Source organism: Carassius auratus, chromosome 3, assembly GCF_003368295.1.
Source record: "Carassius auratus strain Wakin chromosome 3, ASM336829v1, whole genome shotgun sequence".
Taxonomy (NCBI): domain Eukaryota; kingdom Metazoa; phylum Chordata; class Actinopteri; order Cypriniformes; family Cyprinidae; genus Carassius; species Carassius auratus.
This window is the reverse complement of record NC_039245.1, coordinates 14,883,388-14,955,476: the sequence shown is the minus strand read 5'-3', so window position 1 is coordinate 14,955,476 and position 72,089 is coordinate 14,883,388. Positions and strand designations below refer to the sequence as shown.

The 72,089-nt window shown below is 37.8% G+C and overlaps 2 protein-coding genes, 1 long non-coding RNA gene and 1 pseudogene across 4 annotated transcripts in view; 1 reads left to right on the top strand and 3 right to left on the bottom strand.

Moving 5' to 3' along the window:
* The window catches only part of LOC113054208 (uncharacterized), a 24,297-nt gene extending 17,912 nt beyond the window's left edge, over positions 1-6,385 (bottom strand). The window contains exons 1-4 of the mRNA XM_026219582.1: positions 6,336-6,385; positions 903-1,243; positions 501-800; positions 274-360 (exon numbers count right to left, since the gene is read on the bottom strand). Of these exons, the coding sequence (XP_026075367.1) occupies positions 274-360; positions 501-800; positions 903-1,243; positions 6,336-6,385 (778 nt within the window). The remainder of the gene's footprint in view (positions 1-273; positions 361-500; positions 801-902; positions 1,244-6,335) is intronic.
* Positions 6,386-14,978: 8,593 nt separating this feature from the next.
* LOC113055929 (uncharacterized) lies at positions 14,979-16,060 on the bottom strand. Its single transcript, XR_003277620.1, has 3 exons — positions 15,959-16,060; positions 15,656-15,684; positions 14,979-15,035 (listed from the first exon to the last, which is right to left on the bottom strand). It is a non-coding gene; the product is annotated as an uncharacterized LOC113055929 (long non-coding RNA).
* A 7,491-nt stretch (positions 16,061-23,551) lies between these two features.
* Positions 23,552-27,490, top strand: LOC113054203 (uncharacterized; annotated as a pseudogene).
* An 11,659-nt stretch (positions 27,491-39,149) lies between these two features.
* On the bottom strand, positions 39,150-48,999 carry LOC113055271 (DLA class I histocompatibility antigen, A9/A9 alpha chain-like). Of its 2 annotated transcripts, none has more exons than XM_026221455.1 (8): positions 48,797-48,999; positions 45,714-45,950; positions 41,740-42,018; positions 41,052-41,345; positions 40,851-40,958; positions 40,523-40,540; positions 40,083-40,135; positions 39,150-39,999 (listed from the first exon to the last, which is right to left on the bottom strand). In XM_026221455.1, exons 1-7 carry the CDS (start codon positions 48,843-48,845, stop codon positions 40,086-40,088), a joined length of 1,035 nt encoding a protein of 344 aa, XP_026077240.1. In that variant the 5' UTR covers positions 48,846-48,999; the 3' UTR covers positions 39,150-39,999; positions 40,083-40,085. The 2 variants fall into 2 exon arrangements, with proteins under 2 accessions (XP_026077240.1, XP_026077232.1); XM_026221447.1 differs by having other exon boundaries at positions 39,150-40,002; positions 48,797-48,998.
* Between the last annotated feature and the right edge of the window lie 23,090 nt (positions 49,000-72,089).

Here is a 72,089-nt window from a genome sequence, read left to right as displayed (position 1 = left end):
ATTAATTTTTCTGAAAAATCCTGTCATACGCGCACAAACTGACAGTCAACACTTATAAGCTACTACTAAATATTGTAGAAACATACTTTTCTGTAAAGTTGCTTTGTAACGATTTGTATTGTAAAAAGCGCTATACAAATAAACTTGAATTGAATTGAACTGAATTAGTGTCTTCAGAGAGGACTTCATGATATCTAGAGAGTGATTTAAGAAGAAAACAGTATCTGAGAGCCGCTGTAAAGCACAGGTGTGATGAAGACAGTGATGATGTACCTTTAGTTGTGTGTGTGTTTGTAGTTGAGGGATCCTGAGAGTGTGTGCTGTGGACTGGAATCACTGATGTTGTTGAACCAGCTTCAGCTGTAAAAGATGAATATTAGATCATCTTAGATTATGACAAGTGTAGATTATGACAATCATATTTTAATCACACAAAATAACTTTAGCATTAGTGTTATGTTAACACATCCAACAGACTGATTGATGAGATGTTTTCTCACCTGAACTCTTGACAGTGTATGTGACTGAGGTCTTGACTTGATCTCTCTGAGTAACTTCACATCTCCACTCTCTGTTGTGATCTTCATTCAGGAGTGTTGTATTCAGAGAGATGATACAGTGATCTGATGAGGATGATATCTGATATCTGGAGTCTGATTTAACACCAGCCTGATTCACCCAGAACAGATGAATTCTCTCAGAACGGATCCAATCATCACAAGAGACTCGAGGATATGAATACAGCTGACAGAAGAGAGTCACAGAGAGACCTGCACTGATTTCAGTGTGTGAGGATGAGACTGAAACACAGAATAACACACACATCACACACTCTTCAATCATCATCAGAGATTAAATCAAGAATTTACCCTTTTTAAATTGACCACATAATCATAAATTACCATGAAGAACATGCAGATAAACACCAGCATCAGGTTCTTGTTTTTGGTCTTTCTTCTCACCAGTCCATTGTTGGCAGATGTAAGATCCATAATCTTCTGTGGAGATGTTCCTGATGTTCAGAGAGCACTTAGACCCCAGACTCAGTCTCTCATGTCTCTCTGTGTCTTTCTTCTTTATCCCTAAAGTAATCAGTTCAACTGCTGCTGAATGTCTGAATCTGTTATAGATCCATGTAGTTGATGTACAGTCCTGAAGAGCATTATTACAGGGCAGACGGACATCTTCACCAGAACTGATGAAGACATGAACCTCTCCACTGACACCTGAAACACAAGAACATCTGTGTGATCATTATGATATATATTAATAAATGAAATGTTATTGTATGCAGATGTAGACTGAACTCTTTCACATGAGTTTAAAGAGTGTGTAGAAGTGTGTTCACCTGTGAGAAGTGAAGAGAGAAAGATCAGTCCCAGCAGACACAGATGATTATTATCAGACATTCTCTCTTTCTCTCAGTCTTTCTCGTTATTATGTGATTACAAGTTTATCTTTAAAACACTCCCAGCTCTTCCTGTGTTTTTTCACTTCCTCTGATCTACAGACTGAGTCAGATTCTGATAGAGCTGTATTTAGTGACAGAATGCAGTGCATAATGAAGAAGTGCTGCTTCATACTGCTCCTATAAATATTGATGAAATGTTTTATTTATCCTATAAAAGACATTTGTATATATATATATATATATATATATATATATATATATATATATATATATATATATATGAAAGTGAAAGTGAAGTGACATTCAGCCAAGTATGGTGACCCATACTCAGAATTTGTGCTCTGCATTTAATGGAGAGAGAGCTGTTCATGCACTACCCCCACCCACAATTCCGTCTGCCACAACTTCCCCAATATATTATATACATTATATATTTATATGTGGTATATAAGTGGTGGGCGTAGATTGTTTTTTAATACTAGATTAATCTGACTGTAATCTTGGAATTATTCTAGATTAAAATGGCTCATCTGAATTCTGCCGAAGGCATTCATAATATGTGTGTTACCCAAATAAAATAATGACTAAAAGTACGTCTTTGAGAACGGGTTTCTCAAGACAGGTGCTGCATTAGACCAGGGGCTCATCTCCTGTTTCCAAAATGCATCACAAACTGCTTGAGAAAGCTGAAACTAATTCCACATTGCACAAGGTGCAAACAACGTTACGCCTGTTTCACAGATACTCTGTCTGCAGTGCGTATGCGTTACGTATTTTTTTTACGCACCCATGTTAACAGATTCCAGCGTTCACGCGGTTGCGGTCCGTCAGTGTGTTCCTGGATCGTTTACGTACCGAGTAGCGGACAGCAAACTCGTCCTGTGTGAAAGCACAATGAGTATGAGTCCGTGCTGCTTCAGCACAACATACGAAACGCACACGGACTGCATACGCACTGCAGATGGAGTATGTGTGAAACATGCATGCGTCTTGTCGAGGTTTCCATTGGGAAGCTTCTTAAAAAAAATTAAAATCCCTGAAGCAAACCCGGCGGCTTCAGCTGCATGCATGTTAGCACGTCACGTTTGATGTGCTAATTTCACAGTAGGCATACACACAGGTTTAAAGACTCGTTCTCGCTCCCTACAGATTCAGTTAGGTATACATCCGCGCTAAAATATCAAGGTGAAAGTCATCATAGCTCGCGTAGTATAGACCCAGCTCTCAACCCAACTTAGAGAATAGATTAACGACGATATTTTTTTATCGCCCGATAAGAGTTTCACTTTATCTATATATATATATATATATATATATATATATATATATATATATATATATATATATATATATATATATATATATATATATATATATATATATATACAGTGGGTACGGAAAGTATTCAGACCCCCTTACATTTTTCACTCTTTGTTATATTGCAGCCATTTGCTAAAATCACTTAAGTTAATTTTTTTCCCTCAATTTACACAGCATCCCATATTGACAGAAAAATGAAGAATTGTTGAAATGTTTGCAGATTTATTAAAACAGATAAACTTAAATATCACATGGTCATACGTATTCAGACCTTTTGCTGTGACACTCATATATTTAACTCAGGTGCTGTCCATTTCTTCTGATCATCCTTGAGATGGTTCTACACCTTCATTTGAGTCCAGCTGTGTTTGATTATACTGACTGGACTTCACCTGTCTGTATAAGATCTTCCAGCTCACAGTGAATGTCTGAGCAAATGAGGATCATGAGGTCAAAGGAACGGCCTGAAGAGCTCAGAGACAGACTTGTGGCAAGGCACAGATCTGGCCAAGGTTACAAAAACATTTCTGCTGCACTTAAGGTTCCTAAGAGCACAGTGTCCTCCATAATCCTTAAATGAATATGTTTGGGACGACCAGAACCCTTCCTAGAGCTGGCTGTCCGGCCAATCTGAGCCATCGGGGGATAAGAGCCTTGGTGAGAGAGGTAAAGAAGAACCCAAAGATCACTGTGGCTGAGCTCCAGAGATGCAGTCGGGAGGTGGGAGAAAGTTGTAGAAAGTCCACCATCGCTGCAGCCCTCCACCAGTCGGGGCTTTATGGCAGAGTGGCCCGACGGAAGCCTCTCCCCAGTGAAAGACACATGAAAGCCCCCATGGAGTTTGATAAAAAACATCTGAAGGACTCTGGTCTGATGAGACCAAGATAGAACTTTTTAGCCTTAATTCTAAGCGGTATGTGGAGAAAACCAGGCACTGCTCATCACCCGTCCAATACAGTCCCAAAGGTGAAGCATGGTGGAGGCAGCATCATGTGAGTGTGTGGGGGGGGGGGGTTTCAGCTGCAGGGACAGGACGACTGGTTGCAATCGAGGGAAAGATATCCTGGATGAAAACCTTCTCCAAAGCGCTCAGGACCTCAGACTGGGCCGAAGGTTCATCACACAGCTAAAATAACGAAGGAGAGGCTTCACATCAACTCTGTGACTGTTCTTGAATGGCCCAGCCAGAGCCCTGACTTGAACCCAATTGAGCATCTCTGGAGAGACCTGAAAATGACTGTCCACCAACATTTACCATCCAACCTGACAGAACTGAAGAGGATCTGAAGGAGGAATGGCAGAGGATCCCCAAATCCAGGAGTGAAAAACATGTTGCATCTTTCCCAAAAAAACACATGGCTGTATTTGATCAAAAGGGTGCTTCAACTAAATACTGAGCAAAGGGTCTGAATACTTATGACCATGTGATATTTCAGTTTTTCTTTTTTTTTAATAAATGTGCTATAATGTCAACAATTCTGTGTTTCTGTCAATATGGGATGCTGTGTACATTGAGAGGAAAAAAAATTAGCAAACTTCTGTAATATAACAAAGAGTGAAAAATTTAAGGGGTCTGAATACTTTCCGTACCCACTGTATATATAATGTGTTTATGTATTAACTATAACAACTGACCTGGGGAAAACACAAGACTGACACATAACAGTGGTGGTGAAACATGTTCTTAAGTGTGAGATCTGTATATTGTTAACCACACTGACTCATTTAATCTGAACACAATCTGCATTACTGTTTTTTTTTTTTTTTGGCAGTTCCTCTCATTGAGTTACATTTTAGAAACAAAGTCATTCAGTTATAAGTGATAAAACTGCTTTGTTACTGAAAAGGTATTCACTATCAAAAGTTTCTTCCTTCAGTAATAACGAGAACAATAATACCACATTATGCCATAGTCTGTCAAACCTGCTGTCCATCATCCTAAATAGTATGTGAGATTAAATTAAGTGTGTCCCAAAGCACAGTGTGTTGAAAAGAGTGAGTCAGAAGTCCCCGGGTTGGTCTACTATTTCAGGTCCATTTCTGAAGAGTGGATCTGTTCACACTCTAATGGCTAATATTACCCACAATCCAATGCGCTTTGGTTAAGGATTAGGTCCAGAACTACAAACTACAAAGCCTTAAACTACAAACATGGCGGATGCACACAGCCAACGGTTAAGTAGAGAGGTTTAGATAAAGGGGTTTAAATGACTAATAATTCACATTTAATAATAATTGCAGTAAGAGCTTAAATCATATTCAGTTGGTCTTCAATTTTTTTTTTTTTTTTTTTTTTTTTTTCAGTATTCAAGTTTGTTACTTACTTATATCCATCTGGACTATTTAAACTAATATCCCTTAATATTATCTCTTACTTTATCTGTTATTGATTTATCATCCTCCGTAGAATACCAGGGATGAACTGAGTGTAAAAAATGGCACTGAATTTTCTCCCAAATAGACCCCCCCACAACTACAAACAGTACTACTATCTCACAGTATTACAGAAATTTGAGTATATATATATATATATATATATAGATACGTGTGTGTGTGTGTGTGTGTGTGTCATATTATATCATAACATAGGCCTATAATGTTTAAGGTAAACACATAAAAATAATAAATAAGGTGACTAATATAATATAAATCCTTTCATTAGATGACCTGCTTCTATTATTTCTACCTCTAATAATAAAAAACCCAGTTTTCACATTTTTTTATTTTACTATTGCTGTTTTTTATCAAGTAGCTTCATTTTAATTTGCACAATGCTAATGTTACTGCTGATATCATCATGATGTAATTTGCACACGTAGTTATACTATTGTATAAAGTCAGTATTGCACATTCAGACATATAGATGTACGTAGTTTATATTTACATAGTCTATATTCCTACTTCTGCAGCACAGTGTTATGTTATTATGTGTGTGTGTGTGTGTGTGTGTGTGTGTGTGTGTGTGTGGGTTTGCACTTGTCTTGGCATTCACTGTGAACAGCAAAGAAAGAATTTCATTGCTCAGGGAAACTTGTTTTCTTCACTGTGCATATGACAATAAACACGTTAAATTTAATATGAATATGGCTCTCAGTTGTGTGCCGTCATCTGGGACATATACATTAATACAAACAGACATCTAAATGAAAATTCTCTCAAATTCTACAGAAAAACATGTAGAGTATGGTGAAAGTCTGGCCCTTATGTGCTCAAACATGCCACTTCTAGACCAAACGAGACAAACGAGTGTTCAGACACGTGTACCAAAAGATCTTGCAACTTTTTTATTTCCAAAGCATCAATACACAGTATACAATCATAGACAGAGGAAGACTGTGCCAGTAAGTGTAATGACACTGGTTTTACTGAAGCACATGTGTGATAATAATAACTGCAGCATCTGATCTGTTTCTGACACTGTAATGTGTTTAATGATGTTAATATTCACTGAGTGTGGGGTAGGTGGCGCCAGATATCATGTTTTAATTATTATTATAAGTGAACATGAATAGTCTGGTGATGTTTCTCTGTTTGTGTCTGGTGTTTTTGCTTTATATCTTGTGTTTCTCTCGGTGTTCAGTGAGCTGTGACTGTAAACACTGACATGAGTTTATTCACAGTCCTGTATGAAGGGCCGTACAAGCCATAATTCATTCTGGCACTCTCACACACATACATTCTCCATTCACATACATGTATATTCTTGCTTTCACACCCTTACTTTCTCCTTACACATACATACATTTCTACTCTTACACACACATACATTCTCCTTTCACATCTTTTTTGGTATCCATTATTTCCTGTTTAAGCAGGAAGTCATTCTCAGACCAGGAAATACATGTGCAAGACCTGATCAGCTCTTCCTCACAATTTTACAGTTATGCTATTCAAAGACATTCTTTTTTCTTTTCAAATACATATTTTAAGTTTTTAACTTGAGCATATCATTATGCAACCCATGTGTTTTACAGATCTGTGTACAAGTGTTAAGACACTGATTTTGATTGTATTAACAGGGCTTAATGCTAAATAATCTTTTCTACTGGTCCGGTTCGGCCAGTGGATTAATTTTTTTTTTACTTGCCCTGGCAACATTTTCACAGGACTTTTACATTTATTAAATGTTTATTTTGCTCTGTTACTGGCCAAACTAACCTTGAGCAAACAAACAAACACTATTTGAAACATGAAGCAAGTGCACAAAACAAAAACATCAGATGGGCTGAATTAATATTTTATTATTACTATTTATTATTATTAGTTTTATTTCCTTAATTATATGTGTGAGTGTCTGCACTAGGTTTGTACTGTCTGTACTTGAAGCTCCTGACGAAATTTCTTCTGTGTGTAAACACTTGGAAATAAAGCGCTTTCTGATTCCGATTCAATCTCTGACAGCAGGTGGCGCTTATAGAACACTAGTCTAGCACTGAGTTATTGCTGCACGCAGAGCTGTGCAATTGAATAAATAAGTAAATAAAAATCTAAAAATAAATAAACCGCAATGAGTCTTGGGTTATTTAAATAATATAAAGATATCGCTGTCCCTAACTTGCTGCCTCCCACTTAATTCACTTCCTAAATTAAATGAAAAAAAAAAAATTCTTGGACGCTTATAATACGTCTATCTGGCAACATGACTGAGGCTAAGCTCGCGTCCTCAACCACAACTCGCTCAAATGACGAGGCCATGCAACCTTTTCATGATTTTTTAAAACCCAGATAGCTTGCTGAAACACTTCTGCGGCTGCATCATCTACCTCAGCCATCCTGATCAAGACCTGTCACTGTGAGTCTGATCGCACCTTTTTTTTTTTTTTTTTTTTTATAATAAACCTTTATTAAACAACAAGGCATTACAAAATGTAAAATAACAGAGCACAAACAAAATGCAATGTAGAACAGTACAGAGTAGCACAAATCTTTTCAACATTTATAAAAATATGAAAACAATGTTCAAAGCATAAAATAAAATAAATAAAATATATAAAAATACGAGCACATAAATAAATTAAACATAGTTATTAAAGTATTACTAAAATAAAATCTCTTAACAGCCGGGCTTTAGAAAATTTGCATTTTTCCAATGCACTATTAATCAAAATTAACTCGTTTTTGAAAGCTTCAAAGATGGGAGACATTTTCAAAAACCGACATTTATGAATAAAAAATTTAGCCAATAAAAGAAGATTATTATTTCCAAATTCTGTAGATTTATCATCCAACTGAAAACCATATTTGATAATATCAAAAGATAGAACTGGACAAAAAGTTTTACCGGCTAACCAATTCTGGAGAGTTGACCAAAACAATTTGGTGTGAACACATGAAAAGAAGAGATGTTCCACCGTTTCAATTTGAGAATGACAGAAAGTACATGTATTAATACCGATATTGAATCTATTGTGTAGGAAATCATTTGAAGGATAAATGTCATTCAGTAATTTAAAGTGAATTTCCTTAACTTTCGGTGAGACTGGATAAGAAAGATAACTAATTCTTGAGAAGAAAATGCCTCTTTAGTTGAGCTGGAAAGTAAGTAGCTGTAAGGAGAGACCTTAACAATTTGTTATTACATTTTTTGTCAACAAATTGGACACCATCAAAAGAAAGACTAGGTACTTGTACTACAGGTGATATATACAGTAATGTCCCTTTAATTAACTGAATTAGTGCTGAAGGGATAGCCTTAATTATTTTGTTATATTTGGTTCTAGAACATAACATGTTGTATTTAACAATAAAGTCATTATGTCCTAGTAGGTTACCACTGCAGTCAAATAAATGTAACAGTGACCACACTCCCTGATCCATCCAGTCCTTATAATAAATTGACTTTCTATTAATCAAAATGTATCTGTTGTTCCATATTGAAGTTGTATGTGGCGAAAAGTTATGTTTGTATAACATCTTCCAGTATTGGAGAGCCTGTTTATGAAAATCAGCCAATTTGAGGGGTAATTTAGAAATATCAAAATCACATTTAAGTAAAAAATCTATTCCGCCAACACTCTCAAAGATCATCTTAGGGAAAGAAAACCAAAAACCATTACTATTTTTCAAAAAAGACTGCAGCCATTTGAGTTTAATGGTACCATTCATTGATTCAAAATCAATCACATTTAAGCCTCCATCTTGAAGAGATTTCACTATATCGTTTTTCCTAATGTAATGATATTTATTTTTCCAAATAAAATTGTAATGATTTTGATTGATTTTTTTCATCATATTGTCCGACACCGGTAAACAATATGAAGGGTAAATAAGTCTGGAAAGACTTTCCATTTTAGTTAAAAGAATGCGTCCAAAAATAGAAAGATCCCTCTGAAGCCAGCTATTCAATATAGTTTTACATTTGGTCACATTATTTTCAATGTTCAGAAGTTCTCTTGAATTTTTTTCTTTGGAAATTCTAATTCCTAAATACTTAACTTCAGTTTTGATCGGAATATTAGCTACAACCACTTGTGACTGGTCATGAATAGTTAAAACTTCACATTTATTTTTATTCAGATTCAAACCCGAGGCTTTTGAGAATAGTGAAATCTCAAACAAGGCAGGAGGAATTTGTGAAATGTCTTTTAGGAAAAGAGTGGTGTCGTCTGCTAGCTGACTAATGATCAAAGAAGTTCCCATCACAGTCAAAGGTTTTATATTTTGATTATGTTTTAAGAAAATTGCCAAAAGCTCAGCAACTATAATGAAGAGTAGCGGAGATGTGGGGCATCCTTGACGAATACCTCTTTTAATCAAAAAATGTTGTGTAGTCCCAAATGGCAAGGAAATTGAGCTATTGATGTCATAATAGAGGGTAGAAATTAATTTCAAAAATTTATCGCCAAATCCAAAATATTTCAGAGCTTGTAAAATAAAAGGATGTTCAACAGTATCAAACGCTTTGTAGAAATCTAAAAGGAGAATAGCTCCGTCATCTTTAATGAGGTGATTATAATCTAGTAGATCCAATACAAGCCTAATATTGTTAAAAATAGATCTATTTTTTAGAAAACCTGATTGTGTCTCACTGATTACTTGCGGTAAAACCTCCTTTAATCTGTCTGCTATAACATGAGAGAGTATTTTATAATCAGTGTTTAGCAAAGTAATTGGACGTAAATTATCTACAATCCTCTTATCTTTCCCTGCTTTTGGAATAAGAATAATAAGACCCTGTTTCATTGTGGATGTCAACATCTCATTATTAATAACATCGTTTATGGCTTTAAATAGAAAGTCTCTTAAGTCCTCCCAGAAGAATTTGTAAAAAGCAGCAGTTAAACCATCCTGACCGGGAGCTTTACCAGTTTTTAATTTCTTAATCACCCTATCTAGATTATCGATAGTTGTGTCAGAATCACAAATATCTTTACTGATGGAATCAATCTTTGGGATGTGTCCTTCCAATAATTTAAAAAAATTAGAAGAGTCAGTAGCAGAGTACTCCGAGGTATACAATGTAGAATAATATTTGTAAATTTCTTCTGATATGATCCCTTCTTTTGTACATTCATGACCGTCAATAATTAGAGCATTTATAGATTTTTTTTCCTGCCTTCTTTTTTCTAAATTGCTAAAATAGGAGGTACTTTTCTCTCCTTCCTCCAACCACTTAGCTCTGGATCTAATGAAAGCTCCATGTGCTTTTTTCTTGTACAATAAGTCTAATTGAGAGTGTAAATTTAAAAAAAGTTTTTTTTTCCATCTCTGTGGTACTAGTCTTAATAGAGTAGCTATTTATATCTTGGATCAGTTTATACTCGTATTCCTTTTGTTGTTTAATTCTCTGTTTACCAAATGCAATGGCAAATTCTCTGATCTTATATTTTAAATATTCCCATCTTTTCATGTATGTACCAATACTGACATCATTATAAATCTTTTTAATCAAACCCTTAACAGTGCTTACAAATTCGTCACAGTTCAAAAGATCTGCATTCAATTTCCAATAATCCTTTTTGAAAGTTGGTTTGTTTTCAGGACTCAACTGCAGGACTAAAACACTGTGATCAGTTAAAGGAGCTGTAGAAATAGAAATATCAGAGCTGCAGTTAAATATATCTGAAGTACCTAACCACAAATCAATTCTGGACTTATAATTCCCATTTGGTTTTATCCAAGAGAATTGAGTGGACTGTAAATTCCTTTCCCTCCACAGGTCGATTAAGCTATTAGAATTTAAAAAATCAAAGATTATTGGATTCCACTGATCAACATTGTGTCTGGGAGGACTTCTATCCAGCCATTCATTGGGCACTAGATTAAAATCCCCACCTAATAAGATGTTACTGGTATGGTATTGCTGCTTTAATTCAAATAAAACATCAGATATTTTCTCTAGCATGTTCTTATTTTGAGAGGGTAAAGCATAGCCATAAACATTAACCAAAATCAAGTAAGAACCTTCAATATTTAGCACTACTGCCAACCAGTGACCGAACTCATCACTCTGAGAAGTCACCACATTTCCTGGACATCCATTAAAACAAATAGCCACCCCGGCGGAATAATTAGTACCATGGCTGAATAACATTTTTCCACCCCACTGGTTTGACCAAAACGTGGCATCAGCAGCAACAGAGTGTGTTTCTTGAAACAAAGTGCAATGAGCCTTTAGCCCTTTACAAAACAAAAATAATGCTTTTCTTTTTAAATTGTCTCTAATACCTCTTACATTTAAAGATATGAAGGATAGACTTGTGCTCAACATTCATAGAAAACCAAATCAAGTAGAACAAGTCAAACAAATATGTAAAAATGAATACAAATGAGAAATAGAAAGATACTGCTTTCTCTTTAAAACATAAATAACTGGTGAAGACACCTCTAACTTATATTCTTAAAACCAATCCAACCCTCTTATCTATTTTAGACCAAAGGAGAAAAAAAAAAAAAAAATTCTTACGAAGAATAATCAGTTTTGTGAAACTATCACATTTAAATCTCTTCAGTTATCCGCAAGAATGCGACGGCCGTCGATATAACCGTAGGCACCTCTGTAGTATGCTTTTTGTCCCGCGTTTCTGGCCTGAGAAATCTTTGGCCAAAGTTTCTCTCTTTCAAGGTGATCTTCCTTGGACAGGTCTTCAGCAAAACGGATGCCTTCCGTTTTACAGATGGATGATTCCTTGGACTTTCTCCATATTCCGTCACGATGTAGGCGTCTGGTGAATTGGACAATCACCTGACGATTCCTCCCGTCTTCCTGTCTTCCAAGCCGATGAACTGTGTCCACCGAGTGCTCCATAACATCTGCCCATTCGGGAGCGATCCTACCGAGGAGTTTGACGACAGCATTTCTAATATCTTCTCCCATGACCTCCTTCAATCCTTTAATCCTTAAATTCCATCTCCTGGAGTAACGATCCTTCTCTCTCGCTTTCAGCATATCAACTTCTTTACGCAGGAGAAGAGCCTCATTCTCCAAACCGACTATCTTTCCTTTGCATTCTTGTACTTCCTCAGCTTGAAATTCAAGAGACTTTGCCAGACTTGCTATCATCACAGAGTTTTCGGTAAGCTTTTTGTTTAAATCCGCCATCTTGTCATCTTGTTGATCGAATCTTATGTGAAGAGCTTGAACGGCATTCAATATATCAGTTGCAGTTGGACTCTGTTTGGGTAATTTCCTCTGGTGCTCTCCTTTCGAAGGAGTTTGAGGTGGAGAATCAGACGTATCCTCAAAACTCCTCTTTCCTCCGCTGCCATTCTCCGTCTCCATCTCTGACCCGCAGTAATCATGTTCAGCAAGGGATGGGGAATTCCCCTCCGTTTCTTCTTCATTTGGCCTCTTGTCGTTTTTGTCTTTCTTTTTTTGTTCCTTTGGCATTTTGTAAAACCACCGTCACCTTTGGAGGGTATCACAGTTCAATTACCACTTAGAGGTATCTTTAGCACCAGACCTTCGGCGAGTGTGACTACTCAGTACGCCATCTTGCCGAGAATCATCAGTCTGATCGCACCTAACCTGCCTTCCGTTTCCACTACACGCCTTCCGTTTCAACTGAACGCCTTCCGTTTCCACTATACTCTCTCTCGCACATACATACATTCTTCTCTTACATACATACATTCTATATATGTATGTGTGTATATGTATGTGAAAGGAGAATGTATGTGTGTGAGAGTAGAAATACATGTATTTGTAAGGAGAATGTATGTGTGTGTGAAAGCAAAAATATAAGCATACGAAAGGAGAATGTATGTGTGTGTGAGAGTAGAAATGTATGCATGTGTAAGAAGGATGTAAGTGTGTGAAAGCAAGAATATATGTATGTGAAAGGAGAATGTAAGTGTGTGAGAGTGCCAGAATGAATTAAGTCGTGTACGGCCCCTCATAGTCCTGCTCTATTCGTTCACTTCAGATCAATGTTTCATGTGCTACATTTAAGGAAGTCATCTAAAAACTTATATTACCAATTACATTTTCAGGATAAACCATTTTCAATTTGAATATTGTCATTCCTTACCTACTTATTTGTATGTTATATTCTTTTATTATGTGTGTTTTGTTCTGTCGCCGTCATTCTGTTGCACTACAGAAGCTTCTGTCACGAAAACACATTCCTCGTATGTGTAAAAACACCTTACCTTAAGCAATAAAGCTCATTCTGATTCAGATTCTGAAAGGAGGGACTCTACGGGATCACGTGATGCGGCTGAGATGACGTCAAACCGAAAGTGAAAGTAAAGCTGAAAGATTTCTGGTGAGATTATATTTCCCGTGACAATGTGCTTTATGCACATATGGTACTTTTATATATTTTAAACCATTATAAATATAGATTATATTTAGTTTTCATGTTTTTATTTGCTTTCATCTTCATGGGCTCGCTGTGATCATATTCAGTGAAAATAGCGACTAAACCTGAAACACTTTCATGCCAAAAAACCTTTAGTTAATCTTATTGACCAAAATTATATCTCAGCATTTTGGAAGGATTTTTGTCGATTTTGATAATTAAACGATATTTTGCCGAGTGTGTGTTCGTGCTGGCACAGACTGGTTTAGCTCACAGATAAATAAATAGACTACAACACTCAAACCGCCACCAGGTGGAGACAAGTCCCTGAATCATTTGTATGGTACTCACCGATACTGTGTGTGTGTGTGTGTGCGCGCGTGCGTGCATATATATATATATATATATATATATATATATATATATATATATATATATATATATATATATATATATATATATATGCAAATACTAATAAATGTAGGACAGCCTCTTTATTATTACTCCAATGAAAAAAAGTAATAATTTTTATATGATTGTCACAAACTTAAAGCACACATTGCACAGTGTCCAATAACCTTGAAAGGGCATAGTTACCAAAGTCATAATACGGAAATAAAACAAACAAACATCAAGTCTCGTTAGTGTTTCCAGCAGTGCAGCACATCATGGGTTGTTCAGGTCCATTATTATGACGACTCTTCTGGAGCTGCTCTGGGATTGCTGACTGCAGTTTCAAATGGGAAAGTGTGTCTGTGGATTACATCGACTCCTGGCTAAGTTCAAGGAAGTTCAAGGAAACAGTTTGCTGTTTCAAATCATGTCTTATTATTATCTGTATGACCAAAAAACAAATAAACAAAAAAAGTATATTAAGTTATTTCTGCTGTTATAAGTGATCACATCGGATCCTCGCGCGGGAAACATTTGTCTTCAGACTGAATGAGAGACGCAGGTATGTTTCAGTTTCTCTTTATATAAGTTTGTCTTGGCTAGACGTTTATAATGCAATTATAATTTGTGATTTATTTTATAATTGTGTATATAAATCTGTTCTATCATTTTATAACTACTTTTTTTTTTATATGTTATTCCCATTTGTAAAAGACTAATTCATTGTTATATACAGATAGCAGAAAGTAGTTCTGAGGCTAAATAAACTGCAGTAAATGACACTTGTGCTTGTATTTAACAGAATCTCTAGACACCATTTACAACCGAGTTACACTCAAATCTCATTTTCTTTACAAACAGAATGAGATTCCAGAATGTACACAAGCACTGAAATGAAATATAATGAGATGAGCGAGTCTGATCTTATCTTTGATCGTAAATGACTGTGAAAGCACTGAATCCGGCTGAGTTTCCTCCTCCGAGAGCAGATGATCAGGACGTGCTTTCACAGATATTACACCTTTAACAGATTCATGATCAAATAAGCGTCTGCAGGACTGAGAAGAACAGTCATCTCTGTGCTTCTGGAGAACAGTAATCCTGACACTAACCTGAGATTCCTGATTCTGAGATCCAGCGGCTTTAGCTCGACAAGACTTCATTGCTTTCTGTGTTCAAGACAAGACAGTTCATTCACACACACACACACACACACACACACACACACACACACACACCTTCACTAAACGTGCTTCTGCTTCTCAGACAGTTGTTTAAAGGTGCAGTCCATTTTTTTTTTAATTATTATTATTATAATTATTTTTTTGCATACAGAATATTTTTTGCTTGTTTACTTTTGAGATCACATGACCAGGTGAATACTGCTCACTCTATCTCAGAGACCTCTCAACCTCTTTTATTTATATAAATTGTACTTCATTTTAATCAGTTAAATGTCCAAGTATCTAGTTGTTTCCTTGCAAATGGAATTTAGTAAAATTAGTTATTCTATTTCAATAAAACTCAAGTGAAGTGAATTAACCCAGAACAGTCCTTCAGTAATGAAGCAGAATTAATTCACAGATTATTATAGAGTTTGTGGAATCAGTTGATCACAGGTGACAAATAGAAATGTGAATAGAGCAGGTCTTATTTCCACAGCGATGTCTGTAAGCAGAAACTGATGTCTGTCTGTATGAAGTATAAAGACTCAGAGAAACATTAAATCACCAAGAGCTTCTTTAACTCACGGCAGGAGAATGAATCACATCTGGTTTCTGATACTCACCGTACAAGACTGAAGACACGGTGTGATCCCTGTGAGGAAAGAGATCTGATCAGATTCAGACACATCACACTCAATAACAGACCGGTCTCAGAACGAAGCAAATAAACCCTCAGATCTGTCTGCATACATGAGAATGAGTTTAATGTTCAGAGAGTGATGGAGAGCTTCAGTTCAGTTCAGAAATGACTGAACAAACAGGATCATGAGTCAAATCATTATAAAAACAATAGAAATATCTCTTTAATGAAAATGAAAATCCTAAAACACCTGAAGTGAATGTATTTAATGTTCAGTTATACTCACAGGGTTCAAATACCAGTAAAATCATCAGAATTAAATTGAAGAGTAATTCAGAGGAGAAGACGATGATCCTCATGTCTCCCGTCGCTCCTTCACCATTAACTGAAGAAAGAAACACCAGGTACACACACACACACACACACACACACACACACACACACACGCACACACGCACACACACACACACACAGTTGTTCTTGACTGAGGAAACATTCTAGTGAAATATCAGTTAGAGACACAAATGAGGAGCAGGATTTCATGAAAATCAATATCACATCAACCTTAATAAAGCTTTGCTGGGATAGAAAATGCTGAATAGCTCAACAACAGTATTAAAAAATCACCAGTGAAATTTTACAGTAAAATGTATAGATTTATAGATATAACTTAAATTACCAGCAAAAACTTGTATTTCATTAACTGCTATAACATTAAGCACTGAAATCTGTTTTGTACATCTAAAATACACTGACAAGTGAAAGTTACTGATGAATCAAACAAGCTTTTCCACAAGCTGATGAAGAAAATACTCCTATATAAAAGCTGTACAGCATCATTCACACAGATAATACACAGCATCATCATAACACAACTGAGACAGAAAATAATGCAATTAACATTCATTTAAATACATAAGATGCAAAAGCAGAAAAGAAACAGTATTTTTTACTCTATATATTAAGGGAAATTCCTGTTAAAGGGTTTTTACTGTAGCATTATTACAGTCCTTTTACAATTATGATAATATTTTCCAGTGTGGAGACTTGATCTCTACTTAGAGAAGTGAAGAGAATAAACAAGAGCTGATAGTGAAATAATCACAGTGAGAAGATGATCAGAGCAGATGCTGTACCGAATGACTGAAATCACTCATTTATTATGTCATATTTATATTATTGTGTTGAAATTTGGGGGAACTGTTACAAAACCCACTTACAGCCCTTGATCACTCTGCAGAAAAAGGCCATTAGGATTGTCTCTGGTGTTCATTCCAGACATCATTCCAATCCATTGTTTGTAGAGCTGGAAGTTCTTAAACTGCAGGACGTGATCAACTTTAAAACTGCTCAAATTATGTTCAGGGCATCTCAAAACTCTCTGCCTTCTAATGTTCAAAATGTATTCCGTGATAGAGATGCTCATCATAGTTACACACTAAGAGGAAATAAAAATAAATATCTGCCCACAACTGTGTTGTGCGTGCGTTGCTTTGTCTTGTCCGTCTTATTCCATTTATATAGAGACAATTGTTCTACTGTATGTATTGTAAAGGAATACTGTTGTTCTTGAATTATTCTGTTTGTATATTGGTTTTGTATTGTATTTTGTGTTGAATGTGAGGGGGTTTGGAATCATATAAACGTTTGCTTCGTCCACCTCCTTTTCAAACCATGCACCTGTATAATTTGCCTGTTATGTTGATTTGTGAGAAAATTAGAATGCAGGTTTAAAATAAACATCATCATCCAAAAAAAAAGATTTATACTGTACCGTATGTAAGTGACCGTGTGAAGTTGACCAGTGTCCAGAGCGTCTGGAGAAACACAATCACACAGACCCATCCGACACGATCTGAACACCAACAAACACATCAGCTTCAGCAAGAGTTCATCACTGACAAACACTGCACTGTAGAACACATGTAAGATGATTCAGTTCATGATATATATCATATTATCATATTTTTGCACCCTCATATTCCTTAGTTTGTTGTAATCTCAGTTTCCACAAATATGAACCGAGTATCGTAAAATGAAGGAACATGTTGTCAGGATATCCAGATGTGTATTTCGTAACTTAAACAGGAGCGCGCGTGACATACTGTATAAGTATAGGCAGTTCTTCACAGTCTGATAATAATACATTTTATTTATATTGCACTTTTCTTATACCCAAAGCGCTACAAGCACAGAACAAAAGTAAATACACAACAAAAAATAGTGCAGGGGGATTTTGTCCAGTTTGACAGTATTTTTGTCTCGAGCACACATAATTTCCGACCCGATTTAAGGGAAGACTGAAATGAAGAGAGAATTTTCACAGGGAAACGTTTCTCAGCCTCAGGTCAGACCGAACGCTCACGGTACACATACAGCCGTACACCTGCAGCGTCTCTGTCAGGTATTCATTCATTCTTTCATGCTTTACAATCAACATACAATACATAAAACACAGCAATCCATATAAAACATAGATACTAGCCCAACTCCTTGAAAGCTAATGACAAGAAATCATTTTTAACCTTAACTTTAAAAATATTTATGGATGTTATCTCTCTAATCTCAGAAGGTAGTCTATTCCAAAGTCTCAAGTAATGAGCTCAGAGACATAAGCAGGAGCTAGTCCATGCACTGCCTTGAACACATACAACAGAAGCTTATATTTTATCCTGAAACCCACCGGTAGCATCTGAGAGAGGACAAGATAGGAGAGATGTGTTGACTTTTCTTAGCACTCACAATCAGCCTAGCTGCTGCATTCTGAACTAGCTGAAAGCGTGAAATAAGGGTCTGACACACTGCAAAAAAAATGGCTTATCTTACTTTTTTTAACATTTTGAGATAGGCCAGTAATTCTTCGAATAAAGTGGATCCAATTTAGGCTTTTAAAGAAGTGGCTGAACATACAGTACACTTGCTTAAGCCCCATTAGAACAACCCCATTATAAAGACTACAATTAATATTTGACGTAATCCTTGGCCCAACAATATCCACTTTCTCCTTGAGAAGACATGAAGGAACCACATCACAACCACCGAATAATAATGTCCTTCACTTGTGCCAATGATACCTGCTCAAATAGGTCTATAACTCCTGACACAAGTAGACACACCACAGACTCAACAAAAGAAAAAGTCAGAAACATTTCACTTGTTTCTAATGAAGGAGTCAAACCAAAACATTGCTTGGTTTTAATAAGACTATTAATAATGGAGAAGAGGGCTGTAGGGGCATTATATTTCTGTGCTATTACATTGGAAAAATAATTTCTCATAGCGGCCCGATAATCTGAAAACCATTGCCTCAAAATTTTCAATGTGCAATGTCAAATAACCAAAAATCTGAAAAAATACAAACAGTATATTAAAACTATTTTATTAGAAGAGTTGAAAGATACTTTGCCAGTCAAACAAGAGTCATGTTTCATCAGATAAAGACTGGCCTTCATGCTGTGTCTTTCTAATTTGAAATAAACTCCATGACATCTTACTGATTCATCATGTGATATGACAAAATAGAGTAGAGTCTCTGTATCGATCTTATATTTTCTTGGCAATACAAAAATAATCAGAATGATCTGAGATGAATGTGTGCATGTCAGTAAGAACATTTACAGAAAAGAAGCATTTAAAAGAACTTCTGTTATCATCGAGTACAATTTCTCAGACGTGAATTAGCAAAAGAGAAAAGACAGTGTGAATTGTGGATATTATATTGAGCAGGTCAAGACAATGTTTTGGATATAGGTAAGAATAAGTTTGTGAATCCTTGGAAAATGTCCATGTTTTGTTACTAAATTTAAGGTTTAAATCTCTTACTCCACCCTGTGTTTAATAGAAATGCAAAAAGTTGATTTCGGGGTGTTATTAGTTTGAGTCAGATTGTGTTTGTCTACAGTAATCAATGCAGAATTACAAATATTCTCAAAGGGTTCACAATTTTCTTGCTATTGTACATTCAATTACAACAACATGAAATTTCACACATTTCTATACATGATCAGTTCAAACACAATATGTATTAGATGATGAATAGTTTTACTCTTTATAGATCTGTCATTAAACGTCCAGTAGTAAAAATAGCAAAAATAATCTGTAAAATCTCTATACTTTAATGGGTTAGATGACACAGTTTCACTGCTGAGTTACTATCAAAGCCAAACACAGCATAGAGCGGCTGAGTGAATGTGGTCTGGACTCTGTGGATGAGACTCATTGTGTCTGAGACGCTGTAGAAGGACAAAACCCCAGCGCTGTGATCCACATACACTCCTATTCTCCTGTTTAGTCTCTACACTGTAAACCCTGATAAGTTCACAGATCTCAAAAAAATATTTTGTAACAGATTACACAAAAAACATTTAAGTGATGTTTTTAAATGTTTTAAGTTTACATAAACTTAAAAAAAATAATTCCAGTTGCCTTAAATTATCTTAAAGTTTTCTTAAACAATTATATTTCTGAACTTATAATTAGGGAGTAATTCACTCATCATTTTACCTATTTTTCAACTCCTATAATGTGGGAAATACACTCAAAATTAGGCTTTTGCTGTCCATCCTCAATCTAACCACAGGCTCTATTCTTCACCACAACGGTAACACTACAAATCCAACATAACATAAACCTTTGTAAAATCTAATACACAAACTTAATACAATCAGTTCATCAGCTAGTCAATGAGGAATTCACCAAGCATATTTTCATGAACAAAAACTGAAACTAAGACTTAGGGCCCTATTTAAACGATCTGAAACGCAAGTGTCAAAACGCGAAGCGCAAGTAACTTTGTGGGCGAGTCTCGGCGCTGTTGCTATTTTCCCGGCGGGATAAATGGCTCTTGCGCCCGGCGCAAATCTAAAATGGGTTGGTCTGAAGCAGCTTCATTATTCATAGGTGTGGTTTGGGCGTAACGTGAAATAAACCAATCAGAGCGTCATCCAACATTCCCTTTAAAAGCAGGTGCGCAAGTTCCATTATGGATTGCTATTATTATGGCGTATTTACCAGGCGCACGCCAGGAGCGGTTCACAGCCGAGGAGACTGATGTTCTTGTAAGAGCAGTGAAAGACAGAGAAGTTGTGTTGTATGGGGATGGGAGAAACCCACCCAAAATAGCGTCGGTTAAACAGGCGTGGGAGGAATTAGCCACAATTGTTTCATCGATTTCTTTTTCCTGGTTCTTGACGGAAAAAAACAATTTGTCAGATGTCCTTAAATACATATATGACCTCAAACAGGTCTGATCCTTAATTACTACAATTAGCCTGAATAATTTGTAAGCTAGATTTATGCCTATTTTTTCACATCTTCGTGGCACACCACAATGATTTCCGTCATCTCATGTGTTAATTTTTTTTTTTTAGTGTAACAATTTATGATTTCCAAAAATAACTGTTGCATCTGTGTAGATTATATGAGCAAAGTGTATGCGCGTTGTGCACGCTATACATTATGGTCAAGCATGCGCCCTTAAAATAGCATAATGAACAATGCGCAACGCGCCACTGACTTTAGACTAGGTTTTTTCTGGTCAGTGGCGCAATTGTTTAATGGAACAGCAAAATAGCACCAGGGATTGTTTGCGCCGGAACACGCCTCCTTTTTTGCGCTGAACCGCCCAGGGAGCGCAAGTTCATTCACTAGTTTAGCGACGTGCTTCTGTGGAGGGAAAAGCGCGCTTTGCGCGGGTGCAAAATAGGAATGACACATGCGTCGGTGTACTAAGTCAATTGCGCTGGGTGCAAGATAGGGCCCTTAAACTATTGGTCAATTTCTTTTCTTTTTTTTTTTTCTTTCGTAAAATGGAATAATGATAATAATAACAATTAAAAACGAAACTAACAACAGTTACTGAAATAAAATATTAATTAGCAAAAATCAAAAAACGTTTTCATTTTTAATAAGCTCTTTACTGTGGGGGAAAATCTGGCCTGTGTCTGAGACAGAGACATTTCCCCACAATGTAGAGAATACCAGGACAACACATGCACACACACACACACACACACACACACACACACACACACACACACACACACACACACACACACACACGCATGAATGCACAAACAGAAAGACACGTACAATTTCATCTTTAATATGAATTAGTTTGTCTGAATTGTTCATAGTTTTTACTTGTATACTTTTAAGTTGCATTTATTTTTTTTATTTATTTTTTTTGTTCAATCTCAAATGATTATTTTATTTTTGTTATTTAGATGTCTGCAGAAGAGTTAACGAATCTGTGCAACAAAAAAAAATGTACTTTGATGAAATTAAATGTCTTGCTTCGGTCTTCACTGGATCTGTTCTGTTTGCTCTGCGAAACTATAATTACTAATAATATAATATAATATAATTGCTAAAACTGGAACTAAAACTAAATCAAATAAAATAAGATAAAAACTATATAGAAATGTGTTTGCAAATTAAAAAATAAACTAAAACTAACAAAACCATTGATGAAACTAACTAAAACTAAAATGAAATTTAAAACAAAATAAAAACAAAAACTCTATCAAGTAAATAAGTATTGTGATACTTGGTGCCAAGTGATATATGTTATTCACACAGTATTAATTTTCTAACATCACATTGTTTTATAACAATATTTATGTGTGCTGTGTGGAGCTGATGAGGAGGTTGCTTTTTAACAGGAACACTGAAAGTAAGTGTTTCATCTCATCTACAGTATGTATTTTATATTGATTTATAGTGATATTAATATGCTGTGCATGTTTAGACAGGACTCTTTCTCTCAGACAACAGTTCCTTTGACTCGTGGTGCAGACACAGAAGCTTTAACAGAGAGAACACCGAGAGTAAGTGTTTAGTCTAATTTATTATGTTATATTATTTTATAACTATATTTTGGTACTGTGCAGTCCTAAACTTTTCTCATAATTTTCTTTGACTCATGATACTGAGAAGACAGAGGAGATGTTACTTTTTGGACTTTTGGAAAACCTAAGTGATTTACCTCATTCACAATATGTATTTATAACAACATATCATTTTAAAAAGACTTTTATGTGATGTGCGTCCTACACTTTTCTCAGAGACATTTGATTTGATTCACAATGCGAGAAGGCAAACTGACCTATCGGTAAGCCCCTCCCCTCAAACTCAGATGAGCCAATGGCAGTCGAGTATCAGTTCCACAGGGAGCGCTCTGATATCTGTAGTCAACGCACAACTGTTTTTCGTTTTTGTCAGTGCTGAACACAGCCTAGGTTAAACAGGGACGACTAAGACTAAGAGTGAGACAAATGGCAGTCAGAAGAGAAAACTGTCAAATTTACATTTTACATTTACATTTAGTTATTTAGCGGACAGTTTCATCCAAAGCAACTTACAAATGAGGACAACAGAAGCAATCAAAATGAACAAAAGAGTAACAATATATAAGTGCTGTGACAAGTCCTGATTAGTCATATTAATTAGTCATTTTTATTATGATAAATATAAATAATAAAAAGTAGATATAATAGATAGAGCTAGTGTTAGAGGGTCAACTTTTTATTTTGTTATTGTTATATAGAAAACAAATAGAGAGTTCAAGTATAGATGGAGATCAAATTTACCAACACTCCCACAGCCATAAATATACATACATGCTACATACATAGTGTGATAAATAAAAACAGCATGCAGGAAAGAGAGATAAAAGAGAGAAGTGAAACTAACAGTAATGCAATCGTGTGCAGGAATGAGGTCAGTACGCTGGACTCAGACCATACATGGGTTGAGCTTGTGTGGCTGACACTGAAGAACACTTTTCACACAAATGTGACACAACACTTCTCCATTACATACTGGAATATAGTGCAACTCGAGCAGATTTTTTTTAACACTCAGTCTGTGAGATCAGAGGAAGTGAACAAACACAGGAAGAGCTGATAGTGTTTAAAGAAAGAGTTGAGATCATATACTAAAGAGAAAGACTGAGAGAAAGAGAGAATGTCTGATAATAATCATCTGTGTCTGCTGGGACTGATCTTTTTCTCTTCACTTCTCACAGGTGAACACACTTCTACACACTCTTTAAACTCCTGTGAAAGAGTTCAGTCTACATCTGCATACAATAACATTTCATTTATTAATATATATCATAATGATCACACAGATGTTCTTGTGTTTCAGGTGTCAGTGGAGTGGATGATGTTCATGTGTTCATCAGTTCTGGTGAAGATGTCACTCTGTCCTGTAATAATGCTCTTCAGGACTGTACATCAACTGATTGGCTCTAAAATGGACTCAGTCATTCAGCAACAGTTGAACTGATTCGTTTAGGGATAAAGAAGAAAGACACAGAGAGACATGAGAGACTGAGTCTGGGGTCTGACTGCTCTCTGAACATCAGGAACATCTCCACAGAAGATTATGGATCTTACATCTGCCAACAATGGACTGGTGAGAGTGGACCACGACTAAGACCTGATGCTCGTGTTTATCTGCATGTTCTTCATGGTAATTTATGATTATGTGCTCAATTTAAAAAGGGTAAATTCTTGATTTAATCTCTCGTGATGATTGAAGAGTGTGTGATGTGTGTGTTATTCTGTGTTTCAGTCTCATCCTCACACACTGAGATCAGTTCAGGTCTCTCTGTGACTCTCTTCTGTCAGCTGTATTCATATCCTCGAGTCTCTTGTGATGATTGGATCCGTTCTGAGAGAATTGATCTGTTCTGGGTGAATCAGACTGGTGTTAAACTGAATATATCAGACTCCAGATATCAGATATCATCCTCATCAGATCCCTGTATCATCTCTCTGAAAACAACACTCCTGAATGAAGATGACAACAGAGAGTGGAGATGTGAAGTTACTCAGAGAGATCAAGTCAAGACCTCAGTCACATACACTGTCAAGAGTTCAGGTGAGAAAACATCTCATCAATCAGTCTGTTAGATATGCTACCATAATACTAATACAGTTGTCATAATCTAAGATGATCTAATATTCATCTTTTACAGCTCAACCTGATTCAACAACATTAGTGATTCCAGTCCACAACACACACTCTCAGGATTCCTCAACTACAAACACACACACAACTAAAGGTACATCACTGTCTTCATCACACCAGTGCTTTTTGATATTGTAATTGTGGTTGACTTGCTATTTTGTTTGTATGATGTAGCACCTTGAGTATTAAAAAAGGCGCATTACAAATAAAATGTATTATTATTATTATTATTATTATTATTATTATTATTATTATTATTACTTTGATTTTGTCTGTACAGTAAGAGTGTGTCAGGAGCTCACTAGCAAAATATTACAGTACAAGTAAAGAAGTTTGTGTTCAATTTAATTTTTGATTTAATTTAATTCATAGTCAAAGAGCAAACACACTACAGCATTTCTATTTTTTTTCCAAGAAAGTACCTCTGTATATCTGCTAAAATCTGCTGAACTTTATAATAGTTAGTATTTTTACTCTTCTAATAATGGTATTTTTGCCCAGTAACTGAACACACAAACTTAACGTAATTAGCCACACACACACACACACACACACACACTCACATATGAGAACATGATAAACATGATCCTGAACATTAAATGTTTGAGCTGTATATCAGGATCTGTCATCTGAATGTGTGAGAGTTCATCATCAGTCTGTTCTGGGTTCAGATATGATCTCTGCTCGACTGAGTCCCACACACAGCACAAACATGTTTCCAAACCTCAACAGTGAGTTCTCCGCTCTGAAAACACCACAACTGCGATCATTAATTCACTACTTTACTAATGAAGGTCTAGAATGGCTGTTATCTCAATATTAGTTGAAATAAAGTCAGTCTGGTCAGTAATGAGTGAAGCTGGTGAAGCTGTTGTGGAGATGTTTAATCAGATCTTGAGAGATTTAATGTCTTTTATCTTCAGTTGATTTCATCTAAGGCTGTGTCTGAAGTCAGGTTGAACAAATGATATTTGTCTTGTATATAAGGAGCGTCCAGATTCTCATTGAGTCGTGCTTCTCGATCATTTGAGGAGTCTTGGAGTACGAGCAGAAGAAGAGTGTATTGTTGTGGAGTCAGCAGAAGACTCTTTTAGGAGTGGATTTAGAGTCTCGCACCATGTGGACACATCTGTGTTTCTACACTTCAGGACTGTTAGAGTCAGTTCAAACCAGAGAAACTAGTTCACACAGGTTTATGCTGTAGATTTGGTCTTATGGCAGCAAAGTCTTCACATAAGGCCGTCCAAGTGGATCGAGGGTTTAGGGATTTAGCCTCGTTGGTATCCTGGTTTCCTGGTTTTTACAGGGAGACAGCTTAGATATGGATCCCTTCTTGGGTTTAATCAATTGTTCTGGTAGGTTTGGCAGGCCATCGGTTTGAGACCATCAGCACTGCATAAGCCTCTGGGTCTCAAGACGGTCCTATTGGTGACCTTATCCTCTCTCAGGAGGATCAGAGATCTGCAGGTTCTGTCTATCAGCTCTTATTGTGTGTACTTTACCCCTGACCTGGTTATGATCTATGTTATGGTATGTCCCTAAGGTTCCTTCTATAGAGTAGAAGTGAACTTATGAACAGGAACGTCTCTGTAGTGTGTGTAACCCTGGTTCACTGAATAGAGAATCAGATGCTGCATTACTGCCCATTCTCTTACTTTTGTTCATCTTGTGGTGATATAAGAGCTTCAGTCAGTCATCCTATGTGGGGGTGATTCAGGCAACTTAGGTTAGGGTCAATGGACAAGGGTCAAGGGTCAAGTTCAACTTTATTATCCCCAGAAGATAATTTGTTTCACAGCCAGCAGTAAACCATACACAAACACCACAACACACAGACAAAATGAATGACTTCCATTAATAATATACATATAATTATTTGTAAAGAAAATGATGGCAGCTGGTATAAAATATATATTAAATGGTCCTACATGAAGCCAAATAATAACTGCGAGTAAAAGGAAGAAACTTAAAAACATTCTGCAAGGGATCATTCATAAGTAACTCAGTTTTCTTCAAAGTCCTGACCTTATACAAGTCTTCAAATCATTTAAAGTGGTGCCAAAAATCTTACCTCACACTTTAACAATACCCTGCAATCTATTTCTGTTTCTATTATGATTTTCTGTTACATAGGTAACTGAGACATTTTCATTTATTAATATAATTCACACAGGTCTGGTACATATTTAGCATTTGTGTGACATGAAGCATAATTATTAAGATGTTTATATCTGTTTTATGTCTGAACTGAACTAACTGACATGATCACAGATCCAGGAGAAACTGAAGTCTGTAGTTCTGCTGGATCATTATTCAGAGGTACCACAGTTCATTTATGCTGAAACAGTCAATCTGAAGAACTGATCATCATTTGATACCTTTGATTTAATTCACAAAGTCTTGATTCTGTTCATCTGTCCATCTTTCCTGTAGAGATTTTGACCATTCTTAAGACTGCGGTGTTTGCTGCTCCTACTGTGATTCTTCTTCAGATCATCTGTGCAAGAAGAGCTGGTGAGTTTTTCAGATGATTCACATTGATCTGAAACAATCTGCACTCATTAGAGCTCAGTAAATGATTTTGTGTTGAATTATTTTGCAGAGAGGAAGGACTCGCAGCAGCCAGAGGAAATAGAGATTAATACAATAATAGAATAAAATACTTTACAAATAACAGGCCAGATTACAGAAAAATGTATCTTCATCTCTATGAATTTAATGTATTTTTGCATACAGTTTTGAAGGATATTTTCCAGTGCTCTATACTTTACTGAATACATAAATCTAATATTAAATCCACATCCACAGTCCACATTCTGCTGCCTGGATTCAGTTTCTGTGAATTACAGAGTTCCCTTTCGAAAAGCTTCAGTCGATGCTGCGCTGCTCAGAGCATTGGGAAACGTCTTATCCATGACCAGCTGTGAATAATGTTTGTAAAACGTCGTTAGAATTGACCTGGCGGTAATATAGCCTTGGTTGATGATGTCATCGGAGCTCACACGCAACACGGGGCTATAAATAGATATGCCAGGTGCATCAACAGGTCTTTTGTCTTCAGATCATTCTGTACATGTGTGCGTCAGGAAGATTCTTTTCGACAGCTACAGATCTTCGTTGGATGAGCCAACGAAACTGTAAGTGTTGTGTTCCTCCATGCTCCCGTCCCATGTCCGAGCTGGATACACATGATTACTGTTTTGTTTGTTTGGGGGAAGGGCACACGGTTCTGGCTTTAGAGACCGGCTAGTGCGAGCACTGTGTACTGCTCTCAGTGAAGATGCTTCATGCTCGTGTGAACTATTTTCAGACCGCACCCACCTTTTCATCAAATGGCTCTCGTGCGGATCTGCGTGACGAGCGAGCGACGGGCTCGTCCCTTTTGCTTTCGGTGTCAACGGATCCACGCATCCTCTCTCATGATCTCGAAGCGCGCTTCCAGGGCTTCTTCGGTTCACAAGGAGGACGATATATCTCTTTGGTCTTCGGGCCATGAGCAGCCCGCCTCTGAGTGTTCCTCTCGCGAGAGGAAATCGGCCGAGGAGCTGCTCGAGGTGGTTACTCAAGCAGCGGACAGTTTGCAGCTTGACTTACCCCCAAACGTAGTAAGCTGCAGGTCATGCTGGTGCTGCACTGCACACTATGGCATTGTTACAGGCATACCAGGCTGACCTGTTGAAGGACTTGAGTGTGGGCAGTACAATCTACGAGGAAGCATTCGCTGAGTGTTGTCTCTCTGTGCAACCAAGCAGACGGCTCGTGCCATTGGTCGGTCTATGTCAGCTTTAGTCAGCATGGAAAGGCATCTGTGGCTCAATTTGACGGGCATTAAAGAGAAGGAACATTGGTTTCTCTTAGACTCTTCTATCTCTCCATCTGGCCTGTTTGGCAATTTGGTTAATATGGTTGTCAACAGGTTTAGGGAAGTAAAGAAACAAGAAGAAGCATTTGTTCAGTTCTTTCCTCGCCACACTCAAGGGAAGGGGCCATCAGCCACTTCAAAAACCAGGGAGGTTAAAAAGCAGAGCATGGCGGACCGTGCTCCCCCTCGTAGGGACTGGGGACAGGTTCGCCGTGCTCAGCATTTCTGCATGGGTGCTGAGCACAGTACGGATAGGATACAGGATCCAATTTATTCGTCATCCTCCATGTTTCAACATGGAGATCCCCACTTCCGTGAAGCCAGAGCTGATGCAGGTACTGTCTCAAGAGCTACAAACTCTTCTGTGCAAAGAGGCCATAGAAAATGTTCCTCATCCAAGGAGAGAGTTGGGCTAATGCAGCAGATACTTCCTGGTCCCCAAAAAGGGTGGGGGAGTGCGTCCAATCTTGGATCTTCAAGGCTTAAACCGTACAGTCTAAGTGCTCAAGTTCAAGATATTAACCTTCAAGATGGTTGTGTCGCAAATTCGGCATCACGATTGGTTCATCACGATCGATCTGAAAGACGCATATTTTCATATAGAAATTTTGCCACAACACAGGAAATTCCTGAGGTTCACTTTCGGCGGTGAATCATACCATTTTCGGGTTCTTCCATTCAGCTTAGCCTTATCACCCTACACGCATACAAAATGGAGCGTTGGCTCCATTACAACTCCTGGCTGACACTAGCACAATCACAAGAGATGGCGCTACAACACAGAGACATCGTGTTAGCTCATCTAGTTTCTCTGGGGTTGAGACTCAACACCGAGAAAAGTGTTCTCTGTCCAGCCCAGAGAACGACTTATCTCTGGATCGTTTGGGATTCGATCACGATGCAGGCACAACAGTCTCCCGCTCGGATCGAGACCATTCGGCATACCATGAGCAAGGTCAGGCTAGGCAAAGATCGCACTGTTCATCATTATCAAAAGATGTTAGGTTTCATGGCCTCAGCATCCACGGTGATTCCTTTGGGGCTGTTGCACATGAGACCGTTTCAGTTGTGGCTAAAAGCCAGAGGATTTCATCCAAGAGCCAATCCTAGAAGGCAAATAAAAGTGATGCGCCGCGGGCTTCATACACTATCTCTGTGGCCGCGGTTCCTTGCCTTGGTTCCCACTCTAGGGGCATCGTGTCTTTGCAGACTGCTAATGACGGATGCCTCCCTGATGGGCTGGGGAGCAGTCTTGGATGATTAGTCTTGTTTCCTGGGGGGGATTTTAAGGTGGAGAAATTAAGTGCATTTTACGTAAGTAAAATTATATGCCAGTGTGGTAATAAAAATAATCTTAATGCAAATGGAAACAAGATTATCAAGATTACTCTAGATCCCTGGCGAATAAGATGGACGAGCTGCAGTCAATGATCGCCTATAATCACATCATACGTGAGTGCTGTCTGTTATTTTTTTAGCGAAACTTGGCTACACCCGCAAATCCCCGATGCTGCAGTGGAATTAACAGGCTGTACCATCCATCGGCATGACCGGACCAAAGCCTCGGGTAAGAACAGAGGAGGTGGTCTCTGTGTTTATGTACTTCAGAATTGGTGTACAGTAGAGTAATTGACACCTATTGCTCACCGGACCTAGAGGCCATTTGTGTTCAGTGCCGACCTTTCTATCTGCCACGGGAGCTAACAGTAGTCATTGTGACTGTTGTTTACATCCACCCAAATGCTAACGTTACCATGGCACTTGGTCAGCTTCAGTTTATGGTAAATAAACAACAGATGGCTCATCCGCACGGCGTTCATATCATTGCAGGGGACTTTAATAAAGCTCGCCTTAAGACTGTTCTCCCCAAATTTTATCAGCATGTCAAGTGTGCTACTAGGGGAGAAAACATCTTAGATCATGTTTACTCCAACATTAAAAATGCCTACAGAGCATCTCCCCTCCCCCACCTCGGACAGTCAGACCACCTCTCTCTGCTTCTCTCCCCAGCCTACACCCCCCTCAGGAGACAAACAAAACCAGCCATACAGACCATCACAGCCTGGCCCGAAAAGGCACTCATTCAGCTGCAAGAGAATGGAGTATTTTTGAAGATCAGAACCTGGACACACACACTGAGTCTGTCCTCTTTTACATCAAGTGTTGTATTGGAAACGTCACAGAGGAAAGACGCATACGGATCTTCCCAAACAGGAAGCCCTGGATGACAATTGAAGTCCAGACTCTGATCAGAGCCGGTAACCTGGCCTTCAAGACAGGAGACAGAGCTCTATGCAGCACTGCCAGGGCGGACCTGAGGAGGGGTATTAAGCAGGCAAAGGATTCTTATATGGGGCAAGTAGAGGGTCATCTGACTGATAATAACCCGCGACAGATGTGGAGGGGTATACAGGCCTTAGCCAAGTATAAAGGCCACCCCCCCTCTACATCCTCCAGCAGCAGCATCCTGGTGGAGGAGCTAAACAGCTTCTTTGCCCGGTTTGAGACCACTACCATACATCGGCAGTCACTGCCCCTCCCACCCGGCTCCAGCAGTTCATCTCTCTCTCTTCAGGAGCATGAGGTTAGGAAGTACCTGAGAGCGGTAAATCCACAAAAAGCTGCTGGTCTAGATGACATCCCAAGAGCGGTGGTTAAAGCATGTGCAGACCAGCTGGCAGGGATCCTCACAAAACTTTTAAATCTCTCCCTGACACATGCCACTATTCCCACATGTCTGAAGGCCTCCATTATTATTCCCATTCCCAAAAAACCCCGCCATAGACACCTTAAATGACTATAGACCCATCGCTCTGACGTCTGTAATTATGAAGTGCCTGGAGCGATCAGTCTCCCAGCACATTAGAGACTGCCTACCCCCTTTCTTCGACCCCTACCAGTTTGCCTATCGGGAAAACAGGTCCACAGAGGATGCTATCGCCCTTACACTTCATACAGCGCTGAGCCATCTGGAGAACAAGAACAGCTATGTAAGGATGCTCTTCGTGGACTATAGCTCAGCTTTTAACACAATCATTCCGGACATTCTTCACAGTAAACTGTTACACCTGCAGATCCCCCTCTCCACTTGTAACTGGATTAAAAACTTTCTAACGAGCCGTCCACAATCCGTGAGATTCGGCCCACATCAATCCTCCACACTAACGCTGAGTACTGGCTCTCCTCAAGGCTGCGTTTTGAGCCCACTGCTGTATGCACTGTACACCTATGATTGCTCTCCAATTTATCCAATTAACCATATTATAAAATATGCTGATGACACCACAGTGGTTGGATGTATTTTTAATGGGGATGAGTCAGCTTATAGGGCAGAGGTGAAGGTTTTATCGCGCTGGTGCTCAGAAAATAACCTGACTTTAAATATTTCAAAAACAAAAGAGTTAATTCTGGACTTCAGGAAGCACAGACAGGATTACACCCCCCTCCTCATAAATGGAGCCCAGGTGGAAATTGTCACCAACTTTAAGTTTCTGGGCACCTACATCTCTTCTGACTACTCGTTAACCCACAACATCAGGGCCCTGGTTAAGAAGGCCCAGCAGCGTCTACACTTCTTTCGTGTCCTCAGAAAGAACAATATGGACACAAAGTGGAAGTGGGAAAGTTGTGGCCTAATGGTTAGAGGGTTGGACTCCCAATCGAAGGGTTGTGAGTTCTAGTCTCGGGCCGGATGGAATTGTGGGTGGGGGGAGTGCATGAACAGCTCTCTCTCCACCTTCAATACCATGACTTAGGTGCCCTTGAGCAAGGCATCGAATCCCCAACTCATAAATGGCTGCCCACTGCTCCGGGTGTGTGCTCACAGTGTGTGTGTGTGTGTTCACTCCTCTGTGTGTGTGTGTGTGTGTGCATTTCGGATGGGTTAAATGCAGAGCACAAATTCTGAGTATGGGTCACCATACTTGGCTGAATGTCACTTCACTTTCAAAGCTGCTGCTGGCTTTCTATAACTCCTCTGTGGTGAGCATATTCACATATTGTTTAAGTGTTTGGTATGCAGGCTCAACCGTTGAGGATAGAAAAGCGGTGCAGAGGGTCATTAACACTGCCCAGAAGATAATTGGCTGTCCTCTGCCCAGCCTGGAAAACATATCCACATCCTGCTGTCTCAGAAGAACCAAAGCCATCACTACTGATTCCTCACACCCTGCCTACCGCTTGTTTGATCTGCTGCACCATCAGCTTGTAACGCGATTGATTGGGTTAGAGTCCGGCTTTTTCCTCTTTCTTCTCACTTTTCCCATCACGTCACATTAGAATTTATTTTCAATAAAAATGAACAAAATGTTCTAAAAGTGGAAGTAAAGTGCCTAACGAGTGTTTAATAATGATTCAACTATTTATAATTGTAATAAATATAATCAATTACAATTTGCTATTATTGAATCTTGTTAATGTATCACAATACTGAGGTGCAAATGTATCTGCCAGTATAAAGTATAACTAGCATCTAATTATTATTTACACTTAGCCTGTTGCAAAGAACTGCTACATTTACATGGTAAATAGAATATATCATGATTTTCACTGTACATTTTTTCTGTAAAGAGCATTTAGAGCTCATTACACTTACAATTACACCTACCGTATTTTCCGCACTATAAGGTGCACTTAAAAGCCTTTAATTTTCTTATAATCCGAAGCGCCTTATATATGGATCAAGGTCTGTCATAATGTTGACATTCCCTTTAGCACTGCTCTATCTAGTGGATGCATAACACAAACCCAGTCAAACGCTTGACTGCAGTATCTTCTATTCTATGCACCTTATAATCTAGTGCGACCTATATATGAAAACAGTTCTAAAATGGGCCATTGAAGGTGTGCCTTATAATCCGGTGTGCCTTATAGTGTGGAAAATACAGTACTGTAAATAGGGTCTATCGCTAAGAAAGTATGGTAATTCCACTTAGTGTAAATAGCCACTGCCGTATTCTTCTTACTCTATTGGCAGATCATTTGTAAAATAAGAAAATGCTCTTAAAATATTATTATTAATATTATTATTATTTTATATATATATTTTGCCCATGAGATACCATAAAATGATAACTATTAGTTCATTAATCTAACGTTCTGCCAGTTTTCACCTGTGATATTATAACACTGAGAAGAATCACATTTGTATTGAGTCTGAAGTGCAGACGGCTTTTTGGCGAGAGCTGTGAATCTTGGTGAATCTTAATATCGGCGCTCCACTGATACTGGCTTTTTATAGTTGTGGTGCACGCGCTTAACTCAGAGTCAGTCAATTTAGAGTTGATTAAACCAACTAATTTCAGCTGTTCTGTAACCAGAAACTCAAGATTTTCTCATCTCAGGGTAATTCAACTCAGAGTTCAAGTTTAAACTCAGTTTTAACTCAGAGTTGGTTGAACCTCCTTTGTGAAATGGGCTCCAGGACACTATAGTTTATGTAAGGGAGTTGCTAAATAAAGCGAACTGTGACATATTATACCCAAAAAAATCTTCATACTGTAGACTACCAGTGAAACTAATAAAAAATTACATTTGTTAATTGTTCAACAATTACATATTTCTATCAAAGTTATCTGACATTATCATGATGTATATGTCTTGACTGTATATTTTATTTTACAATGAAGACAGTGCAGTGTTATTTATATTTGATTATTTGGTTTCTATACCTGGATACCTAAACTTGAAAAAACGTAAACACTGTGTAAATAGCACAAAAAATAGATGGAACGATCATTCCAATAAACCATAAAAGCAGCCTGTGTAAAGATGCTATATAATTAAATGTTAAATGCATCCATTATTAAAAGCAAGTCATTAATAGCAAGCTTTGTTCATATGAATTATTTTAAAAATGAATACATGCTAACAGCACTCGTGGAAACAAAAATGCTGAGGTGCAGAGAGATATCGTGTATGGTTGGAACATGAACTGATGGGGCCTTTTTGAAGTAATTTATTAAGAAATCAATGAACAATATAAACGTTCTGACTGCTGACAGCACAACTGATTTACTAATATTGTGATAATGTCAGATGAGATTGTCCTGGGGCTTGTACAATATCATACAAGTGTTAAAGTGAATCACTGAATTATTAAGACTTTGATGTGCGACTGTATTTAGGGATCATTTTCAAGAATTTTACCCTCTTTTAATACCCAAACTTGCACTCTTGGCCACTTGAAAGTGTGTATATGTGACAGTCCGTGCACAAGTCTTAATAATGCCAAAGCACAGTGTCCTTAATGCACACTAAACACACACTATCTCCAGTACTGCTCCGGAGCTCTATAGGCTTAGCGTGTCCCATCATGCATCATGTTTTGGAATAAATTGTGAGACTTTTTGCAGTATATTTACTTTGTACATCATTTGCAACTGATTTTTTTATCCCTTAATTAGAAACACCACAAATTAAATTGTCAGCTTTAATAGGGACTATTGAAAAGAGATGTAGAAATTTATTTTAAAGGTGCCATCTGTAATGTTTGGCAAAAAAAAATCAAGTCATACTTCCATACCAGATGCCTCAATAAAGTGAATTGGTCTACTCTAGAGTAACAAACGAGAAACGGCTCTATGCTCCGCCCCTACTTTCACAACAACACTACAGCCATAGCCGAAGCCTAACTGTGCGTTCACACCGCCGGCGTCTACAGCGTCAAAAATCGCTCTTGCCGCTCTGCTCACGACGCTGCAGAAAGATTTGTGAGCGCTCAGACGCTCTAACGTAGATTGAATGCTTATTTTGTATTTAAAGCGGCCGCAAAGCAAACAAGCTTGTTGATCTCATGCAGACTAACCACAAGGAGTTATAACCTCATTAAATATTGTTGTGGACAAAATATTAGGATCCTTTACTTAAAATGAACAATCTCAGACACCTTGGTCCACGTATCACTTTTGATTAATTTTTTTATGTCCCTGTACGCAAACAGTGACACATCATATATTAATACAAACGCTAAACAGCAATAATCAACCTGTCCTTTATTCTGCTTGGGAACTAATGTGCCAACTCTCAAGCATTCACCGTGAGACACACGCAATTGACTCTTTTCACACGCTTTCACGCCACACATCAATTTTCTAATGCACAGAAAAACCACGAAGCAAAGAGGACACGGAGACCAACAGACTAGACAGAGCAGGTTGTTATGATATAATAAAATGGGTAACGTTAAGTTATAGCTAGCTAATTATCAAACGCAGCTACGGTTAGCCATCGCTAACATTAGCACGTTTATCGAACAGCCTTCGATACATTTCTATGTATAACTTCCCGAAAACAAATACACAAACATATAAAACAAACTTCTAGCGAAATATTAACAGCATCTAACTGACCAATCCAAAAGAAATGTTGCAAGATCGGAGTCGAACCTCATTTCTTTCAGGTCCATCAGTTGTCTCCAGCGATTAAAAGCAGTGCCGATGTTTACTCTGGTTCGGTTCCTTTTCTTATCGGATTTGATTTGTGATTCCGAGCGCAGTTGTTTCCCTGTAGCGGGTGGTGGTCTCTTGCCAAGGGCTTGTGCCATCCTTTCTCTCTCTTCCCTGAACTGAAATGAAGTACTGGGCTGTACTTTCCACATGATTGACATCAGGTTCAAGTACGCCCACAAGACGTGCAAGTTATTCGTGTATTGCAGGTTGGCTGGTGGTTATGTTGCCCGCATACTGCCTCCCATGGCCGAAACTGGTATTACGACACCTGTCGGGCTGGGGCTAGTAATGCTAATGCTAATTTAGGTTGATATCTCTGCAGCACTATAACTTGACATTTTTTAATGAACATAATCATCGCCCTTATTTCTTCTCATTCTTTTGATGCGTGTAGGTCATGTTATGGATATTTTTACCTCAATTTTTGCATATGGCAACTTTAAAATGCAAAGTTGAAACTGAAAAAATAAAATAAATCTCTGTAAACACTTAAGTGTTTCCCATAAGGCAGTGGCTCCCAATCCCAATCCCAACACTGCACATTTGAGATGTCTCCCTGATCAAACACACCTGATTCAACTCATCAGCTCATCAGTGAAGACTCCAAGGCAGATAAGAGAGACACCAAAACGGTGCAGTGCTGGGGTTCTCCAGGATCAGGATTGGGAAACACAGTCATCAGGTCATGAAAAGTTCGACACACACTTGTGGTCATCATGCTCACTCGAACACTAGGCCAAATACAGGAAAGACGTCAAATAAGTAATCAAGTGGTCAAGTGCAAAGATGGCAAGTGTGGGTATTTGGACAGTGCAACAGTTTAAGAAACAACAAATGCTGTACAAATTATAACAGCAGGAATGTTTGATAAAAGGGACAAACTATCACAGACTTACTGCTGCAAATATCTGCCTCCGCAGCTTTCTGTCTTCTCCATTTCTGAAGGAATCCCTCTCCAGAAACACCACTGGGCTGACTGCCTTTACGTCTTTTCAGCTAAAAATAAAAATAATAAAAAAGGGGAGAGAAAATAAAATTGAATCATATACAGAATGTTAATAATGATCTGTGAGCAAAATATTTAAGATATGAATGAACTGCAAGATGGAAAAAAAATGCGTCCTTTCTTTGTTTATTTACCCTTTTTGGATTTATTAAAAGCATGGTACAGTAAATGTGATTTCTGTGATTTCTGCCATAAAAAAATCACATTAAAACACTGTTACAGTTGTACAACCATAGTTATTTTGGTGATTACCTTGCTATTACTATACCATAGTAAAGCCATAGTAAATGTGTGATGGTTCTTTCTCTCTGAGTCAAAATAGTTTCCTCATTATGAATGTCAACTATTTATTTCATTGATGCTAAATAGCAAATGGAATTGTTGTGGACTCTGTCATTGGACACTTGGGTTACTGTAGTAATTCTTCATGTCTGTATAGAGGCATATTATTTGCATGGGCTTTGTTGTTGTTCTGCTTTGTTTTACCTGGAGCTCAGTTCAAGTGTTATCTGGGAATATTTGACAATTACAACTTATAATTATTAATTAAATAATTAGTATGCAGTCTTTTAAATAATCTTTATCTTTACTAACTATGTTTAAATACTCCATATATTTGTAGTTAAACACTTTCACATAGCAAAATTTAACTTTGGTACAATGTTGGATCGCAAAAGCAGATGCATAAACTCAGTCTTTGCAGATTTCAGCTCTCCCTGATGTTTTGATGCTCATCTGCACTTGTAAGTGACATCTAATCTGAAGAATTCACCCCAGAATCTCATTAAGGTGTTTACTGATGGTAAAGCTGTGGTTTTTATATGCACACACAACTACATCGGTAATGACAGAATGCAGCAGACAAACGGAAAATGAAGCAGATTACAAATGATGTTGGTCACATGAAGAAAGATCAAGAAGCGTATATATTGTTGAGTGGAAAACTGTGTTGAAGTCGCCTGCTGTTACGACTGGACTGTTGGAAAGAATGAAATGCAAGCAAAAAAGTCTGAATAAATAAATAAATAAATAAATGGGCTATTATCAACTGAAATGTTTAATATTTTACTTACAATGCTTACTCCTCTTTGCTTGTGTGCCGAGAATAATTGTAATTTTATTGTGATCTGATTCTGATAGATGTGGTTCTTGCAGTCTGCTTGTAGTTTATTTAAATGATTTAAAACTTAAATTTTCTTTAACTGAGAAACAAATCCAGAAACATCACATTTAGAAAAGTGATTGGTGACATGTTTAAATAAAAAAGTATGCTAATGTTAGGCAATATGTATGTGTGGATAGGAGTGTGTGTGTGTGTGTGTGTTTGTGTGTGTGTGTGTGTGTATTTATGATAAGATAAGCAGCTTTGGTCTTTCCTTCATGTATTGCTCTAAATCTTCACTCTAAATGGATATCATCACATTTTTCCATTTAATTAATGTGTTGAAACGTGTTATTATAAAAAGTGTAAATTCAATGCATGTTCTTATAATATTTTGCACATAATGCACAGCAGACTTTTAAATGAAATGTTTTAATAATATTGGGTTGACATCATTGTAGTCTTTAGTTCACAACACTAATGCATCAGTCAGGCAGAGACTTTGCTGAAAGCTGCTTTTTTCTTCTTTTGTAAAAAGTAAAAAATACTGCTAATGTTTTCTGCTCTCATTTGATGATTTTACCACCATTTTTTTTTTAATACATTTATATTAAATCAGAAATTCAGAAGATAATAAATAAATAAATAAATAAATAAATAAATAAACAAATAATCCATGTAGAATTTCAAATAAATAAATGCATATATATTGCCATACTGTAAAAAAATTATACAATTATATATATATATTTTTTTATGAATCCAGTTGATAAGACATGATTTTAGATCATTAGAATTAAACCATTAAAACAGAATCCATAAAAATTACAATGGATAACACTGGAAAAAAAATCTAGAAAAAATAAGCATTTAATTTTAAATAAATTAAATATAATTTTAAATAATGATTAAAATGTATATTTTCACATTCACTATAAGTTTAAGTTTAAGTCTGGAGACCCCTGGGTTAAGGGATTGAAAAATCTAAACTGTCCATCTCTAAAATGAAAAAGTGCTTTGATACAAATATTTGTCTCAACTCAGTTGCAATTGTAATGAAGAAGTGGATCTAATACAGCAGTATTAGTTTTAGTTACTTTATTTATGACATACTGATGAACTGGAAACAGAAAGAGAACAACCAGATAAAATATAAAACAAACAAACAGATAATATGCAACAAGAACTAACCAAGCACTGAAGAAAACACAGGACTTAAATAGACGGACCAAACTAATGTAACAGCAAGTGTGCAAATAAATACAATGAGTAGCCAAGGAAACTACTGTTAACTAGGTCCTAAAACTAAACATGTGATACAACAACCCAGAAACACAGCAAATACACATAAACCCTGACATATCTACATGATAAATAACTGTAAAAAAGTAACCTTTGTGTTAGATGTTGCAATACATCCAAATTGCACATTTTTCATATGTATAAACAATGAGAACAGGCAATAAAATCACGGTTACAAGCCATTTCTGGAGAGAAAAGATGGTTAGAGATAAAAATCTAGCCAATATCTTCTTTTCCCAAGATCATGTGGCATCTTGAGCTGATGGGAACTGAACCTCAGCTGTGTGAAAGAAGAGACACAACACCTAACACTGCACAGAATAAACTCAATCAAGAAAATAAGAAAGCGACTAAAATCTCCCTCACTGAAATGTGATTTAATAAAGGTTAAGTCAAACATTTAATGACATATCACCTGGGCAGACCCTCAGTCACGGCTCAGATACATTATAGACCTATTACTCATACCTTAAAAAAAAAGGAAAAGACAAAGATGATGAAATATATAACTGATTTCAAGTTAAGAACAGACATTTACTGTAGAAGTAAAATAGATCTTCAGAATGAGGCCTCTTTAGTCGTTATGCTCCATGAGAGAGTTCAGATAATGCTCTTCAGTCCTTCTTCTGATCTGCTGAAATGATCAAAATAACTCATTATATTAGGTTCACCTCTGGTCGAGAGAGCTGCAATGATGAATAAAGAGTAACTCACATCTCAAGCCTCAGCTGCTGTCTGAACTGAGCTGTCAGAGCCGCTGTCAGAGGCTGAAGAAGAAGAGGAACTGTTCAAATCACACACGGACTCGTTTTATAGCACTAAACGTTCAGCGTTATTTAGTTTAGTCAAATAATTACGCTACATAAAGAGTTTCCCGGACAGAGATTAAGCCTAGTCCTACAGTTTAGTCTTGAAGTAACTCTATAGTTCAGGTGTTAGTAATCTCCACCTAATCTGTGTTTCAGAAACCCATCTGTTAACCATGATTAACTGTTCTAAATGAAAGCCTACATCAGGCTTAATTTAAACCCTGTCCGGGAAACTGCCGCTTTAATATATACATATATTACTTTGAACTGCATCACTCCAGTGAGATACAGTAGCTCATCCATTACTGATAGCTGTAAATCAAATACAGATAATAGGGTACTTACATTTAGCAGGAACAAATCCTGAAAAACAACCAAAGTGAACTCAAAGGTGAATCACTTCAATAATCAAGTCTCTTTTCTGAAGCAATCAAATCAAATGACTGCATTAAAAAAAGTCAACTAGATATTTTTATTCTCAAAAGGCTGTCTTTCATAAAACCATACGTAAATACAATTCAATGGAACAATTTTTTATTTGATTTATGAATAATTACCAAAGAAACTGGTTCTGCTCATGTTTCATCGATAAAACCCTGCTATTTTCAAAAACTACTACCAAATATGACTAGCATTACTATGAAAATAAACATGAAACATTACTGTTTCTCACCTGTCTTCCTTTTCTTCTGATAAAACAAATACCCGATGACTGCGGTGATGAGCAACAGAGTCACCACAGAAACAACAGCAACAGTCACGCCAACAGGAGCAGATGGTTCTGAAAGAAATCAGATTGTTCAGATATTATATGAGATAATGTCATTCAGTAATAGTTAGCATGAACCCTCCTAAGCCTCATGTAGACTCTTACTATCGTTAGTCCTGATCTCGTTCTCTGTGAGGGTCTTTCTGATGGTTCTGCTCTGGTGCTCCACCACACAGCTGAACTCGTTCCTCCTCCACTCATCAGGTTCAGTCTTCAGGGCGACGGTCTTCTGGAAGGTCCCGTCCTCATTAGGAAGAAGTTTACCAGCCTTCACATCCTTATAAAGCTCTTGTCCGTTTTTCATCCAGGTGATTGTAACATTACTGGGATAAAAGTCTGTGACATGACACAAGACTGGAGAGGAGGCATTCCTCTGCAACAGAGACACCTGAGGAGAGACTAGAGACAGAGGATTTGGCTTTTAAGACACTTTCATTTGACCATTGTATCAAAATCACCATTTAGAACACCAACGATAACAATACTGATCAACTGTTAGTTTAATATTGATTTCATTCATTTTGAAAAATTCAACACTACCACTAAAACACTAATTCATCATCATTACTCACAGAAATACATTTTGTGTATACATCACTTCATTTCATTTAATGTTAATTTAGTAAGATCTATTCTAACGCTATACTTTTTTATGATACAAATTGTTGCAAAGCAGCATAAAACATATTAATCACTGAAATTATGTTTAAACCACAAACTCTCTAGTGTATACATACATGAATATAAAACTGACTGACAATTGTTTTTGTGTTTACTGTTACTAGACATGTACCTGTTTTCTCCAGGCTGCTCTCTCCAAGCTGTAAGAACTTCTTCAAATTCTCAATGCACTCATTTTCAAGGTAGTATTTCCAGTACGCAAGAGAGATGGTTTTGTTGTTACACGTCTGTTGAATGTTGGAGCCGTGCTGCATTGGGGATATCCATTCCATCCTCTTCAGATCCAGATACAGGAAAACCTCTCCATCAATTGCAAACTTCCGGAACCCATTTGTTTTTCCAGTCTCATCGTTCCATTCACAGCCATATACTAGCTGGTGTGTCTGCATATCTAGGCGAAAAGAGTTTTCAATATCGTTTTTATCATTAATCAATAAATGGTAATAGTAAAAAAATAAAAAAAATAAACGCATACACAAAACAAACTTTACCCTTCATTTGGCTTTAAAGTTCAAGGCTAAAATAATGCTGCAGTTCACACTGAGACAGGCAATGCGATACAAGAGGAAGGATGCCTGTGTCTGTGTTAAAATTAAGCCAGTTTTATGAAGTTGTGGTACGAGTTATGTCGAACGACATATGGGGTCTCACTTGGGAGCACGTGTCCCATGCGTGAAAGAGCAGTTTTTTAAAAAAAAGAGCAAATCATGGACGACTCCCATCTTTTTCAAGATGCCATTTCGTCCGTGTCCTTCTGGATGCGGCCGTTTCCTGTCTTCAGTTGATGGTCACGAGCGTTGTCTGCAGTGTCTGGGTGTCCAACTCACTGAGGCTGCGCTCGTGGATGATTCTTGCGTCTATTGTGGGCGTATAAACATGGCAGCGCCGGCTGGTGCTGGGAGATCTGAGGGTTACAGTGAGAGCTTCTCCGCCGGGCCACGCCCCACGGACCTCTCACTCCTCCCGCAGCGCATGTCCCGTGCGGATGCCGATTGATTCTGCTGGGCTGTCTTACAGCGGCCACAGCATGTCTTTCGGTCAGATGTAACCCTAACCCTAACCCTAACCCGAGGATCAGATGTCGATTGCTGCATCGGGGGATGGGTTATCGACCTCTGAGGATGAGGATTTGGTGGGGGCTGTATCCCTCGGGTGTTGTTGCTGCTGCCGAATCCGCCCGGCGACCTCCCAAGTTCAATGGCATTCTCGAGACTCCGGTGGTAGTCCGGGACGCCGCTGTCTTGTGCGAAGAGATTGCTGTCCTGCTGGCGAAGGATGCAATCAAGCCGGTCCCTGCAGCCGAGATGAGGACGGGGTTTTACAGCCCTTACTTCATCGTACCCAAGGAAAGCGGTGGCCTTCGGCCTATCCTGGATCTGCGGGTCTTGAATCGGGCCCTGCACAAGCTCCCTTTCAAGATGCTGACGTTTGTATTCGAGGGTCAGGCATGGCAGAACAAGGTCCTCCCCTTCGGACTCTCCCTGTCCCCCCATGTTTTCACGAAGCTCGTGGAGGGCACCCTTGCCCCACTCTGGGAAGTGGGCGTCAGGATCCTCAAATATCTCGACAACTGGCTCATTATGGTCCGGATCCAGAGAGCAGTTGTGCGATCACAGGGACTTGGTGCTCTGGCACCTCAGTCAGTTGGGGCTTCAGGTCAACCGGGAGAAGAGCAAGCTCTCCCCTGTGCATAGAATATCTTATCTCGGTATGGAGTTAGACTCGGTGAGTATGACGGCACGGCTCACCAGCGAGCGTGCCCAGTCAGTGCTAAACTGCCTGAGTTCCTTCAGAGGCAGGACAGTGGTACCACTGAAACACTTTCAGAGGCTCCAGGGGCATATGGCATCCGCAGCCGCAGTCACGCCGCTCGGGTTGTTGGGCATGGCGCCGCGATACAGATCTTGTCACCATCACACCGATGTGTCAATCTTGAAGATTTGAAGCAATCTTTCTCCGAAGTACTAACTTTGTGAGGGCGGAACAGCAGCATGGCCTTCTCCAGCAGTGATGTACCCTTCCTTTTGACCCCTTCGGTACCAAGGTCAGTGAGTTTGCGCTGGGGCTTTGGGAAGGTTACAACCTTAAGCATAGCTTTTGTGGCACGCCAGGGCTTGTCGACAATTGCAGCGCCACAGGGTTGTAACGGGGTTCAGGTTGTGGCGTTTTCCATAGGACACCATATGTCGTGGTTACGTACGTAACCCTCGTTACCTGATGGAGGGAACGGAGACGTTATGTCCCCATGCCTCCCAAGTGAGACCCCATATGTTGTTCGACATAACGTCTCCTTTCCCTCCATCAGGGAACGAGGGTTACGTACGTAACCGAGACGTTATCCCACAAAAAAAGAATAAAAACAAAATGACAGCTGTTCATTTGGAGAAACGGCTCTGCGATATACTTAGTCTGCCAATTTATTGAGTTCTAAAAATAGTCCACAGCTAGGTAATGTGACCGCACTAAGTTGTGCAAATCTCCACTGTGTAATATCATTACGCCTGCTGCACCCATGGTACAGCAGCAAAGTCCCTTGATTATAACACCGGAATGAGAGTATAGTTCTATCTATATTGGTCAGATGTTATATAAAAATAACAGAAATAACAGAAAATGAAAATCCAACTTAGTACACGATTTAACTTCAGAAGAGTCAAGTTTTTCTAAATAGGAAAAATGTCGAAACTCTTTGGTCATTTTTGAGCGAGATGCTAATGGTCTAATCCGATTCAATTATCTATGCTAAGCTAAGCTAAAAGTGCTACCGCCGGTACTGGAGATCAGTTAAATGGATTCAAAAACTGTAAAACTCAACTCAACAATACTTCGGATGAGACGTTAAACCGAGGTCCTGACTCTCTCTCATTAAAAATCCCAGGTGTGCCCTCAGCATCCTGGCTTAATTCGCTCATTGGCCTCTGACCATCATGGCCTCCTAACAATCCCCTTATCTGCTGAATGGCTTCAGACCAGCGCAGAAATCAACCTATATTTTTAAGCAGCAATCACGCAGTTATAAATGTGAACTGATGGATCAAAGATATTTCTATGTTTTGTATCAGGGTGTCAAAAGTAAGGACTCCACGCAGACAAACAGAAAAGGACTGGTTAATATAGGGAGGATAATGACTAACAAGTGAAGACACCTGAGTGCAATTAACAGGAGTGCAATTACTGTGATGAAGGGACAAGGCTAGTGGGAATTGTAGTGCCTACGGTGAGGTGCTTGTGGGGAAGTAAGACCACTAGTGGACACCCAGGGAAACAGAGACCAAACAGCATGACAGAGGGGTCCAGACTCAGCAGAGTTCAGCTCCAGCCCTAATCAAACAGACCTGGAGCAGCTCATCAAGCTCTTGCTAAACACACTAGATACTTTCAGACAGGCGTGTTGAGACAAGACTGAGACTGTCTGGTGATCTTGTTTTAAATTAACATAATAAGATAATAATTGATCCTTTTGATTCATCCCTTTTCCCACAAAGTGGTTTAAAGTCTGACATGTCAAGATCGTCATTTTATAAATCCTTTGGATTATGTGTATCTGAACTATATATGATGTTTTTACAGTCATGTTACAGTTTAATATGTTGCCACAGGCGCTGCCAAACCCAGCTCATACAGTAGTGCCACCACAGATAGAGAGTAAGTCTGTGATAAACACTGCACAGGATTCAACAGCATCTTTGTTAAAGATAATAGTGACATCGGTACATGTAACGTTTCATTCAGCAATATATACAAAATATAAAAAATTATAAAAAATAACATGCACTCAATTCCTGTGGGATTTTTAATTTGATCATTCTTTCAGCTACCAATAAAACTTTAGTATTCTCAGCTCTACTTTATCATTCTTTTCAAATACTCCATTCTGGATGAAGTTACTAGAAGACTACTGCATAATAAATGTGAATGGTTCTCTGTATTTATATTTCTGTACATAGTGCATTATTTATTTTCTGTTTTTCTTATATTGGTGTTATTTCATCTGTGTAATTATATGTAACTTCTACACTGGAAGCTCAAGCCAAGTCAAATAACTTGTGTGTGTAAGCTGAGTGAGTAAGAGGGAGACCAGCATACCTGTTGACTTTGTGGGGACATTGTTTCTAACCCATTTATGTTCACGAATCATTACTGCTGTCTGACTGTTCCAGTAATCTGTGATTTCACTCTGTCTCATCCATTCTGTTCTTGGTGAAGCTTTCATCGTGTTGATGTCAAAGTACATAAACTGACTGTCATCCACCAGACCAACTGTAGTAAATTCATCATCGTCTCCAGAAATGGAAGTGTATAAATATTGCAGAATGTGTTTTCCTGTGGACAGAGAGAGAACAGAAATTAGCCATCTCAAATACTGTCACATTTATCTTACATATAATACATACGGACTGACTAATGATGGTTATCAACAATATACTTTATTGCTTTATGCAGAACACACACACACACACACACATTAGGTAAAACGTTACAGCTTTACTGTTTATGTTATTGTAAAGTGCCTTTTACTCTGGTGGTATGGCGTGTAAGAGTAGAGGGCATTTTTGTAACTTGATACTTTGATACTTTCACCGTTATTGTGGTTTATGTTTAAATTAAAAACAGTAAATAAACATCAGTTTTCAATGACAAGAATATGTAAAAGTATGATATTTGGCACCCTCTGCTCTCCGGATAAAGGCACAATAATTAGGATCATAAATCCTGGGCTCATCATTAACGCTTGTCCGGGACAAGTGAATGTTTTAGCAAGTATTTTTACTTGCCCATGCAATCGGACAAGTTACATGTCAATACCAAAAACAATAATAACCCCTTTATTTGTGATTTAACATTTGTGATAGGTGTGTTTGATATATATTGTTTGTGATAATATCATAAAAGTTGTTTTAACAAAGTGTGATTAGACATTATCGAGTTTATTGCAAAAATTAAACAAAATACACCTACAGAGTGCACGCATACATTAGGCCTATGTAAAGAAGTCTAGTAGTTTAGACTAGTGCACATGTGCTTTCTTTCAGTGCATGATTCAATATTAAAATGCATGAAGTATAAAAAGAAATTTCAAGATATGGGGGCAGAAAATGTATATAGGATATTTATGTAATTTTATATAGTTAAAAAATATCAAATATCGAATTTTTGATCGAAAAATCAGCATGATTACAAATGTGATTTTATATAACAGTTCAATAAACAAGAAGCCGATATCCAGACGTGAAGATTCAGGTGAGTAGATGTGAATGATCAGATGAGCAGATCGATACACGGAGATTATGAAGCCCTGATCCGAACCAACTAGGACAGTAGAATCCAGTGAGATTTTGATGGTTTCCACACAGGAATGAATCTGAGGCAGAAAGCAATCAGGAATACAGACTCTGGCGAGAACAACAAGCATGAGCAACGACAAACAATGATCTGACAACATGCAATACAAGACACGAGAAAGCTGAAGGCAGGACAGGATGAGCTGCAAGTGCAATCAGACAGGTGACGACACACAGACAAACAGAAATGAACGGATCTACGAACCTAGACATGAATGTTGTTGATACTGATTTCACTTTATTATTTTATATAAAAACAGAAATCAAACTAAATAAACGAAATGTGACATGTTTACAAAATCTACTTCATATACTCTATGAACACTATACTATGCTTTGTATAACTACATTAAATAATTATATTTTTAATTAGAATGTATATATATATATATATATATATATATATATATATATATATATACAAGTAACTTTTATACTCAGACAAGTAAATAACAAATTCACTTGTCCGAAGTATATCCACATGAGAATGTTTAATGTCAAGCCCTGATAAATCATTAGAATCCACTCATCACTCAACAATTTTTGGTTCAATCGGACTGAATTCATTCCGATTGATGAATCTGAATGTAGTGTTTATAAGAAATAAAGTGATCGGATTGATGTGTGCGTTTATATGTCACAAGCTTCGAATCGGAATTGTTTTTTTTTTTTTTTTTTTGACATGCGCACACTGCTCAAATAGTGAAAGTGAAAGTGAAAAGTTAAAGTGACTTAGATTTAATAAACTTGTATATATATATATATATATATATATATATATATATATATATATATATATATATAATAAAAGTTACTTACAGCATAAAAAAAATGCAAACAAACAATAGATTTAGTTTAGACGAGCCCGGAAATATTTCTATATCCGTAATGTTTAATCAAACAGTGGTTTTCTTTACACATATCATTTTAGCTATTATTGACGCCAGTTTACAGTTATGGTTTTATATTTACATTTACATTTATTCATTTAGCTGACGCTTTGGAAGCGACTTACAATTGCTATATATGTGAGAGGTCGCACGCCTCTGTAGCAACTAGTTAAGTGTCTTGCTCAGGGACACATTGGTGTCACACAGTGGATTCGAACCCAGGTCTCCCACATCACAGACATGTGTCTTATCCACTGCAGTAACACCACCCCCGAAAGCGACTTACACTTGCTATATATGTCAGAGGTCACATGCTTCTGGACCAACTTGGGGTTAAGTTTCTTGCTCAGCGACACATTGGTGTCTCACAGTGGATTCGAACCCGGGTCTCTCACACCAATGGCATGTGTCTTATCCACTGCGCCAACAACACCACTACTTATATAGATGCATATTTCAGTTTATAATTTTTAACAGAGACTGAAAACCGAATACAGTAAGGCATAACAAAGTTACCTATGGTAACCAAGTACTGCCACAACTTTTTCCGCGTATATCCATGGGATTTTTTTTACACCGAAATGTTTGAAAATGTATTTCCATAAGCCTATAATATAATGTCCATCGTGAAAGCGGCCCTATAGCAAGTATACTGTCAATAATCTCCAGGCAGAAATCACCCATTCAGGTAAGAAACTGAAACTGATTCTACAAACGACTTTGGGATGCAAGTTTGTAAAATAATATTAATAATAATAATAATAATAATAATAATATTTCAATCATGTTACACTCTAGCAACTATAAACACTTTAAAAGTAACTCAAAACGTAATCATATTTCCACCGTACTGGTAATATCTCGCAGAAGACCAGACGGGTGGTTCGTGAAGCCTAGAGAGAATCAATGTACAAAAAACCCAAAACGATCTACTCACGAGCATATGCGAGATGAACCACAAGGAGTAAAAGCACAGCGGATTGCATGATTGTTTCAAATTTCGACCACAGTTTTATCAAATAATCTTATTAGAAAGCCATTTATTTTCTCGCCTATCGCTACAGAAGCCCCACGCAATAACGGATTATCGAGGGCAGCATCGTCAGTTTGGCTGCTTTCGATTCACCTCGGATGTCGGAACTGGGTGATGACGTCACACACAATCGTGTGCATAAAGAAACAACATCAAAAAGAAACAACATCAACAAGAAGAAAATGAAAATAAAAAGAAAGACAAATTACAACAAATAAACAGTTGTTGGGAGAGGTAAATATAAAAATTATAAACAAATATATACAAGATATAGGGGAGAGCAGGGGCGAAAGTACCATTTTTCAGAAAAACTTCATTTTAAAAGATAATGTTGTATACAGAGATATATTTCTGCTGTGGCCAGTAACTCAGAAGTGTAGTCTAACAATACCAGGTCGTATTTTGTAGAAATGTAGAATGACTTCAGTATAATTTCACTTTGAACATAAGTTGAACATTGTTACTTTTGACCCCATCGGTTGGGACGAAAGTAACACACAGGTGGGTCAAAAGTAACACAACAATATAAGCTAGAATTATTTCTCTTATTTTTCTTAAGTATACCTGATTGTGACCTTGTTAATAAGTAACTGCAAACATATTTTATCCTTTATCCTTTTTGTCCTTTTTTTTTTGCAAAAAAATTATTAAATTACATTTTCATATTTTCATTTTAAGTTTAAGTTTAAGTTTCATCAGATGTCTTAAAACCTGACTGTATTTTTTTATTGTCAATTTCAATGTATTTTTCTATAATAATAAAAAAAAATTACAGAATGCACAATATAAAAATGTAATCACATCAGCATAATAAAAAAACTCTAAACATAATGTAACAGTATGGCCTATTTATGTTTCCATCCAGTTGTCTTTATGCATGAATTGAAAATGTGCATTAAAACATCTGGAAACACTGCAAATTCACAGGTGGAGGTGTAAAGGCTAAGATATGGCTAAAACCTAAATATAAATGTGACGTAGCAGCTGCCCAGAGAGAGATGTTCCTCTATGTCCTGAAAACACCCTCTCAAAAACATCTGGATAAAACCTCTGTCTGTCTTTCTGACCCTCACTCAGACATATTCTTTTGGTATAATATGACATAAACATTTTAATAAATAATGCAAGACACAGAAATTCACAATATAGCTTGCACTGGAACAAAATAAATACTTTTTGTGACTGTAGCGGGACAAAAGTAACAACTGTTACTTTCGTCCCGATAGGAACTCCTGACATTTAAATTCGATTTAATTTTATATAAAAAAAAAAAAATTAAAATGCAAACTTTAGGATGTGTTAAAGCACTAAATAACCTGTAGATTGATCATTACTGTGACACATGAAACAAGAAAAACAACACGACTAATAAAAAAAATTACCGCTTCAACAATCAATTTGCACTGGCTTCCAATAGCTGCTCGCATAAAATTCAAGGCATTGATGTTTTCCTACAAAACTACCACTGGCTCTGCACCCATTTACCTAAATTTGTTACTTCAGACTTCTGTGCCTCTAGAAGCTTGCGTTCTGCAAGTGAACGTCGCTTGATTGTGCCATCCCAAAGAAGCACAAAGTCACTTTTACAGACTTTTAAATTAAATGTTCCCTTCTGGTGGATTGAACTCCCCAACTCAATCCGAGCAGCTGAGTCCTTAGCCATCTTCAAGAATCGGCTTAAAACACATCTCTTCCATCTTTATTTGACCCTCTAACTTTAACACTCACTATTGTAATTCTATTCTTTAAAAAAATCTAACTACCTTTCTAATCTTTATGTATTCTATTTTATTTTAATTTATTATGCAATTGTATATGTATGTGTGTGTGTATTTGTAAAAACCTCTAACTAACTTGCTCTATTATTTTTTTATATTCTATCTGTTTTCTTTTTATTTATTATATTATTTAAAATCCCATGCTACATGTACTGTTAACCTAACTGAGACTTGTTATAGCACTTATATATCATTGCTCTTTTTGTTGTTTTTAATTGCTTCCACTGTCTTCATCTGTAAGTCGCTTTGGATAAAAGCGTCTGCTAAATGAATAAATGTAAATGTAAATGTATACACATAGCTACATACCAAATTAATATATTATAAAGTTCACAAGCTTCCAAAGCTCTTACTGCTTTTTTGATTCTCTGATACTGACACCAACCTACTCACCTTCCTTGATCTGCCATCGTCATCATCCTGTTGGCCATTCACCATCGAGGACTCTTCCCTGTTTGCATGACTCACCAGAGCCTCATCTTAGTCTGCTTATCTCCTTCCTTTTAATAAACATCTCATATGCATCAGTCCCTATCTTGTGTCCCCCCGTGTGCTAACAACTCTCCCAATCTCATTTATGTAAGAATTTGGCGGATAATAGCCTAGACTATATACTGATTGCCAGATGTGTGGCATAAATATATTTTCAGCATTTTTAACAACACCCACAAACTGCAGAAAAAGCTGCATGTAACAATCAATGAATAAATAATAATAATAATAATAATAATAATACATATATATAATAATACAAAAAAAGATTGAGGAAGTATACAATGTTTATTCAATAACGTAAAATGGTTCAGTAATAATAATAATAATAATAATAATAATAATAATAATAAAAATAAAAATAATAATAATAATAATATTCACATTGTGATGGACAAGCACACTTGAAACTTTCATCACACCCTCAAATACAGCGCAGATAAACAGTAGTGCCTCCAGCTGGGCTTATTCAACTTTATTGTCACTTTGTTATCTTCCTGGGTCCATATTTACAAAATGATAAACAGTATGTGGCAAGCTGCAGTCGGGAATTTAACCCAGTGCCAAATATGGCAAGGGACCACGCCACCCCGGAAATTGGCCGGGGACCTACCAGTATACAATGTACCACCAGCACACAGATACGTGGTGGCTGAGACAGATATCAGACAACAGTATAAAGGATTCAGCAATTTATTCAAAATCACTATTTAATACATACAAAATTGAATATTTTCATAAGCAGTAAAAAAGATAAGCGTTGATCATAAAAACATGAAATGCAAACACATTTTTCCAACTTCAGAACTGGGGGATTTAAGTTACTTACCCAATGAACACAGCAGCCACTCGTGCTCTCACAACACAGCACCAACACTCACGTTGTGAACACTGCAAATCTACAGCCTCACCACCACCACCACACACAGGACACTGGCTAGGACTGGTACCCCAATTCTGAAGGGAAAGGGAACGGAACAAGATACGAATCAAATACACGCATTTACACAAATACACACACACACAGTCACATATGCACGTCAAGGTATAGTTTGTCAGGAACACTTATCACTTGCTGCCTGACGGAACCAAGGACACCAGGTTACTGGCAATCCTCACTCACTGGTACTCACAGACTGTGGGCAGCATAACATCTTGTGAAGTGTCAACACTATGCATATACAAAAAACAAACAAAAAAAAAACCCAATAAAATACAACCTTCAATGAAGCAGTTCAAAAGGAAATCCTCTGACAAAGAAATAGCAATCAAGCACAATGGTCGTGTCAAACACTTAGTGATTCGTCACTTTAATTACCCCACCACAAGTTTTTGGTCAATAAATATTTTAGGGTAATGCGTCGCTTCAGGCCGGGTACGCGATCGTTCCGGTCGTCAAGGTAATCCCGTGCACTACAAGGAAGTTGGTCAATTAAATCAGAGTATGCAGTGCAACAACAACATCCGGTAAATGGCAGAAGAGTAGTCGAAAGAATTAGCAGGCACAATGAAACACTGCTGGACATAGACATGGCGCACAAAGAATGATTGACACGCTACCTGGATGTCAATCACATCCCCTTTTATACAGGTGGAATGTACCACTTTTCCCCCAAAAATGGTTGATCACATCACTACAAGTGTAATGGCTCATTCAATTCAATTTACATATATTTGTATAATGCTTATCACAATGCAAATGGTTTCTAAGCAGAAAATGCATGTTTCTATGTTTAAAGTTGTAAGAAAGTTCAAATTGTAGTGTTACGACGTCTAGGGGTTAGCCGTAACAGAAAAAGAGAACGGAGATCACACCAGAGAGATGACAAATAAACAATATTTATTTTCTTTTAACAGAATCTTTTCAGGGGTAGACAAGGCCGAACAAACTTTGCTTTGAAACTAAATAACCTCTAATTAAAACAACAACAACAACAACAAAAACATACAAAAATAACTTCACAGATGCATAGCATATTTTAAAGGTCATAACACCCCCAACCATAAAATAAAACATACATTGTTTTACTGATTAACACGGGACCGTGAGTCGGTAATAACATTTTCAATAGCTTTTTTTATTTAGATATTTTCAAGTTGTAACCTTGACAAATCAGAGACCATCTCATTAAACAATGATTAGCATTAGACATTTGTTGCAGAAAGGTAAGTAGGTTATGATCAGTAAAAACAGTAATAGGTTGTACAATTGAACCACAGCTTGACTGTTCCGAAAATAACAGCACACTCTCTAAGATTATGGACTGAGCGGCACCAGTATCACGAAGGATGCAAACACTTTTTGTTTCAGAGTCTGTTTCACTAAACGACACTACCCCATCAAAAATAAATGGCTTAAATGCAGATTCAGTAATTGTATCTAGAATCTCCGGCTAGGGAGAGAAAATGGGTCGCTCATCTAAAGCAACACTTTAATAAGCGTTTTTTCTTGCTAGCTTTGCATTTCAGACTTGGACAGGTAGCGATGAGGTGTCCCACCTCATGACAGTAAAAACATTCACGATTCGCTATATTTAAAGCACTTGAAGCATTCTTTGGTACTGCAGGGGAATCTTTAGAATTACGGACACGTTCAGAAAAACATCGCTTTGTGGGCGATGAAAACACTACTTTATGTGTAAGCACAAACTCATTCGCGAAAACAGCGGCTTCAGAAAGTGAAGACACTTTTTGTCCATTCAAGTACATCATGATTTTCTCAGGTAGACAATTCTTGAACTCTTCCAACAATACTAACTCTTTTAACTGCTCAAATGTATCAACTTTATTTGCAGTGCACCACTTCTCAAACTAATTGGCTTTGTCTCTTGCAAATTCAAAGAGTGTTTGACAAGGGATTTTCACATGATTTCGAAATTTCTGTCCGTATGCCTCAGGAACTAGTTCATAAGCGGGCAACACAGCATTTTTCATTACTCCATAATTCAGGCTCTGTTCAAGAGTTTACATTGTAATAGGAGCGGCCAAATACTTTGTGGCCATTTCAATTTTGCCCTTCCCTACAAAAGCCAACACTTGAGTTGCAAAACCCGCTTCACCCTCATCAGACAAAATCCCATATTCAACCAAGTGCTTGTAAATCACTTCCTTAATGTCCTGTTTCCTAGCACCACACGCAACCTGAATTTGATATAAATCTGCAACCACTAACAAGTCATCTTTGCAGCAAACATCCAACTGATGTACTGAAGGTTCAGTCGCAAACTTATCAAATTCAAATTGAGGCCATCCCTAATTCCCTCCACCTTAAAATGAAAACCACTTGGCAAACAAACAAATATAAAGCCAATTTCATGAGTTTCTTAAGTGAGTCTCACTGACTAATTTGTGAGACGAGTCCCCAGTTTCTGTTACGACCACTAGGGGTTAGCCGTAACAGAAAAAGAGAATTGAGATCACACCAGAGAGATGCCAAATAAATAATTTTTACTTTCTTTTAACGGGAATCTTTTCAGGGGTAGACAAGGCCAAAATAATAAACAAAACAAACTTTGCTTTGAAACTAAATAACCTCAAATGGAAATCAAGAAAACAAAAATACAGACCAATGTATCTACCTCCCTTAAATATAAACAAAGTGAGAAAAAGATACATATATATAAAATAGTGTCTAACTCCCTACATCCCTTATTATGGCAAAATAGAATTTTTTTTTTAATTACAAATTTATTTACAAAGTTTCCAAGCGTACACAAAGCAGCCTCAGAAACAAAATCGTAGTCAAAAACAGGCAATTTTCAGAGAAACAGGAGATTCAGTATTTGAACTTACAATGACAGACACTCAACAGATTCACTACACAGAATATATCTCTCTGATAGAACACTCACTGCCAAATGACAACAAACATACAAACAATAGCAAAAGGTCAGAATGCTAGCAAAATAAGATGTCAACGAGGCTCGAAGGCACTAGAGAGTGTTTGGGGCGGTCCTTATTTCTGGTTCAGGTCTATAGTAAGACCAATCACCATCTTCAGCTGGTTAACAGAGGCCACATCCACCTGGAACACAAACACATCTACACACACGAGCAGAGAGAGAGAAAAAAAACACATACAAAAAGAGTTCACAGATGCAAAGCATATTTTAAAGGTCATAACAATATTTAAAAATATTATATATGTTATTAATTATTCTACGTTTTAAATCAATGACAACAATGTAATTTTGTATGACGATCCAGAGCTAACGTCATCTTGAGAGCTCACAGGTGTTGGTTGTCTCAAAGAGAGGATGGATCCAGACAGCATGTGGTTACCCACAAAAGCGCCTTTTTGTAAATGATATGATCGTAGATCATAACTTAGATACTGTATGCTCTGTTTGACAGAAACCTGCTTAAAACAAGATGACTGCATTATTTTAAATGAGTTAGATTACTGTTATAAACATGAGCCGCGTCCAAAAGGCAAAGGTGGAGGATTTGTTACAGTTTATAGTAATAGTTTCAGTATTTCTCAGAGCTCTGATTTCAGAGAGAGAGAGAGAGAGAGAGAGAGAGAGAGAGGGAGCAATTTAATACAAACACAAAGTTGTCCGAAGTGCTTCACAATATCAAGATACAATACATAAAACAAACATAGTCACCGGCGGCTCACACAGGGCACTGGAAGGGGCAGCACTTATGGTGCTTTGGTAGGGATCCCAATTTTGTCTGTCACCAACAAACACTCGTCCATATCGCGTTTTGATTCAAGTGTACTGACCTACTTTTGATTTATTCGTCCAAAAGTGGAATATTCTGTCAGTGTTCGGCTGAATTCAATTTTTATGACTGGATTCTTCGAACAAGTCTGTTTTCTGCATCACGGAAATTATAGGGCCGTATGTCTCAATGCAATTTGGGAAAGAAATCAATTAAGTCCTTGTAGTGTTATTACTGAAAGCCGACTTTGTAGAGAAGCAAAGGACTGATTATTTAAGAAAATGTTTGCTTATTGTTTGTTCATACTATAAACACTTGTATAGTAATCCTTCACCTAAAAATGGTTGTTATCACATCTATACTCAGGATTTTCTTTTGGAGAACTAATGTCAGACATGGGGACTTGTGACTTGGTGACTTGGACTCGAGTCGACTCGAGTCGCTATTTTTAGGACTTGAGACTTGACTCGGACTTGGAAGTTAAAGACTCGGGACTTGACTTGACTTGAGACACGATGGGGCGTCTGTCGTTGCTAAGCATCCATGACACGCTCTCTCTCGGAAATTTCAGCAAAGGATAAATGGATTTGCAGCACTAAAAATCGCTCGCAGTAGCTCTGCTACTAAATTCATTTCAAAATGGCAATCCATATACAGCTATGAACAGCTGTTACTTCATCTTAGCTGAGCTTTCAACGTTGATACGGGAAAGGATGAAGCTGATTGGTTAGTTATTGTCACATGACCCGCGGTGCGCTTGCGGCATTCTGAAAAGTTTTAACAAGATGCGGTGCGCGTCGTGAGCGCGTTGCTTCCATTATGAGCGCGCATACCGCGCGCCTACATTGGAAATAGCGAACTTTCGCGCGCAAAAGACATGCTGTGAACGGCCCCTAATGATCTGCTAGCAGGCCGTCAAAAAAACGCATTCCAGGGGCGGCGCTAGGGCTGGGCTAAGGGGGCATAAGCCCCGAATATTTTGTTACCTTGTCTTTCTCATAGAGCAAAACAATTAATCAGAAAAACAAATGTAGCTGCCGCGATTACCCAATCATGAGAAGTGCACATTACATATATATATATATATATATACCCCATCACTCTCCTTCTTGCTCAAATAGCCATTGATGCCTTCAGCGTGAATCTACAATTTTCATAGTCATGAAAATAAAGAAAACTCTTTGAATGAGAAGGTGTGTCCAAACTTTTGGTCTGTACTGTACATAACAAAAAAGTATGAAACAACTGAAAATACGTCATATTTATATTCTATACTGAGAGAGAGAGAGAGAGTGTGTGTGTGTGTGTGTGAGAGAGAGAGAGTGTGTGTGTGTGTGAGAGAGAGAGAGAGAGAGAGAGAGAGAGGAGAAATGTAACAAAGTTTAATGTTGTATGTAAACTGTGTTTGAGAGAGAGAGAGAGAGAGAGAGAGAGAGAGAGAGAGAGAGAGAGAGAGAGGTGTTCAGAGAGGAGTCTGTTGGATGTTTAGCTGTTATTTGTTTTATGGACTCAATGTTGAAAATGTAAAACATTTCAAACACTGTTGGCAGAAGTGAAAAATAAATAATTTTAGGAAGTTACAATTTTGTTTGATTCCATGATGTATTTTACTGAACATGAGTATTTACAATGCAAATCCAAATTATTTTAATTTACTGACAGTTACTTATATCTTGTCTTTTAACTTTATTAAGATCAGATTCTGCAGGTAAAATAACAATATTAAGGTGACTTGACTTGGACTTGACTTGACATAGCTTGTGACTTGACTTGACTTGACTTGCCCAAGAAAAAAATACTTGGGACTTACTTGAGACTTGAAGGTTAAGACTTGAGACTTACTTGAGACTTGCACATGTGTGACTTGGTCCCATCTCTGACTAATGTAGACATTGTTATAGAGAAATGCTTGCCCTTACAATGGAAGACCAATAGGAACCAAACCTTCAAGCTCCAAAAGGAATAAAATCTATGATTAATCTAGGTCACTAGTCATTTCATCAAAGGACCACAAATGAGAGACAAATTGAATGACTTCAGAAAACTGGCTAAAACATGTGATTAATTATACTTTATCCTCAATTTACTGTATGTATGTTGGTGTTTGAATGCTTGATCCTAATTTTATTTAGCATTGTAGGGAAAAACACATTTCATCTCCACTAAAGCATCATCTATATTGCAGTTTAAATTGGCAAATGCTGATTTGTATTTTATAAACCACTTCCTATGAAAAACAATTGGCTGGTGTTCACTGAAGCCTGATTTGAGAGTATACTTGTATTTTATGAACAGATAAAGCCTTTATATGAATGAATGTATCTATGTGTGTGTGTGTTTTAGGCCATATTTTAAAAGTTTAACTAGTGTTGAATCATAATAAGGATAATAATAATATTAATAATAATAATAATAATAATAATAATAATAATAATAATAATAATAATAATAATAAAAACCTTAACTTGACTTTATTCTTTTTTGTCACCCACATAGTCACCTAGCAAATGCAGGGTATAATATGCATTTAATATTAAGATATGTGCTTCTAAATTAAGTTTTTTTTTTTTTTTTTTTTTTTTTTAGGGAATTATGTTTAGCGGTGGAGCAGCTTCTGTTTTCTGTGGTTATCTTTCATGACTTAACAGTTTTCGGGACTGTCTGCCCACCAGAACCAGCCATGACAGTTTTCCTTACAGCAGAAACAGCAGGTTTTATTAACATATGTGGTGACTTGGGCCTGGTTCCCCAAAACGTTCTTATCGCTAAGTAGTTCTTAAAGGCGCCATATGCAGAAATTGAGGTAAAAATATCCATAACATGACCTATACGCATCAAAAGAATGAGAAGAAATAAGGGCGATGATGTCATTAAAAAAATGTCAAGTTATAGTGCTGCAGAGATATCAACCTTAATTAACATTAGCATTACTAGCCCCGGCATGGCAGGTGTTGTAATACCAGTTTCGGCCGTGGGAGGCGGTATGCGGGCGACATAACCACCAGCCAACCTGCAATACACGGATAACTCGCAGGGCATACCTGGACCTGATGTCAATCGTGTGGAAAGTACAGCCCACTACTTTCAGTTCAGAGAAGAGAGAGGAAGGATAGCTGAAGCCCTTGGCATCTGATAAGAATACCAGAGTAAACATCGGCACTGCTTTTAATCGCTGGAGACAACTGATGGACCTGAAAGAAATGAGGTTCGACTCAGAACTTGCAAGTTAGATGCTGTTAGTATTTCGCTAGAAGTTTGTTTTATATGTTTGTGTATTTGTTTTCGGGAAGTTATAACATAGAAATGTATCGAAGGCTGTTCGATAAACGTGCTAATGTTAGCGATGGCTAACTGTAGCTGCGTTTGATAAATAGCTAGCTATAACTTTACGTTACCCATTTTATTATATAGGGCTGTGCATGTCTTTACTCATGTACATCTCATCAGTAAAGACGCTCCTGTATTTAGTAATATATCTCCACCACGTGTGTTCAGATCAGGATTGCCAGGTTTTCACAACAAATCCTGCCCAGTTGCTTCTCAAAACTAGCCCAATCTCGCTTCCAGAAGATTCCCCGATAAAACATTGCTTCCCGGGGTTAAAATATAGGTTTTTTAGCAGGGTTGCCTTGGTATAATTCGCATTTTAGGGGCTAAATATCACGTTATTTGTATTGGGGTCGCTGTGACCAGCGGACATGAAAAACAACCGCCACAGACTTGGCAACACTGGTTGGCATTTACTACACAGAGCTGTAATTCACTGACAATCTACACAACATCGATGTTAAAATCGCAGGTGATTCTTTGTCGATTTTGAAAGCGATTTTGTGTTAGTTGTCGGTAGACTAAGGCTCTGTGCAGTTACTGCCGCTCCACCTGAACCAGTGTTGCCAAGTCTGCGGTTGTTTTTCATGTCCGCGGTTTGAAGCAATCCCAATACCAATAATGTGATATTTAGCCCCTAAAATGCTAATTTTACCAGGGAAACCCTTCCCAAAAATTTATATTTTAACCCCGGGAAGCAATTTTTATCGGGGAACCTCCCGGAAACGCGATTGGCTAGTTTAAAGAAGCAACTGGGCAGGCTTTGTTGTGAAAACCTGGCAACCCTGATCTGAATGCACATGCTGGAGATATACTTCTAATTACAGGAGCGTCTTTACTGATGAGAGGTGCATGAAAATCGCATTTGATTCTTTGCACAGCCCTATGTATCATAACTAACCTCCTCTGTCTAGTATGTTGGTCTCCGTGTCCTCTTTGCTTCGTGGTTTTTATGTGCGTGAAAAAATTGATGTGTGGCGTGAAAGCATGTGAAAAGAGTCAATTGTGTGTGTCTCACGGTGAATGCTTGAGAGTTGGCACATTAGTTCCCAAGCAGAATAAAGGACAGGTTGATTATTGCTGTTTAGCGTTTGTATCAATCTATGATGTGTCCCTGTTTGCCTACAGGGACATAAAAAAATTAATTAAAAGTGATACGTGGACCAAGGTGTCTGAGATTGTTCATTTTAAGTAAAGGATCCTAATATTTCGTCCACAACAATATTTAATGAGGTTATAACTCCTTGTGGTTAGTCTGCACGAGATCAACAAGCTTGTTTGCTTTGCGGCCGCTTTAAATACAAAATAAGCATTCGATCTACCTTAGAGCGTCTGAGCGCTCACAAATCTTTCTGCAGCGTCGTGAGCAGAGCGGTAAGAGCGATTTTTAGGCTTCGGCTATGGCTGTAGTGTTGTTGTGAAAGTAAGGGCGGAGCACAGAGACTATGCCGTTTCTCGTTTGTTACTCTAGAGTAGACCAATTCACTTTATTGAGGCATACTGCCCCCATCTGTTATGGAATGTGGAGTATGACTTGATTTTTTTTGCCAAACATTACAGATGGCACCTTTAAAGGGGGGGTGAAATGCTATTTCATGCATACTGAGTTTTTTACACTGTTAAAGAGTTGGATTCCCATGCTAAACATGGACAAAGTTTCAAAAATTAAGTTGTACGTTTGAAGGAGTATTTCTGTTGCAAAAATACTCCTTCCGGTTTGTCACAAGTTTCGGAAAGTTTTTTTCGAGTATGGCTCTGTGTGACGTTAGATGGAGCGCAATTTCCTTATATGGGTCTTAAGTGCACGTCTGCCGGAAGAGCGCGCGCTCCCGTATAGCAGAGCACTGAGAGCACAACAGACTTCACTGATCAGAGCGAGAGCGTCGAGAAATGTCACAAAAGAGGTGTGATTTTGGTTGCCAGGGCAAGACAACCCTGCACAGATTACCAAAAAAAAAAACAGCATTAAGGGAGCAGTGGATGGAGTTTATTTTTACAGAGCATCAACGGAGTTGTGCAAGTGTTTTTGTTTGTTCCCTGCATTTCGAAGATGCTTGTTTTACAAACAAGGCCCAGTTAGACGACGGATTTGCACATCGTTTATTTCTTAAGTATGATGCAATCCCAACGAAAAAGGGTCACGATCGTGTGTTGGAACCGCAGGCGGTGAGTAAAACTGCTTCAAATATCTCTGCCTCCTTGTTAGTGCGTCCGCCTCCCTCCTCTCCGGGAAAAATCGGTACAGACTATCTTTCTCTTTTGAATTTAAAAAAACTAAAGACTTTTTGGAGTTATGAAGGATGCAGTACTACTCTATAGGTACTCAATTTTAACAGGATATTGAGTGAAAACGAGCATTTCACCCCCCCCCCCCCCCAACCTATTCCTTAACCTCTCTCTTAACCTTATGGCACGATTCCTGACACGTTTGTACGCTAAGTATATCTTCTGTAAGTCACACTTTCGTAAGGTTGGTCCGGACCATTCGTAAGCTCTCTCTTAGCGTTGTTTGAGCTCAAGACGCTACTGTACAGCAGTCTTTAGAAATCAGCACAGCGAAGTACAAGTCAAACTATGGTATGTTGACAATGTTGTGGCTCAACAATGATTTTATGTTATTTTTTAAGACTCATAATAAATTATGTCCACAATGGATACAGGCCTATTTATGAAGTTGACTTTATGTGGTATCAGAACTAATATGGTGGTAATTAGCCTAATGTAATTAAAGCGAATTGGCAATAAAAAAAAATTTAATTAAAATCTGGCAAACAATTTGGCTCTAATTGGCTAAGATCTATAAATGGGTAATCATGGTTGTGTCCAGTAAGCTACCATAGCAGCGATCCAACGTGTCCTTCAAAGATGGAGCCGGACGTGGAGCCATTTAGTCCATGTCGATTTTTTTATTCTGCAAAACTTAAGCCCTTTTGACATTTTTCCTGACGTGGCTATATTTAAAAAAAAAATCCCCTTCCAAGACAGCTCATTATGGAGCTGCTGGACCTTCTCAGACCTGCGCTTGCCAGGCTAATGCGGTGGAATTTTGCTTTAAGCCCTGAAGCACAGTATGTTTTTGTTTTGTTTTTTTTCTACAAAGAGAATAATCGAGGTCGTGGGAGAGGGCTACGGCCTAATCAAGACCTCGGTGTGGATTGGTGCCCTTTTTTACGTTGCTTCCCCATCATATTCTGTATCTAACTCTCTCTCTCTCTCTGTTCATTGTAGATAGGTTGCTTTTTATTAAAAACATAAACCAACCAGAGTGGGCTTTTGGATTGATCCCATGTTCCCTTCTCAATGATCCCAGAGTTCAGCCCAGCTGCCAGGGACAAAATGATATTGTGGAAGTGTGTATTGTGGGATAGGTAACGGGGGGAATTCTGGTGCATTTGGATGGATTAGCACATCCCTTGGCAGCACAACAGGACACTGGTAAGAAAGCAAATATGTACATATATTATACTCGTATGTATAGTGTGAGTGCATGTGTGTTTTCATATATTCATATGCACACTTATGTATGCAGTACTATGTGCAGTACTAAATGCTACGCTAACTTAATCCTAACTGCAGATGGTGCTGTTACTACTAGGCTTCAAAGCTATGTTTGATATTGATACTAAGACAAGTAATGCATTATAAACAGCCTTTAGCTAAATACTGAATGCATTTAACGTTACCTCAAGCTGATGTGGTTCCTCACGCTTTCTTAATGACCTATAGCACCTGGCCCTAATTACCACTTTCCCTAAAATAATGTTTGAGACTGAAGTGTCCAAGCACACACACAAACACTGTTATTAACAGGACGTTTTTATTATTGTTAAACCACAAAAACAAGATTGATCATTCGGAAATTAGCAATCATGGCAGCTGTATAAAATAATACATACCTTGATAATCAAAAACGAATTGCTCAAAAAAGAATTTATAACCCTTGTCCAATTTTGATCGCCTCACATCTCCCTGAAAACTATCAACAAAACTAACAACGTCTGATATCCTAATTGTGGGTAAATTTATTAATGACTGAAAAAACACGTTCGGACTTCATTATGGCAATGAATGAATAGCGATCATAACCGGCGGCGCCACGACCGGAAGTAACGCTTACCTACTTCCTGTCTCCGCCGCCATATTGGCCGCCTATCAATACCGCATTAAACAGAAGTAACTGCAGCTGCTTGCCAATCAATTCAGATTGTAAAGTACCTTACCATTAATATAAAAGTGTATTATATAATTTTTATAAGTCGTTAAACCCATGTCAAGAAGCGGCACAAGTGGCACAACGGGATAAGGAGGGTGGATGATTAGCGAGGGATACCCGGTTCGTCTATCCGTCACAAAATATTGTGTGAACATATTACTGACCATTTGATAAATTAAATTTATAGTCTATATTCTACTGATAACTTAAAATATGTCAAAATAAATGTTACTATAATAATTGGAGGAATATTTCATTTGCATAGAACGTGTTGTCTTTCTTAACGCTGTACTGCATCTTCGTGTGAAGTGGAAAATCGATTCATGAGCAATCGATGCCAACTAATTCAGCACCCTCACTTTGGACAGCGCTCTTGTTACGTCAGACGTAAGAGGCAGCGTGTTAGGAAGCATCCTAAGGGACACTTCGGGGAACACACTTAGGAACATAAACAACTTTGGTAAGATATATCTTTCGAGGTCTTCTTAGCGCGCTAAGAGTGAGCGTTATCGGGAAACCGGGCCAATGTCTTTACAAACCCTTTTTACAGTAAACTGAAAGTTTTCATATTTCTCAATCTTGTCTCTATTCTGTCTGATGGCTTCCTGAATCTGTTTCAGTTCTTCATTTTTTAGCTCATTCTCAGAGATTTGATCCACCAGATTAGAGACACAGGCCTCAAATTGTATTCACTCTTTCATAACATATAATGTAATCTGAACACTTTATCTGTTCTTTTCATCCAGAACTGTAAAGAATTAATTCAAGCGTTCCTCTCCCATTTCCCAGTATGTTTTCAAAGCAGGCCTTCACACCCAGCATGGTGTTGATAATGGTTGTTTTCCCAGTGACAGTTTCTCCTACCATCAGTATGACTATGTTCCATTTGTTTCTGTCTCTTCATCCATAAATCCACTTTCTGACCTTTGTATCAGTCCCATCAATATATTTTCTTTCTGTGTTCAGACAGTAATGCATTGGAGGACCTTTGTTAATTAGTTTGGCATCACGGCGTAACCTGCAGAAGATCGATTGGAACGATTTAGCATCAACACATTTTGCATTCAAAGAGCTATTTATTAACCTGCCTATGAGGAGGATGAAAAGTTTGTAGTTTTTCAGTTGATAATTTTTTTTATTCCAATTATTTTACTGGTGGAGCAGCTTCTGTTTTCTGTCTGTTTCTACAAACGGTTCACAATTGCATGCAAAACCAACTTCCAACCACAGGCTGGTTGCATTTGCACTGGCAGCAGGAACTCTGAAGCAGCTGACAGTGCCGTCTTTATTCACAGCATTGACAAACATCAACAACCAGAGAATGGAGGATGCCGTGATCGCAGTTGATGTTGTTGTGTGTTTTGGGTTTCATGATAACTGCAATGGAATGTAAATGCATGATTTACACAATTGAAAGAGCAAAACGTCCAAATCTTCTATGACAACTTGCAGTGTTACATCATCGAGACTGAGAAAAGATCACAGTGCTGCAGACAACAGGTAAATACTGTTATTATTGGTTTAAACTGGACATTTGCTGGTCCTTAGCAACTAGCTCCTGCTAGACAAAACAGTGATAATGGCATCTACCTGTTGAAATAGTGGGTTATATTTGTTTTTGTTTTCTGAAGTGAATGTGTTCATGTTTGCGCAAATCATTTTACACCGGACTGCTTTGTGAACGAGGGTCAGTACAAAGCAGGTTTTGCTAAAGAGCTGCTCCTGAAGGATGGATCGGTACCAGATGTTTGTGATCCAGCAGCACATCCAGAAGAAGTGAGTAAAAAAGTTTTTTTTTTTTTTTTTTTTTTTTTTTTTGCGTGTTTGTTTTATGAATCTTTGCAAAACTTTGTGATGTACAATGAGCAAATTGTAAAACTTCCTGTTGATCCATTTGTGATCATCTTATTCCCTTTATTTTCATGTTATTACAAATTATACTTAAAGACACAGAGTATGTGACATATTTATTGTCAAATATACTGTACTTATTCATGTGAATTCAAAATACCCATTTAATGTAAAGCCTTGACCAAGTGAAATGTGTTTCTCTGTATGGAAACCAATAGGATATTTAAAAAATATATTTCTGAAATAATAGTTTAAAAAGCGTATTTAAAGGGCTCATAATAAAAAAATGAAAATAAAAACATGAAAATAACAACTTGAAAAAAAAAGTTTACTCTTAGCCTATATCAGGCTATTTGTGCAAAGACCTCAGATTATTCATCCCTGAAAATGCTATTAAATCCCTGAAAATGAAATTAAACTGTTTTAATAATTAATAATGACTTAATATGAATATGAACAAATTCACAACACACCTGCAGAAATAATATTATCACATTAATAATACAGTTAAATATGAGACATTTTATTATATGGTTACACATTTATTAATATATTTTCAAAATTGCATGGTCAAAATTTGTTCTCAGTTTAATTAGTTCATACACTATGAATTAATGTAAAATTGTTCGGAACATGATAATTGAAAAAAATAAATCTTCATTCATAAAGTGTCTTTATTTTAAAGTGTTGCTGATAAATAGTATCAACATCGAACTGATCTAAATCCCCGTAAAAAAAAAAAAAAAAAAAAAAAAACAACACGTGCATCACTTCTGCAGTCACATGTCCTTAAATGCTGTTTTCTGAAAGATGTCTGGCCGTGAATTTGCCCACCCATTTTACTGAGACCCATTCAAAGTAAATTTTTTGCTACATCATGACTGCATTTTAAGAGATTATCTTAAGTCATCCTTGAAGCGTCCAGTATAGATAGCATCTAGTAGCTGTTGCTAGGCACAGCAAGACATCAGATGCACCAGGTGCAGACATGGTTTTAGAGTGGGGGAGGGTCGAAGATAAGCGTGCAGTACAGTAACATCACTATACAACGAACATGTCAACATTACTATTTAGAAGCCAACTTACAATCTTCTTATATATTTTAGCATTGTATTTCATTAGAAATTATTCAGAAGGTCAACTCTGTTTTTCAGGTAATACTGGTTGCAAAATAAATAAATAAATAAATAAAAATAATATTTTTGCTTTTCCCCAAATTAAAGCAAATTAATGCTTTAGTGCATCGGCTGTGTGGAGATCAATATTCAAGTTCATTTTAAGGTTGGAAGCTGCCATGTCTGTCAAATTTGTTCCAAGCCTGTCAGTATGTTCTGCATCAAGTGTGTGTTGTGACTTCTTCAAATATAAAATACATAATATCAATCAAATAATTACAAATTAAAATAAAGTACAAACATTAAAACTGTAAAATAAAATAGTTGAAGTCAAAGTGATAATAACTGATGATATTAAGAAAATAAAGACAAATCTCTCTCTCTCTCTTTCTCTCTCTCTGTGTGTATATGTGTGTGTTTTTCTTCTGTCCTAGAGCGGTTCAAATAGTGAATACAAGTTCTCTCCTGGTACACTAAAAGGGCTACCCTGAAATCACATGATACGCAGTTACCTGAAATTGCAGGATTCGCAGTTCCCTGAAATCACATGATTCGCAGTTCCCTGAAACTGCATGATACACAGTTCACTGAAATCACATGATATGCAGTTTTCCTAATATGCACTCTCAGAGGAAATGGTACTAAAGCGGTCACTGGGGCGGTAGACTGAAATTGAAAGTGACGTGACATACGCCCAAGTATGGTGACCCATACTCAAAATTCGTGCTCTGCTTTTAACCCATCCAAAGTGCACACACACAGCAGTGAACACACACACACTGTGAACACACACCCGGAGCAGTGGGCAGCAATTTATGTTGTGGCACCCGGGGAGCAGTTGGGGGTTCAGTGCCTTGCTCAAGGGCACCTAAGTAGTGGTATTGAAGGTGGAGAGAGAGCTGTACATGCACTCCCCCCACCTACACCTGTGGGTAGGAGAAAAAGGGCGAGACATTTATGATGTTTTATTAACAAGATTCGGGAGGAGCGCATCAGTTACTTAGCTTAATCAACACAGGTGGACCATAATCAAGTAATCAATCCCATAGTTTAAATATCGCTGACTTACCTCTATCCATTGATGGTTTATCAGCATCCCTCCTCCACCCCATCTCTTCACTTTGAGTTCACTAGCTAGAAACCATAAAGGGTATGATAAATTATCGGTCCCGATTCGCCCTGAGACTGTCAGAGTTAAACACACCGTTGTGCCAGATGCTGAAACAAGGCAACGAATTTACATGGGACGAAACGCACAGTGCTGCCTTCCAACAGATCAAGGACATGAACACGAAAGAGCCGGGGCATGTACTGGCCAGAAAAGTTAAGGAACAGCTGGAGGACAAATATTGCAACATATTAGGTCATTTGACAATATGATTGGGTATAAAATGAGCCTCTAAGAGTGGCAGTGTCTCTCAGAAGTCAAGATGGGCAGAGGATCACCAATTCCCCCAATGCTGTGGTGAAAAAAGTGGAGCAATATCATAAAGGAGTTTCTCAGAAAAAAATTGCAAAGATTTTAAAGTTATTATTATCTACAGTGCATAATATAATACAAAGATTCAGAGAATCTGGAACAATCTCCATGCATAAGGGTCAAGGCCAGAAAACCATAGTGGATGCCTGTGATCTTCGGCCCTTAGACGGCACTGCATCACATACAGGAAATCATAACATGGGCTCAGGAATACTTCCAGAAAACATTGTCAGTGAACACAATCCACCGTGCCATTTTCGTATAATTGATATAATTGAAACAGAATAACAAATTTTTGGGAAACTGTTTAAAAAGTCCACAGCCCTGTGTCAACCTAAGCCCTACAACCTAATGTCCCAATCACAACTACCAATCGTGTAAAAAAACAGCTTCAATGTAAATATAATATGTTGTCAATATAATATACTATTGTCTGAATATACATTTTATAGGTCTACATATGAGTATCCAATCTACAGCCCGTGAAGACATCATTTTGCTTTTCCTAATTGTTGTAGTTCTACATTCCATTAGATTTTTCTCTGCACACTGGGCATAAACGTACATAACAAAACTTTGTTTATGAAGGTTTCCAAATAATGAACCAGTAGGCTACTTTTAATAGCTGTGCAATATTTGAAGCTGTATTTTTTCAATGTATTTGTCTAAAAGTATATTTTATCTTCTCTTTTAAAAGGCAGACAGAGGGAATTGGATGAGGCTCTTCTAAACATGGTGGTGAAGGATCGGCAGCCCTTCACCATCGTGGAGGATGACTGACAATGCATCCAGCATGATCCTAAGTGCCCAGCTACTCCACCTTCGCCATGTCCAATGTTTTGCTCATAATTTAAATTTTATTCTGAAAAAGGCCCTAGATCAAACCCCAATCAACAATGAAATACGCCAGAAGGCCAGAAAGATAGTGTGGTTGTTCAGATCCAGTTGCAAAGCAAAGGACAAGCTTGTGGAGATGCAGGGCTTGATGGGCAGACCAATTCTGAAACTGATACAGGAGGTTGAGACGAGATGGAACAGCACATTCAACATGCTACAACGCTTGTATGACCAACATGAGCCACTTTCCAATTTAAACAATGACACTGCTTTCTGACAAGTCTTGAGTATGACATTATTCAGCAATCATTGTCACTACTGCAACCATTCAAACTAGCAACAACTGAGATGTCGGGAACTGAGAGTTTCTGCTTCAAAGCTTATACCACTGTACAGGATGTTGCAGCACAAGCTTGCACAGAAAAAAGGATATGCAACGCAGGAATAAACTTTACAATTAGGTATGCCACAATGACCATACTACCCATGCAGCGATTAACATTAACTTTTTTGCTCACTAGCCAATGTGGCTAGTGGTTTTCTAGTGGTTACTAGCCACACAGCATTTTTACTAGCCACATTTTTGTTGTTGTGAAATTACCTGATAAAAGTTGACTATGGGGTGCTAATATTTACTTGAACTAGATTTCCAACCCTTTTAAATGGAAAACCACTGTGCACACCCAAATCAAGAATAAATAAATGTATTAAAATTAGGGGTGACCCCGAATAGTCGACGATTTGATGCTTCGATTCGAGGAGCCTGATTCGACTACCAATCTCACAGTCTAATATTCGCGGGTGTTATTGATTATGCCATTCTGACTAGATGGGGGAGCTCAAATGTCAAGTGCCAAGACTCAAACTGACGCAGGCAGAGACTGGATTTTTTCGATCAGGTAGGGTTCAAGTGTTTTCAAAACATTTCAGCCAGTGTATATATATCGTGTATATTTTATTTACCTGATATAAAATGTGTTCGGTTCAGTCAAGCGCTGCATTGTAGTACTACAGTGATATCTCTTCAGCGCACAGCGTGAGCAGGTCAGACTACAATGCAGCATATCAATAACTATGACTGGACTGTCACATCCATACTATTAAAATGAGGACACCATTATAATCAAACGCTGTGAATCTTTGGAATTTAGCTTCCGTGTTTCTGCACATTTTTTCGTGAAGAATGCGTCCACAAAAGGAGTTTGCATACAGACTCATAGCATACAGACATATATGTTCATTTGCATTTGGGCTCTTTTTGCAGAGAGTCCTAATATTAACGTTAAATTGAATAAATAACGAAGTGTATTCTATATGAAATTATGAGTTGAATCCCATAGATTAAAAACTTGCTATCAAATGCGTCACTCTACTGGTCATCTTCAGAGCTATTGTAAAAATTGTGAATTGTTAGGGTTTCGCTGACATTTAGTGTAAACTATGTTTTAATCAAAACATAAAAACATTATTTACCCCGTTTGTATCTGCGAGGCATTTGTTACACATTTTCCCTGTGTTTTAAGTTCAGTATGGCTGTCGGATGTCTGACTTGACTCAATGTATTTTGCCCCGCCCCCAAACATATGATTCGACTATCAGTCGAATATCAGCAAGGTTCGAAAATTCCGATTCGACTATGAAAATCCTTAGTCTGGGACACCCCAATAACAATACAGGTCATTATCATTAGCTCTGATAAGGTTGTGTGTAAAGCTCCTTTTTTAAATAAAATCATGTAGCTATTAAGATAAAGACATAAGAAAGTAACTTCTTATTGCATAATAAAAGTGGTGCATGCATGGATGGATGTAGAATATTAATAAAAAAGAAAAAAAAAAACTAAACTGAAAAAAAAAAACCTTTAGCATTAGAAACACTGTTTAAATATCAGAATCAGACTCAGAATTACTTTATTGAACTACACTGGAAAATTCTTTGTTAAAAGTTGGGTTATTGCTTATTTCAGATGCCTTTTAAAAACACTACAATTATTCAACCCGCCAAAGTGGCTAGTTGGAGTCACTGTTTTACCTGCCATGAGCAAAATCCACCTGCATTTGGCGGGTTCGTGGGGGTTAATGTCAAGCCCTGTACCCATGTAATTGGCCATAACTGTCATATTATTGTAATTATTATAAATAATATGATTTTCTCCTGTTTTGGCTCATAGACTCACATCTGCAAGAAGGTTTGCACTCCAGATGTGGAGGTTATGAGAGTTTTAGAGCCTTGGCACTGGCTACACTCCTGGACCCAAGATAAAAAAATGTGGCATTTGGAAATCCTGCCAAAGCCGAGGATGCTAAAAAGCACTTCACACTTGAGTTTGCTTCACTGATGCATTCAAACACAACTCCTGGTGAGCAGTTTCAGTCTATGTTATGTTATGTGATCTGATTAATATAATATATACTTCATGTATTCCATCAGTTTAGGATTTTTTACTAATTGCCATTTTCATTTTTATCCAGAGCCACAAATGTCAACATCAGGCCCATCATCAACATCAACACCAGTAGAAACACATGGCAGTTTATGGGAACTTTTTGATAATTGTATCCATGACACCCAGATGATACAGAATGCAACAGCTGATACCCCATTGTGGATTGATTTATTTTATAATATTAATTTTTCATGACCAAAATAACATTATGCACAGTGAGAAGCCAACAGGTTACAAGCTTCACATATTAGACAAATACAATAATAATAAATAAAAAATAAATAAAAAAAAAAATAAAAAAATTTAATGGGTCGTTGTCTAGGTTGTTTCAGATCAACACCTGCAAGTGACCACTAGGTGTCACCGGGAAAGAGACACCATGGGCTAAACAATACTCGGCAGTTAGAAAGTGATTTGAGTGAGTGTTGTATAGTGAATGTGTGATTGGTTTCAGCTGTGTATGTGTAATCGGTGCAATGGATGATGGGAACTGTAGTCCGGGTGCAGGGAACCAGACGCTGAATGGCACTGATGGTGTGCATACACTCTTAGAAAACAATGTTTGAATTTGAATTTTAAAGACGTGGCACAACACGCTCCCTCACGGACGACTGGTGCGCTCAAAATAAAAACCAAAACATAAAATAATGTCCCAGGCCTGGTCCTCTCTCGTCCTTCACGGTCGTCGCTCCAGTTTTATATCCTTCCATCTCCTACGTGGGACTCGATACTGGCGGTGGGGCGCAGGTGCAGCTCATCTCTAATCACTACACCTGGCCTCACTCCTCGTTCCCACGCCTCTCGGCCCCGCCCCACTCGCCACATACCCCCATCGCCCCTCGCAGGCTGGGGGGTACCCTCGAGACTGCGCTCTACCCCCCCCCCCCCTTCCCTCCGGGGGGGACCGCTCACGGGGACCTGCAGGAACCTGGGGGTAGGACAGACGAGGCGAGAGAAAAGGAGATGGAAGGAGGAGCGACAGGGACAAGA

Coding starts and splice junctions, on each gene's coding strand:
- LOC113055271 (XM_026221455.1), bottom strand. CDS start 48,845: ATGCAATCCGCTGTGCTTTTACTCCTTGTGGTTCATCTCGCATATGCT. Junction 45,951..48,796: donor GGTTCATCTCGCATATGCTC/GTGAGTAGATCG, acceptor CTCTGTCCACAG/GAAAACACATTCTGCAATAT. Junction 40,959..41,051: donor CGAGATCAGGACTAACGATA/GTAAGAGTCTAC, acceptor GATTTCTTTCAG/AACCATCTGCTCCTGTTGGC.